General features: G+C 48.4%; 1 protein-coding gene across 5 annotated transcripts; it reads right to left on the bottom strand.

Moving 5' to 3' along the window:
* Positions 1–7,126: 7,126 nt before the first annotated feature.
* Positions 7,127–60,569, bottom strand: Mras (muscle RAS oncogene homolog). Of its 5 annotated transcripts, XM_046431720.2 has the most exons (7): positions 60,011–60,116; positions 54,865–55,136; positions 38,828–39,038; positions 17,322–17,475; positions 16,198–16,297; positions 11,867–11,946; positions 7,127–10,489 (listed from the first exon to the last, which is right to left on the bottom strand). In XM_046431720.2, exons 3-7 carry the CDS (start codon positions 39,018–39,020, stop codon positions 10,390–10,392), a joined length of 627 nt encoding a protein of 208 aa, XP_046287676.1. In that variant the 5' UTR covers positions 39,021–39,038; positions 54,865–55,136; positions 60,011–60,116; the 3' UTR covers positions 7,127–10,389. The 5 variants fall into 5 exon arrangements, with proteins under 5 accessions (XP_046287676.1, XP_058430792.1, XP_046287675.1 ...); XM_058574809.1 differs by lacking the exons at positions 54,865–55,136; positions 60,011–60,116 and adding an exon at positions 60,450–60,569; XM_046431719.2 differs by lacking the exon at positions 54,865–55,136 and having other exon boundaries at positions 60,011–60,140.
* Positions 60,570–62,403: the final 1,834 nt, after the last annotated feature.

The following is a 62,403-nucleotide window of genomic DNA, read 5'->3' on the forward strand; positions in this document are numbered from 1 at the left end:
TATTGTCTTCAAAACTAACAAGAGCCCAATAGACCTAACAAGTTTCATTATCGTCAACCCAATTTGACAAATGAGGAGATTGAGACCTGGAGAGGTGGGACAACTTGCCTAAAAGGTCACCATGAGCAGCATTGCCAGAGAGGCCTAGTTAGCCTGTTCCTCACCACCACACATAGCCACGCTGTACCATGAGCAGGAGAGACCTTAGCAATGCCACTCCGACAAGGGCACCAAAAGTCTGGATTTATCTGGGAAATAATGAGAAAACAGTCATGGTGTCTTATACCAAGGGAACATTACAATGACAAAGGACCAGGCCATAACCCTCGCTTGGGCCACAGAGAGGTCTGGTGGGAGGAGGCCCAGGGCACATGCTCCGGAAAATGACTGTCATTGAAGCTCAAGTGTGCTGAGTCACCCAGGGGAAGTTGATCTACATGCAGCCCACTTGGGAGAAGGAGGGGATGTGGGAGATGCATTGAAAATTTTTCCTCAAACAAGGGTGAAATTTTAAAAAGCCAGGCTGGGACGAGCTCCATCTTTAGCACAGCAGGGCTGGTGTGAATGGAACACAGGTAAATTGGAGCCAGAGCCAGATGCATGTCCAGGCTCAGTCACTTCCCGTCGTCCTGGGCTGTGGGTTTCCCTTTCTGTTAAACAAGCAAGATCATTTAACCTCTTAGGGTGGTTGCGAGCATTAAACGAGATAGTATGTGCAAAAACCACAGTCCACAGTGTTTACAGGAAGTGCTCCAGCATGTCAGTCACTTTATTTACTGTGCCTTTGCTCTGGGTCAAGCACTCTGCCCAAGTGTGCTGTGGATCTGCTAATCCGGGGTCCTTGAAGTGGGGTCCCAGATGAGTAACTTCACACCACTTTGGAACTCATTAGAAAAGCAAATTCTTAGGCCTCACCCAGACCTGCTAAATCATAAAAACCTGTGTTTCAACCAGCCTCCCAGGAGATTAGGATGATTGCCAAAGACTGAGAACCTCTGGCTAATTTATAGTTATTAGTGCTATTATTATAGAACACAGTGCATATTTTCTTCTTACCAGGAAGGTGACCAACAGAACTGGTTGACCTGGGACTGTCTTGATTGAGCAATGAAAGATCAGCCTCCCAGAAAACGTCTCGGTCCTGAGCACACTGGGGGTGTTGGTCACCCTATTAGCAGCCAGAACCACAACTGACTCTAGGAAGAGATGATGGCCTTGTGGCTAAAGAACACAAATGAGGTTGAGAGAAGCTAAGGGAGGGGTGTTTTGCTTAGTGGGGGAGGATGTTGGGAGGGGGAGGAGCTGGGTTGGTGGAGGGTCTGTGTGAAGACTAATTAAGAGGCCCCTGACATTAGAGGGACCATTCCTGGGGCCCTCAAGCCCTCAGCAAAGCTCAGGAATGGTTGCTGTGAGTGGGTTTATGTGGGGGCAGGCCCCCAAATGGCTGTAGTTAGGCTCCCTCTCTGAGACTTCTGGTGGGCTATGTTGTGTTTTGAGTGTGTAGCTGGGGCTGGGAACCAACTATGCTAAGGTGATCAAGGCCAGAAATACTCTTATTCAGCATATATACTCAAGGTCATAAACAGTAACTTGTGAGCATGTTATGTAACCTGTCGGCCTACATATAAAAAGGACCTACGGAAAATGGGGGCAAGATGGAACTGGCTGGGGGCTGCTGCCAGCTCCGAATAAAGTACATCTGCTATCCTGACTGTGTCTTGAATCTGCTTCCACCTGCTGAGCCCTGAACCCTGTTCCCTGGGTCTGAGACCCTGCATGACAGTTTACTTCTCTGGGGTTGAAGTTGAGTGGGGAACGGAGACAGATGCAGAGGTCACCAGGAGATCCTGACCTTGGAGAACTATTTGAAGTTTGCAATGGGCCTGGGGACTACCACAAGCTCTGGGACTCGGGGTAGAAGAGGGTCATTTGACCCAACTTGACTTACTTTTTTTTAAAATATTTTTTTTAGTTGTAGATGGACACCATACCTTTATTTAATTTATTTATTTTTATGTGGTGCTGAGGATCAAACCCAGGGCTTCACATATGCAAGGCGAGCGCTCTACTACTGAGCCCCAACCCCAGCCCCAACTTATTTTTTAAGGCATGGAGGCTTACATCTGTAGGAAGGATTAGCTCACTTCATAAACATAAGGCATTGACTTTGTATCTCGGGGCCCTTCCAGAGACTTGGGAACATAAACATGGAAGGGATGTGGGCAAAGGAGAAACCACTGTGGTGTGGGGTCTACTAAGCGAACAAGTTCAGCCAGGCTCTGAGCCGACCTGCTTTAATGCAAAGAGAAAATCATCAATGGTTCAACATTCATTTGCTCACAAAGGACGCTGGGTTCCTTTAGTAACTTCAGACATTGGATTCTCCAGGCTGCTAATTTTTTAAATAAAATGATTACTGAAAAGCCATAATATTCATGGGACGTTAATAAAATGCACTCCAGCTAGTGATCTCAGAACAGCTTCGTATGAAGGTCACCAGGGCACTGTCAGAAGACTTGATGCCCCAGCCCAGCGCAGTGAGATTATGTCCCAAGCTCCCTGAGTGGGTCTGATATACAGCCAGAGTTTCAAACCACTGGTCTGGGTGGTTGTGAATTCAAGTGGACGGCATCTGGCTTCTAGCACTTCCTCTGCGTTCCTCCCATCTCTCGTCTGCCCCTGTTTCCCAGCCTAATTCCCACTCTAGGGATGGGCTGCCCCATAGTCCTGGGGCTGTCATGATACCCTGAATTTTCTCTGCTCCTTTGTCAGTTTTGGATCAGGGTATTGGGGGCCAGAGGGGCAGGTGGTGTTAGCTGTGGTGGGGAGGGAGGGAGGTGAGTCATGTGTGAACTACACCCTTAGTCACGTGGGGGGAACTGGGAGAAGAGGCGCAGCTGCCTCCCTCCCCTCCCTCAGGATATCGTGGGAGGGAGATGAGGGACGCATCCACCCAGGGGACAGTTTTGTCAGCGCTTCTTAGAAGCAGTGGAGTAGATGGGTCTTTGCTCCTTTCACTTCCTCTTCCCGTTCTCTGGGGCTGTGACCATCGGAACACAAAGTTTAAGAGGCTGGTTCAGCTTCACTCTGGGCAACACCCAGAAGTACAGTGAAAATCTGATGGAACACAACCGTCTCCCCAGGCTGATGCATGGAGACCCATAATTTTGCATAGGATTTCAAGGTGTCAGCTGCCCCTCCTGTAACTCTGTGGAGCCAAGGCTAATAATCCCTAGACAGGGGACGCTGGTCCCAGACCTTGAGGGGTCCTCATTAATCAGATGCAGGGAGGAAAGAGGAAGGATCTGGGTAACTTTTCCCAGAGGGCCCACAGCTGCCTTGCAGGTAAGAAAGGACCAAGCTGCCAATTACCTCCATGGGGGTAGGAACTTTGACTTTTACCCACATTTATTTAATTTGGTCATTCTCAAACTTTAGGGAGCATCAGAATCCCCTGGAGAGTTTGTTATACCCAGAATCCTCAGACTTACCTTGGCATTTCTAACTCCGTGGGCCCAGAGTGGGGATGGATAATGTGCATTGCTAACAAATTCCCTGGTGATGCCGAGGCTGCTGGTCTGGGGGCCAAAGTTGGAGAACTGTGGTGTGTACCTCTGTTTATAGGCCCAGGCTCAGTCATGATTGTGTCACAAGCTGGATTTGAGGTGGAATTAATGGTTGACCCACAATTGTCAGGATGTACATTGTACTGAACGCATTCATCAGTTCTTTGCTTGGTATGAACTCAGCTTTCCTTTTTTTTTTAATGTCTAAATATTCACATTAGCCCGATAATGAGCTATTTGGCACGATGTTGGAGCCCAGGAGCTACGGAAAGTGAAAATTCTGGGAAATGAGTGTATCTCTATCTTGCAACTTATCTCACCCTTTATTTAGAGTGCTTCAAGAATTCTCAGCTCAGATCATCAGATTTTTCTTGTTCTTTATATTTAACGTAGTGGTCCACATTTTAAGAAAAATGTCCGAGTGTTTGAGAGACAAACTGAGAACCCACTGGCCTTTGTACAAAAACCTCCTGTCATTAAGGGACAAGTGTGCTGGCTGTGGGAGGCCACCTCTGAGCTCCCTGCTTGCCAGGCAGAATCTGGCAGCTGTTTGCAGGTGAACAAAGCTTCCTCTGGTTGGATGTGGTTGAGCTGGGTCCTGAGGCACAGTGGATCCAGGACTGGATTTCACTTCCATTTTAAGCTTGATGTTCTAAGGCAGTGCCACTCAAATTAGTGGGTACACGAGTCACTGGGCATGTGGTAAAATGCAGATTCTGGTTCAGATATGGGGACAAGGCTCAAGAGACTGCATATCCAATAAGTTCCTGGAGTAATGACAACGTTGACATCTGTGACATCTGGGAACTTTTATCCACAACCTCTCAAAAGTGAGCAGAGATGGAGGTGGGATTCATTTAAAAGAGTTCTTTTATGGGCCTTGGAACATGGACCGAAAAGGCAAACCTTTCACCTCCAAGAGTGATGGAATTCATGGGCCCAATACTAATTTTTGTTCAGTCATCTAGGCTCGTGCAAGGTTTATAAGCGTCTCCTCTCAGATCCCCTAAGTCAAGGGATACCTCTTAATGCATAGATGTCAGATTTTGCCATCTGCATCCCTCTGTGACACAGTACCTGGGTTTTACTATTCTCTGTGGCCCTGATGTGTGGCTCAGAGCTCAAAGGGTACTTGTTGCCAGAATGAAGGGACTACCCTTCTCTTGCGGTTGATAGACATCAGCCATTCATTCCTCCACGTTCAGTGACAGCCTTCCTTGACACTTCTGAAAAATGAGATGGGGGAGCCATTGGGTGGGGGGTCTGGGCAGAATGGAGACATAATTTGACTTCCATTTTACCCAGAATTCTGTGGTTGCAGGGTAGAAAGTGAACTTCAGGAAGACAGGAGTGAGCCGGGCGTGAATGGAGGCACCTTGGGCTAGAAAGCTAGCGGTGGAGGTGGTGAGAAACAGGTAGATTCCGGACACGGTGCGCAGGGGGGATCCCGCAGGATTTGCTGACCGATTGGATGGGGAGCGTGGGAGAAAGAGAGGAATGAAAGGCAAATCCCGGTCTCCTGGCCCGAGCACCGGGAAGCAGGGGGTGCTAGGGAGGCTACGGGTGAGGCAGGCATGGGAGGGGACATCCAGGAACTCAGTTTTGGACATAGCTTTGATATACTGGGCCTGGGACATCCAAGTGGAGAGGTTAAGTAGGCAGATGGCTGTAGGAGCAGGGTTGAGACAGAGTTTTAAATGGGAGATGGTCAACAGGGAACCATCAGTATACCAAAGGCATTTAAATCTCAAGATTGGAAGAGATCAAGAGAGAGAGCCAAGGACCAAGATCTGTCCACTGGGGTGCTCCAAAGTCAACCGGAGAGAAAGAACCAGCTGAGGAGACTAAGAAGGAATGACGGACGGGTGGAGAAGGAGGAGGACCACGAGATGGCCACATCCTAAAAGCCAATGGAAGGATGTTTACAAGGAGAAGCTGCGCTGAGGTGTGCGGAGGCCGAGGTCCAGCCCTGGAACTTGGCAAGGTAGAGGCCACTGGTGATGACGGCCCCTCGAGAAGGCGTGAAGTGACAAGTGAAATTTCATTTGAAGCAAATTTTTTGCTTGAAATTATAAAGGTGACTCTTATTGTAATCTCAGCTTATAACTGGAGCACTTTAAAGAGAAATGAGAGGACAGTGAGTGTAATTACTCTTTTAAGATGATTTCTGGCCAAAGTTAGCAGAGAAGCAAGTGGTATCTGGTAGAGGAAGTGGGTCAAAGAAAGGCATTACTTTTGTTTAAGATGAGAAAGATGCAGGAGAGGAAGGAAATGATACAGAAGGGGGTGGGGAGAAGTGCCAGAATAATGTCCTGGTGTGTTCTAGGGCCCCAAAGAAAGGGCTGGCTTCAGCTAGGAGCCTGGATTGTTTGTCTGGAATAACCCAGAAGGCACAGCATATGGTGCAGATGCTGGAGGGTGGGTGGAGGTGGGAAGAAGTCTGGAAATTCTGCTTCTTGGTGAGGGAGGCGGCGTTGGCTGAGAGTGAGGGAGATTTGACCCACACGGAGAAGGCAACGTGAAGTTGGAGAAGAAAGAGATCTGAAGATGCTGGCTTTGAGGAATGAGGTGACACGGTCTGGTCTCAAGTCGAGGAATGTCGGCCGCCACCAGACTCCAGGAGACACAAAGAGTCTTTCTCGCCTGGAGACCTACAGGTGGGAATGGCCCTGTGGACACCTTGACTCCAGCCCAGCGATGCTGAACTTGAACTTCTGGTCTCTAGAACTGTGAGAGAATACGTTTCCATATTAAAACACTAATTTTGTGGGAATTTCTTACAACAGCCACAAGAAATGAATTCAGGGCTAGAGGAGGAGGAGCGAATCATCAGAAGACCCTTTCCCTGCCCACCACCACACACCCGCACCCAGCCCAGGGCCTGGCATACAGCACAGCCCGATACATATTTGTGGAATAAATAAATGAATGGGCAGGAAGCCAGGCCTGAGCTATCTACCACATTCCCCTTCTCCCCTCCATCCTTCTCTGTTCCCAGGGTGAGGGGTGTAAGAAGCATCCTCAGCCTCTGTTTATGGGTTTCAGCTACAGTTATCCAAAGAGGTATCCATGAGAGGGCTATGACTTCTATACTCTGGAAAAGAGATCTTGATGTCTTAGCTTGGTCTATTTCCCACTGGGTTCAATGAACAAAGAAGTGAAATTACAGTGACTGAAGACTGTACCCCAGTAGATGGGGGCAGGGAACATTCTCCATGCAGGGATAACTGCTCAGGACGTGGGTATCACCGTCCATTCAGGTACAGCAGCTAAAGACTAGAGAAGGTCCTTAGTTCAAGGGCACACAGAGGTCAATGGCAGGGCCCACATCCAGGTCTACCCAGCACTGAGGGGCTGTGCCCCTCAATGCTGCACCAACCTGCCTTCATCCTCTCGCTCCACTCAGGAAACACCCCCCCCCCCCGGGGCCACCAGCGGGCTCCCTCCTTACCAAAGTCACACTCTGGGAGAGATGGGTACTCTGGGTGAAATGCTGACAAATTGCAATGTTCTCAGCAAAAACTTTAGGAATGTTTGAAAAAGAGGAAATAAGACAGGCATCTCTTCATTTCTTTATTAATGAGTCAAGATACACAAAGACTTAATAAAAAGTTACATAAAAGGCTCAAGCATCATCGAGATGTTCAGGCTTCACTCTCGTTTCACAACAATGGCCACCTGTTAATACTGTGAAACAGAAGCTGGGCACCCAGTGGCACTCAGCGATTCAAGTATCTCCTTCTAAGTAAATCTGACATGGAATTTCCAACCCAACGGGCTGCTAATGGAGGGGACCTGTCTGTGGCTCTGGATTTACTGTGACCTGACCTGTCTGAGGGGCCTTTGGGTTAGAGCTGACACATGTTAGTAGATCATATCTCCTGGTGAAGCAAGACAGGTCACACCAGGTCTCATGGTACCCTCCATAGCAAGTACCATGAGAGGGTGGTGGGCAAAGTCCTAAGATAAACCATCCAGATGTCCCCTGTATGCCCCAGCCCCAGCCTGCGGGGATGGGGAAGATGGCTTGGGTTACCTCTGGGGAGAAATGGAACCCTCTGAGGAGGGTGTCAGAATAGTAGGAGGAAATCTGAGAGCACACAAGGACTAAGCCACGGGATGAGGGGATTTGAGGAAGGGTATGCTCTAGGGCATGTGCAGGTAGTACTACTCTCAGGAAAAGCTGTGGGAACATGATGATGGCCCAGCCATAAGCCCCCGTAGGCCCCTCAGTCATGGAGTAGCATGATTATCAGGTTCCCCAGGCTGACCCTGCCAGGCCAGGTGGGGACGGAGATATACTGGGGATGTTCCTGGGTACACTCCACTCCAGCCTACCTGGGTAGCTGGAGAAGCGACTCTCCAAGGGTCCATTTCTAAAGATGGGGTGTTATCTACCCACCTCACCAAAGGGGGAAATGAGGTCATAGGAGAAAGCGCACCATTGGTCCCAACAAAGCAGAGGCCAACCCTTAACCAGAGTCTCCTTAGGCCCTGTGGAGTCCAGCTGTGGCTTGAGTTTAGGATAGATGCTCTGGAAGATGGGGATGGTGGCAGATACACCACCCCGTTTATATGTGAGGGGAACCAGGATGGGGAAACCCCTCTTCTGGTTACCTTTATGGCTCAGGGCCCTGTTGTAGGTCTGCTTCCAATGAGACCCCCCAGTGGGTGCGGTTAGAGCTGCAGCTCCCTGTGGGCAGGGGGTGTGCTGGTGGCGGGTGGTGCTCGGTAGTTCTCTGGCAGTGGCCGCTGCCCTGTGTGCAGGGCTTCCTGTCCTCCTCTGCCACTCCCAATGCAAAGCACCCCTGTGCTCACTGCTCCTCATCTCATCTCGAGGATGCAGCTGGAGATCAAACCACACACAAAACCACTCACGTGCCTGCTGCAGACCGGGCCCAGAGGGGCCTCAGGGTTAGAAAGAGCCGTGGCCTTTTAGTGTTTAAAATACTCGCTAACATTATAGGATCCTGGAAACTCTGAAATGCCTCATCTGGAATGTTCTCTCTTATCCTTGCTTTTAGGAACAGGGAAAAATAAAGGGAGGGGGCGCATTTTGACAAAAAGGAAGTTTGATTTCCAATCAACACGGGTCCCCCCTGCAGCAGAATCATTCTTCTGGCTGATCCCTTGGTGCTGGTGATCTGGCCGAGTGAGGAGCCCGGCACACTTTCTGAACAGAGAAGAATCCGGGTGTCTGGTCAACTTGGTTGGAGGCTCACTGTCCTTGGCTTTCATTCCATGTCTGTTTCTCCAAAGAGCAGCCTGGTCACCTGCGGGGACTGTTCTATTTGCACAGCGATCTGATTGGTAACACCTGGGGAAGAAGGTCACTCACCAAGCCACCTCATCTTCTGACCTCCTCTGGGGGGAGGGCACCATTGTTCTGGCTGCCCCTCCACTCCAACCCGGGCTGGAAAAATCCTGTCTTTGCTCCCACCAGCAGCACCAGAGAGGGAGGTGGGCATTCTCAGGGGAGACTGTCCCGTGCAGAAACAGATACCTGGGAGTCCCATCATGAGCTCCACCTTCTTTTCTCCTCTGCTCTTGTATTACTGTCGCGATCCAAGAGGGTAATAAAAGTGTGTGCCAAAGAGACAAGGAATCCGCTGACCCTTGAAGGGAAGGGGTTTGCTCAGTAACTGGGCTTAACAGAGGTGGTGGTCGGTTGACTCACGGGGAAATGGCTTCAGGTCCTGGTAATGTTTAAGGGATATTCAGACTGAATCTTTTGTGGTTAAGATTCTGTATGACCTTGAGTTTTCTGGAGGGAGTCCACAGGGGCTTCCTTGGACATGACAGTGAGTTTATATCAGAGAAACCCTGGGCAGCACAGGTGATGCACAGGAGCAGGAGAAGATCTGAGAAACCCAGGGCCTCTCGCCCACCTGGGGAGAACAACCGAACCCATGCTGTCTAAAAATAAATGCACTTTTGTGCAAAGCCACTCACTCACCTTAGTTTATATATTTTCAGGACAATAATAACAAACTCTCCTTTTAGAAACGACATGCTTGCACCTGCCACTCATCTCGGTGAGATAAATTTTGTCTTCTGATATCTGCGTCCTCAGCAAAAGCCCTCTGGGTAAATGCATCTCTCTTCTCCTCGGTTTCTAGGCAATGAATGGGGCTGCTTTCCCTCCAGGGTATGACCCATGGCCTGAGGACCCCTACCCCCCACCCCCAGCTACATACCATTCCCATTAACTTCGGGCCTCTCGGCCATTCTGCTCATTCTGGGTTGAGTTTGGCACTCAATGAAGAAGACAACAATAGTATCCTGTCCATGTTATCAGTGAGGTCTGCTGAAGACCTGGGATTCCATCAGGCAGTGGGCACAGACCCCCCCCCCCCCGCTAAATAAAATAATCATCACTAAAATAATTTAAAAATCTACAAAAGACATCTGAGCTCAGACACTGTGGCTTGGAGTCAGGCGGCGGGGGCGGGGGGAAGCTGGATAATGGCTTGTTTGGAACGTTGCACATGGATAAACACGCCCACATCAAACCAACACTAGGTAGCTAAAAGGAACAACACACCCACCAAGAGAAGGGGGGACCCGGGTGTATCAACCGGCGAGAGGCTAAAGGCTGCTCTGTACACAGGTGGCTTCCTGGTCTCACGGGAGATCTGAGACAGCTCGTGCCCTCTGGCAAAGCCAGGCCCTGTCTGCTCCCAGCTCACCCTTCCTCTCTCCCTTCCCGTGCCAAGTCCTCAGGCCAAGGGTTGTGGTTAGAAATGGTTTTCAGTGCAGTTAGGCAGTGGAGGGGTCCCGAGGGCTGGCAGTTCGCTGTCACTGTGCCCAGGGACTCAGGCCGTCACAAGATCACGCACTGCAGTTTATGGGTGCCAGTGGCCCGGTCTCCCCGCCATTTGGTTTTCTTCTTCTTCTTCTGGCTCTTTTCTGGAATCTGTTGCCTTTTAAACATTGAAGGGCAGAAAGACAAAGTCATAACGGATTTTGCTTCTCTTCTCCCCCTTACTCCTGGGTCAGAGGCACAGGGAGCCTGATCTGGCAGGGGCTGAGGGTTGGGAGGACAGATTTGGAGGCACTGGAGTCCTAGCTGCTAGAGAGGGGCCTGGCTGGATAACGTCTCTTAGGGCAAAGAAACTGGGAAGGAAGAGGAGGGGAAAACTCAAATCATCCTGTTGATGGGAATTACTGTCATCAGGCTGTGTTGCTATATTTATTTAAATCCTCAGCTGCATCATGCTTTAGGTTGTACAGAGTGTTGGCCTCTGTTTCTGTGTTCCATATTTTAAATTAAATGACAGGACAACTGACATTTTATTGCAAAAGCTTTTCACATGTTTTAACTCTTCCTAGGTGTAAACCTGGCCTTAGATGTACAGGTCATAACCAGGACGTCCCTATATGCTACTTGGTGGTAGCACATCCTAATAGGAGACAGAATGACCAGGAGAATCATTTCAAGTGTGCAGACCTGCCAGCAGAAACGTTAAGTGAAGCCTGCTGTATTTTCCATTATGCTGAAATAACAGGAGAAAATGAGATTATTGAGCACATGCAAGGTGGATAGGGAGGGATGGACAGTGGGGATGGGGAGGTGTCAAGCAAAGGACAACGTTAGAGCTCTGGGTCTCATCCAGAGCTAACCAACAGCCCTCTGAGTCACCAGCGTGAGGGCAACGGATTCAATGCATGGTGTCTTGAGAACCAAGGCCTGGGATGCTCTAGATGCTGGAGATTTGAGAAGTGGGATACATGGGGACAGGGACTGCAGCCAGTCATCTGAGCACCAGATCATTACACCTGGACCCTGACCTTGCAAAGGAATGTTCCAGAAACTATTTGTCAGGCCAGCTGACTTTGCTCGAAGGCTGAGAACTGTGGATCTGAAAAAGAGATGCCCTCACGGTTCCCCTGAAATTGGCGCCCCAGAATCACACAGTTGGTTGTTCAGGGGAAGCTGCGTACACAGGGCTTCTGCTCTGGGAATGGGGAGAGGGGCCTGCCTCCTTTTGGTTGGGTGGAAAGCTCTGGTGTTGGGAAAACATCCAAGGTGGCTGGACTGGGCGGAGGTGCCACACGCCAGCAGGAAGTCGCTTCCTTTCAGTAGGTGAAGGTGGGTCCATGTGGCAGGAGGAGCAGCTTCCACCCACAGACCCATCTGCCGCTGGGGGAGGGCGGAGGTGGGTGGAAAGTCAGGGGCAAGAGATGGAAGGAGGCTCAAGAACTGGCCAGAACAGGAGCTGTGTTCCTTACAAACCCTCAGCCTGGCTGGGCCCTTCCCAGCCACAGAGGCTCCTTCCAGAGAGGGGTGGGCTGCTCACCTAATTACTCTAACGAGGTCATGGAAGGCTTTGTCCACATTGAGAGGCGGGTCCTTGGCACTGGTTTCTATGTACGGAATCTGTAAGGCAAAGCTCAACTTGGTCAAAGAGGCACTGAGATCCACACAGTCCTTCCCCACCCCGAAGGTGGCAAATTCTCAGAGGTCCCAAGGAACCCAGGACGGAATCCCTGGTCCCCAGCAGCCTCAAGCTTCTTTTGGTGGCTTCTCGCTCTGAGGTTGGAAAGTTTTACTAATGGCTTTTCCGATTCCCTCTTGTTCTCTAGTCACAGAGATATTTGATAGCTTCCTAAAAATAGCATATAAATGATCTTTTAATATACTGGAAGACTAAAGATTTTTTTCCTTCATCAAACTAAGATACATTCGGATTCTATTCATTTTCCTTTCCGAGGCCTGCTTCTCTATCTTGAGGCAATCCCCAGCCCTCTTTTTGGCCCCCCCCAGAGTGAAAGCAGTGGGAAAGGCTGAGGAGGGGCTAGGCCACAAGCAGGACTCTGAACCCGGGTGACCTTTCTGGGCCATGCTGGTCCCCGCCCCACGGCGCCCGCCCCAGTCCAGCTCTTGTTTGGTCTGTGTCTATGAGTCCGGGAGCTCAGCCATGTTTACACAGGGATGATGCTGAGGACTCATCTCATGGCCAAAAGGCAGCAGCACATGAGAGCTGTGGCCGAGGTGACCCCATGGGCCGTATCTACACCAAGCCTCAGTTTGATGAAGGGAGAACCAGGCTTCTGAGTGCTCGTCTTCTCCTATGACAAGGACCCACAAAAGTGGGAAGTGCTGGTGGTCCCCCACGCGGGGGTGGGGGGTTGGAGACATAGGCACAGGCCTCCGTGCGTGAGACGGAAGTGAGCCGATTGTGGTGAGTTTGCAGAACTTTACTATTTTTCATGGCTTTTCTCCGATTACAAAATTAGTCCTTTTCATTACAATACATTTGAAGGAGAAAAGCACAGTTAAGAAAATAAACATGACCCGTTGGTTCAGCGCACGGGGTGGGAGCGGTGGCGGAGCCTGACAGAGTAAGTTGTTATTTCAGAGGAGTTATTGTAAAGCGTTGTCCAGGGCCCGGGACAATCCGTGTCTTCCTGTCAGTTTTCATTGCATGAGGTCAGATGTCCACACCCTGCTTTGGCTTCAAGCGGTGGTCTTAATGGAGCTGACAGACACACAAAGGGCAGGGCACACAAAAGGGCAGAGCTCAGGCCTTTGAAATCTTCATTTGACAAATATTTGAGCATCTGATTTTACTGAAAGAAAAATGCTGTCCTCTGTGAGCTGTTTGGTTTCCCAGGTCCCCACATCCCTGACCTCACTGAATATTAACCAGCAGAGGCAGGCAGGATCTCATTCTGCAGAGGGAGACGGCTGAGGGTCACGTGCCTGAGTAAGATCTACTGTGACCAGCAGAAAGTCAAACCAGGTACACATGCCACTTCCCCACCTGGCCTCCCATGCACTGGTGGGGGTGCTGAGGTCCGTTTTGGAGCCACCTCCGGTTTGAACATCATGTCCAAGTGTGGTAGATGCTTCTGTGAAGCACCTGGTAGAGCTCTGAGGTCTTTGTGGGTGAGGCCAATGGCCACCCTGAGCATTCCCAGAAGGGAAGCAGGAAGGCACCTGATCCGGGATCTGGGACCTGGCTGGAGTCCCTTCACATCCTGTACGCTGATAGCTAGAAGCCCCCAGCTTCCAGGAGTTTCGGCTACCCGTGGTCCTAATCCCCGGGCTCAGAAATACATGACTTGTACTATCCCCCAGGTCCCTGGGCATGCTCCACCTTCTTTCTAGGGGCTCTGCCTCTACCACTGAAGAAAGTCTGACGTGCATCCATTGGGTTCTTAGAATTCAGGGATTTCAGTAGCAACTGGACTTAAACTAAGGGAAACCTTGCAATAATAATTGGTAGTACCATTTAACTCCATGCAGAAAATACTATCTTCCTGCATTGGGTGGGGATCCTTCCTATTGTGCATCTGGGGACATAAAGAGGGATCGGCAAGAAAGACCGAGCAGTCAGTGATTTGAGGACCAGAGTGGGGAGTTTGGGTGGGAGCACCCTGTCTCAGACACCTAGAGAGGAACTGGTCTCAGGAGCTATAAAGTTGGGATGTCATTGAGAGCGACTGGTAGAGTCCTCTGGTCAAACACAAATGAGGCAGCAGTGTTTGTCCCGGGTAACAGCATCAGGCTGAGAGGAGAGACCTGGTGCTCCTGGGTCTCCTTCCCTTCTATTTGCAAAAGTCAGCTGTGGATGCCTAAGCAGCACCTGTGAGCCTCCACACTGCCCAGAGCTGCTGGGAGGGAAAATCAGACAGCGTTTGTGGAAGCCCCCAGCAAACCCTCCTTAGACCTACGGAACTGGTCATTGTTTGGAGGTCAAGACTGTGAAACGCAATCGCTCCTCAGGCCACCTCTGTTCAGCATGCCAGGCCCTCCTGTGCTCTCCCAGGTCGGTGTCTAATACTGACCATGATGGTCAGTTCCCAGGCTCCTCTGGAGGCTTCTGAGCAGCTCCTGGCCTGGCTGACCACTCCTGGCACCTGGAGGAGGCACCAGCTTTACTTGGCTTCCAAACTCCCCACTCTGGTCCTCATATCACTGACTGCTCGGTCTTTCTCACTGATCCTTCTTTATCTCCCCAGACCCACAACAGGAAGGGTCCCCAGCCTCAGCCCCAGGACCCCTTCCCCATCTACACTTACTCCCTTGGGTATTGTGGTTTTGAATTCTGTCTTCAGATGGGGGCGTCTGACTGCCTTCCTGGCCTCTCCCCTTGGTCATCTGTGAAGCTCCTCAAATGAAGACACTGAAAACCACACTCCTGTCTTTCCCCTACTGACTGTGACTGTCCCTCCTGGCTCACTTATTGGAATTCCAATCTCCTCCAGTTGCTCATGCCCAAACCATGGAACTGTCGTCTCTTTCTCTCTCCTCATAAGCAATCTGTGAGGAAATGCTGTTAGCTCTTACGAACCCAGACCACCACCTTCACAGCCACGCTCTGGTCCAAGTCAATCTCACGTGGGCCACAGGGACAGTCCCTTCCTAATCTCCCTGCTCTCATCCTTGCCACCCATGGACTCTACTCCATGCAGCCTCTAGAGAGAGACTGTTCATTTGTAGGTCAGGCCATATCCCTCTCACTCGCAACTCTCCAGTGATTTCCCTCCTCACAGTAAAATCTCACCAGGATTAAACCACCTATCCATCCTCACTTCCCAAACTCACCCCTCCTGCTCCCTCTGCTGAGCCAAGATGGCCTCCTTGATGTTCTGCAAACTCCCACCTCAGGGCCTTTGTACACACTATTCCCTTTGTAGAATATTCTTTCCCCAGACACTTGCAGGGCTCATTCTCTCGTGTATGAACTCCCTGCTGAATTGAACCTTTCAGGAAATCTCTTCCTGACTACCCTCTTTGGAAAGCATCCTCTCCACGCCCCATCCCTGACCCCCTTTCCCTGTGTTTGTTTCCATAACACCTAACTTTCAGAACTCTAATTTGCTTTGCTTATTATAGTCTGTCTCGGTCACTGGAGGCAGGCCCCATGAGGCAGGGATGATTATTGCCCAGGGCCTAGAGTTATGGAGTCAAGACGCAAACAGAGGGCAGAGACAGGCAGGGTTAACTTCCAGTGCACCCCCTCTTCAACTACCAGAGCTGGGCCAATGGCCAGAGGGGAGGTTCAACCTGGCAGCAGAGGAGGGGGCCAGAGGGCACAGTCCATGCCCACAAGGGCTGGGGATGCCCCGAGACCTCACCTAGCAACACTAGAAAACCTAAAATTTTCTGATGATATTCAGGTTGTGGCCTGGGGCAAACCTCAGTGTGGTCACTTGTCAGGTGGGGTTAAGGACGCCCACTGTGAGGAGCCATCGGCACGGTGCGCCTGTTCCCCAGGAGCAGTGCCTGGTGCAGGGCAGAGCTGAGCGAACAGAGCTGACTCCAACGAGTGTGAGCATACTGGGTGGTGGACAGAAGCCAACCCCTGTGCACAGCCCAGGCATGGATCTGCAGGGTCCTGGTGGGACTGAGTGGCCCTTGACCAGGAGGTGGGCGGAACGCCACTCAGAAGGCATCAGGTCCCCACATCGGAACTTCTAATGACTACAGAGGGTGTTTTCTCTCTGACTTGTTTTAAAAATATCCCCCTCCCCATATGCCCCATGAGGGCCTGCCCCATAAAATCCAGTTGCTACTCAGGAGGCCCAGGTTCCAATTCCAAAGGCCAGCACTGCCAGAGAGATGGAGGACCCACATTCACACATCTTCCGGCCCCACACAGCCCAACGCACGTGCACCTACATTGTGTTTGTTCGCCATTTCTTTTCCTTGCTCCCTGGTGATTTTCCTCAGATGCATCAAATCGACCTTGTTGGCCACGAGGATCATGGGAAATGACTCCCTGGAAATAAAGGGACAGTGAGGGCCAGTGCCTGGCTGAGGGGATGCAGCCAAACCTCAGGTGTTATCAGTCTGCCTGGCCTGGGCAGAACCCCTTCCCAGCTCCTTTCCAGAGAGAGGTAAGCCCTTGGGTGAAAGGGGCCTGGGAGTTGAGGTGGCTGTCTTGGTTTTGAAGCCTCAGGCCTGTCACAAGGCTGGTGTTGAGGCTGGTCCAGAGGCCAAACTGCCATCCAAATTGTCACTCTCACTTTATGCCCCATGAGGTCCTGCCCCGTTGAATCCAGCACTGGATATTTTTATTCTTTAAAAATTGTAATTTCACAGGTGAAAAAATGGCACTTTACTATTTCCCTCACATTTCTTTGATTAGCAAGAAAATTAAATATTTTCCCACCTGAGTCACTTTTGAGGCTCATATACTCAGGGACATAACTGCGGCTCTGTGTGCATGTGTCCCTTTACCTGGTAAAGTCATTATCCCTTTCTGCTTTAGAACAGGTATTAACTGGATTTTTCTGTGTTTACTGGGATTGGTCAGAGCTTGCTGTTTTCCTATTAGCTCCTCCGTTTATTATCTTTACTTTGCCTCTTCGAGATCCAATGAACCAAAAAGACCAGCTGGGCTGAAAATGGGCTCCAAATTATTTAATTATGAGACAAGGAAAAATGTGCTTTTAATTAGAGGCTTATAAATCTCACAGTCAAATGTGACTTAATCAATGACAATGTATACTAGAAAGAAAATTCACCTCTTTGTCCATAATATAACTTGGCTAAATTGGAGTTGAAACAAAGATGCTGCTACGGGGTGGGGATGGACCCCCTTAGGTCCCTGGAAGCAGTTTGGTCCTGAAGAAAATATCTAGGGGTGGCACTGGAGGGACTGACAGGGAGATCTGTGGGGAGGAGAGAATTCAGCTTTCCAGGAGAGGAAGAGGGAAGAGGAGGAAGAAGAGGAGGAGGAAGAGGAAGAAAGGCAGAAGGGAGCCTCCTGCAGGCCAGGAGCTGGGACACCCTGCCCTCACCTGTCCTTGACACGCAGGATGAGCTGGTGGAAGCGGTCCACGTGCTCGAAGCTGGCCTTGTCGGTGACCGAGTAGACGATGAGGAAGCCGTCCCCTGTGCGCATGTACTGCTCCCGCATGGCACTGAACTCCTCCTGCCCGGCTGTGTCCAGAACTGGGGAGAGATGAGGCCACTCAGGGGCTGCCAGCGTCCCTCTGGAGTCCCTTTAGCCCACAGACCCCCAGGGTCCGCCTGGGTGGTTTCAATCCAGGTGCTCACTGGGCCTCAATTCCCTGATCCACCCACAAGCTATTTAAAATCAGTGATCAGCTCTCACAAACCCCCTCTGGGGAGTCCCCAGGGACGGGATAACTCCCTGCTGCAGGATTTACAGAGCAGGATTCTTTGGGAAGCTACCTGACTCTCTTTGAGTCTCTAGTTCCGCCATCTTGCTGCCCCCTGTGGAGAAAGGTGTGTTTGTGGATAAGCCTAGGAGAAGCCCTGAGGAGGCCACTGGTCAGTGTGGACAGACACCAGGCAGGCTTTAGGGAGGGAATGACCCTCACCTCTAGGATGGGGCTGTCACAGGGGTGGCGGGGACAGTGCGGGGGCTGGAAAGAGGGTCCCCCAAGACCATGAGAAAGGTGCTTCCCTCCAAGCCACCCATCCCTCATACTGCTGCCGTCCCACGGACCCTGACGCTCACCCTTCCTTTTTGGTGAGATCAAGTGCTCCACCTCTGCCTGGCTCAGAGAGTCACAGCTACAGCCTGGGGTGGGGGTGTCTCCTTCCAGCTGTGCCAGCCTGACCACTCCCACCCTACAGGGTCCAAGGTCTGAACTGCTGGCTCCTGCACACCCCTGCTCACTGTCTGGCCTCCCTGCTCTCTCCACTCTCTGACCAGACCCAATTTCTCCCTCTCCCTAGAGGCAGTGAAGTCGGTGGTTACAGATTTTGGAGTCAGACCACGGAGCTGTGTCTGGCTCTCCACTCCTCGGGTGTGGCCCCGGGAAGGCTCATTTCTCTGTGCCTCTGTTTCCTAAAACAGGGATGGCCAGGGTTGTTTGAGTTAATATGTGTAATGCCCTGAGAGAGAAGTGCTGGCACAAAGAAGGACGAGGGGAGTGTCTGCCAGGAGCCTGCCATCTTTGAGGGGCCTTCTCTCCTACCCCCTGGGCCTGGGCTCCTTCCTCCCAGGCCTTGGCTCACTCTGATGTGGTGTTCTGCTGTCTGAGCCCCCAGGGCTCTCCCCACTCTGTCCCAACCCTTCTCCAGACACATCTTGCTGCCTGTTTAATGTCCCCCCACCGCCAGACTGTTGGCTCCCAGAAGCAGGGACCTGGTCTGTGTGAGTCACCTTTGAGTCTCAGCACAAAATGTACCCAAATGGTACTTGAATGAGCAAATAAAAGAGGAGTCTAAGCAATTCTGTTCATTTAAGAAGTCTTTGAGTGCCTACAATGTGCTGGGCACGTTCTAGCCTCTGTGGGCACAAAACAAATGGGGCAAAATCCTTGCTGTGGTAGGAACTTAAGATCCCGTCGAGAGACAGATAAATGACAGGCTGCTGGAACATTAGCTGGTTAAGCGTACACTATGAAGAACAACAGAGCCAGCTGGGTGGGAGGGGTCACTGTCAGAAGATGGTATTATTTATGCAAGTTCATTCTGGCGCCTCCTAACAAGTTCCCTTTTCCAATAGGCCGCACGTGGGAGCAAGGGGACCTGTTAGGAGCTTGTGCAGCAATCCAGGCAGGATATGATGGGAGGCTGGGGGAGGTGGCCAGATGGGGCCACTTTCAAAGACAGGGCTACAGTGCGGGTGCTATTGGGTCTGGCCTGAGTGACAGGGTGAATATCGGTGTCATGGACTAAGGCAGTAGGGAAGGGGAAGAAGCAGGATTTGGGGGCTCAGTTTTGACACAGGCTGCAAAGCCTAGCAGACCCCTGAATAGGACTTCAGACAGATATTTGGAGACTTACGTCAGATACTGGGAAGAAAAGAGGTGGCAAGAGACAGATGCAGGGGTGCCAGTGGGTGGACAGCAAGGAAAGCCACAGGACGAGCTACTGAGGACACTTAGGACTCCACATCTCCTCTGGTACCTTCAGACGGGGCCTGGGAAAGTGACCTGTCCCATCAGATCATCATTGATGCATGCCCTGACCAGTCCTCTGCACTTCAGAGGGGCGATGGATGGACAGGAGGAGCTGGGATGTGCACCAGACATGAGAGAAGCTAGTGGCTATTCTGCCCCACTCCTGGGCCTCAGGCTCATGCAGGAAGAGGGGTAGACTCTGGACCTTGAGGTCCGTGTAGCTCTGACATCCTACAACCCTTTCATCTGGATATAAGAAGACAGGGACCTACAGGAAGGACCAGTGGGGTGGCTGAGGGATAGGAAGAGTGCACCTTCAACTGGATCCCTCCATTATAGCTTCTCCCCACCCAAATAAATCCCACTTAGAACTGAAATCAATTAAACACTTGAAATGGCTGACATGTGGATGGGAAGGCCTGAATTCAATAGCAACATACATTAAGGTCATGTTATAATTAATATATTCACATATTTTCTAGGTTATGTTTAAAAATATGATCATTCAATTAAAAAAAATCTCAATAGGGAGCTGAAAATACAATGGATCCTCTGGAAAGGAAGACAGCCATTTCAGACACTGAAGGTCTTTGACATTATCTTGCCCACACTTTCTAGAAGAATTCTTAGAGGATGTACTCAAGCAAAGTGAAAAACAGATTCATGAAAGAGAAGGATAAGGGATATTACAAATAGTCATAAGCAAAGAAAACAGCAAAATATAAGAGTTAAGTTTAAATAAAATGTTGCACAGTTTGAAGAGAAGGGATGATAGATTGGAACTAAAATCTATGATGAGCCATGCGTGAAGGAAGAGACCAGGAAAATATAAGTGTCCCTCACCTGAGAATTAAAAATCTGAAGTGCTCTGAAATCTGCAACATTCTGTACACCAATGTGGTGCTCAAAAAGTTTTACATACTGGAACATTTTGGATCTTAGATTTTTGGACTAGGGATGCTCAAATGGTAAGGTCTATGCAAATATTCCCAAATCTGAAAAACTCTGAAACCTGAAACACTTATTGGGCCAATATGATATCCTTATTCTGGTACTAGATAAGGGATACTCAGCCTGTACTAACATTCTTGCTTCATTGGGAAAGAGGCCAAAGATCCCAATTATACCCAGATGCTGATAGAAAAATGTTAAGTATACACTTTCTTATGTATATAGCAGACCTACCCAAAGAACAGAAATAAAACCCCAAACCTCCTAATCACCAGAAGAGAGGAAAAACAGAACACAGCAAATGGAACCAATTCAACAAAAGGCAAAAATAAACTTAACGAAGTAAGCAAGTACAATTAAAAAGTAGATGTGAAATAAGATGGCAGAAATAAATCCAATCGCAGTAAATACAAATGGGATGAATTCGCCTGTCAAAAGCAGATTCTTAGTACAAAATCAATTTGCCTGCTACTTAAAAAAGACCCACTAGAAGAAAATGACACACACAAAATGAGAAAGGATAAAAGAAGAATATACTTGCCACATGCTAACCAAAAGAAACACATCTGCAAAATTAAGTTCAAGGTTAAATCATTAAATAGGAAAAATGTAGGGTATATATAATGAGAAAAGGTAAAAACATCAAAAAGTGCCAAAGTCACGAAGCTTAAAACATGGAAACTTTTAAACAGGTCTGTCTTAAAGATAGAATAAATGCCCCCACCAACTAATGATCTGTTATTAATAGAAACAAGAATATAAAATAATCCATTCACTTTGAAAATGTAAAAGTTATACTGCTCTATAACTCTCCAGTTAAAGAGAAAAGCCAAGCAGAAATCACAAATAATTTGTAATTGAAGGACAATGGTTGGAGACCAAAATGGTTCTCAGGGGGAAATTATAGCTTTAAATGCATTTCAGAAACCGAAACTGAAAATGAATTAAGCACTGAAATTGGGAAGCTAGAAAAGGAAAAATAAAACCAAAGAGAGAGGGGCTGAGGTTGGGGCTCAGCGGTAGAGCGCTTGCCTTGCACATGAGAGGCACTGGGTTCGATCCTCAGCACCACATAAAAATAAACGAACAAAATAAAGGTATTGTGTCCATCTACAACTAAGAAATTAAAAAAAAAAGACACGGGGTGGGGGGGATAGTCAATAAAGTAGAGGAAGGAGGGCGAAAGTAGTTGATAGCTAAAAATCAAAAGTAGTTGAAGTCTAAAATATCTAAAATTCTTTAAAAGATCAATTAAAAAATCTTTAGCAATTCTTGTCTGAGGGGAAAGAAAAGAAAAGTAAACATTTGGAAGGGGTGAAGGCTTATGGCTATGGATACAGATATATTTAATTATAAAAGAAATCTAGTAACAGTTTGATAGCAACACACCTTCATTTCTAGAAGAAACTGATGATTTAAGAAAACAAAGGATCAAAACTGCCTCAAGAAAACAAAAAAATCCGGGTACATCAATAACTGCAGATAAAACCCAAGAGAGAAAAATCTATTCCACAAAGGGCAGAAAAGCTATTCTTGGCCCCATGGTGGGGGCAGGCGCAGCCAGGGAGGAGGTGGCCTGAGCTGGACCTAGTCCGGTTTGGGGTCCATTCCTTGTCCAGCTTCCCTTCCACACACATATGTCTGGAAATGCCTCCTACAGCCACATGGCAGCAACGGTGCCTTCGAGGCTTCTTAGGGAAGGCTGAGGATGATGGGCAGCTATGCTGATAGGAGATCAGGGCTCCACCTGCATGCATGGGGCCAAGCCTCACGGCGTGAAGTAGGAGGACTCCAGAGACAGAGTATTAGTCACTGCGGGAGAAGAGGCGTTCTGCCAGAGTGTGTGTGTGTGTGTGTGTGAGAGAGAGAGAGAGAGAGAGAGAGAGAGAGAGCAGCCAGATTAGAGGGAGGAGGGAGATTCTGGAGGCAGTGTCAGGTCTTTGCTGCCCCAGTCCTCTCACGGTGGTGGTGGTAAGAGAGCCAGCTCCATTGCAGGGGAAGATTAAAGCGGTGGCTGCTCTCAGATCTTGTAGATTTCAGAAGCCAAGACATACACACTGGCATGGTGTGAGGTCCCAGGCAGGCTGGCAGCCAGCATGGAGAGGCACCAGCCTGGGTTCCTAATAGGACTGCCAAGACCTCCTCCTCCTCCCCCTCCTCCAACTAGAGGGGTGTGACTGGCCACCTAGAACCAGCCAAGCCTGTGACCTCCACCTTCAATGCCTGTTCCCCTCCCCTCAGGCTGTCCCAGCCACCCTCCAGCTCACCCTCCAGCTCTATGTGGTTGATCTCCTCAGCTCCTCCTTAGGAGAAGGCTCAGCCTCTGACCTCCATCTTTGAAGGCTTCCTCTCCACCTGGTGCAGCTCCCCACCTTGCAGTAGGAGCCTGGCATTCATATCCCTGGGCCTCCAGAAAGCTTCAGCACCCAGTGAGGGCTCAGAAAAATAAGTGCACAGTGATGAGGCAAATCAAGTGCACGCGACAGGAAATGCTGTAACCACACTGAAACAGCTCACTCCAGCTTTAAGGGAAATCACAAAACACTGACTTTTTAACTAAATTTCAGGGTGCAACCTTCAGGGTGAAACTAGGCTTCTGGAACCTAAAACAATAGACAATGATTTCTAGGGATAATATGGTTAGAGCTATTTCCAATCCCTAGACCCACCGGGGGAATGAAAGAGCCCATTTTACAGGACAGTTAGGTGGGGAAGACTGAGCCCCTCCCAGGAACAGATTCAATAAAATAATGTTCCTGGTTGAGCACAACCATGCTGAGCACCCACCACCACCACCATTTGCATTTGTGCTCCCTTTCTGGGTAAGGGCACCTAAGGGGCAGGGAGGGTGCCTGGCAGCAGGAGTGGCTGTGACAACCCAGCACTGTTCCCAGAAAAAGAGTCACTTGCTTGGACTTCTCCAAAGTGCTGGCAGGATGTGGAAAGCCAGGCCACTGGGGACTCTACAGGAGAGGGAGCTAAGAGTCCTATAGAGGCACCAACTGGCTTCCTAGCAATGGGGGGAGACTCCTTCTGGCAGGGGCCCCAACTTCCTCGACACGCTCACTGAAGGACAAGAGCAGCAGAGGAGAAGTGCCAGCCACCAGCCCCGGGCGTGCTCTTCTAGAGGCCACACTACTGCAGCGTGGGGCCTGGAGTGAGGAGGTCTTGGGGTCAGTTTTCATGAGTCGGGGTACAAGCTGCACATGTAGGTGCACATTCTGGGAAGATGGTCCCTGGCTTTGTCGGGTTCTTAGAGGAGCCAGAAACACCCACTCCCTCAGATGTTGCCCTCTGGGAAAAGGAGCAAAAAGTGGAGAGCATGGCTGGGGTCTCAGCAGTGTAACCAGAGCTCAGAGGCAGATGGAGCCTGGGAGGGCCTGGCAGTGGGGAGGCCAGGAGGCCAGACTCTGGCCTCCAAACCTGTTCCACCGCGCAGCCTCTCTGGGAGGCCAGGCCTTCACAGGTGAAGCAACTGAGGCAGGCAACGCCACTGCGTCACTCAGGTTCATACTGCTAGTAAGCAGAGGGCAGGACCAGAACCCACACCCGGCTAGTCCAGTCCTCTCTGCCCCTGGCACTAGGCTGGCTTTGAGTGGGGAGCCAGCAGCAGTGTCCCCAAGGCCCAAAGAGAATCAGGTCTAAAGGGAGGGAGTCAGGATAGAGGGCTGGAGATGCAGAGATGAGATGAAGGCCCAGAGGCTACACTTTCTACACCCACCCCCAGATGGTCACATCACTTTCTTACCATGCCACACCTGCCTCAGGGCTCCACCTGTACCTGGGAGGAGAGTGACCACGCTGTGCTGGATGGTTCCCTTTGCAGTTTTAGCATGGATTTCCAGGGCCTTCCGAGCATCTAGTCATTCCAAACACATCCTTCTCCAGTATTCTCCTGTTTCCCAGTGAGCACGTGTTATAGTTTGGACATGAGGTGTCTCCAAAAGCTCCTGTGTCGGTACAGGAATGTCTGGAGGTCACATGATTGGATTGTCCCTCCCAGTTGCAATGGACCGACTGGATGGTAACTGCAGGCAGGTGGGGCATGGCTGGAGGAACTGGGTCACTGGGGATGTGCATCTTCCCTGTGGCCCCCTCCACGGTTCCCTCTCTCTGCTTCCTGGCCTCCCTGTCCCCAGCAGCCTTCGTCTGCCACACCCTTCGGCCATGATGCGCTGCCTCACCTTGGGCCAGAGCAATGGAGTCAGTCATACCATGGAGTAAAGCTCAGATAAACTTCCCCTCCATTAAAAGTTGTTCCTGCTGGGTATTTTGGTCACAGGAACACAGTGCTGATGAACGCACCACATGACTTTGTCCACTGACACCTTGGTCTCTTCAGGCTCCATTCTCAGCTTAACTGAAACGGATCCATCAGGAGATAAACTCCACCTGCCTCCCCCCTGGGCAGCCCACCTGAGAGGCGTGGAGTCCTCTGCATTACTGGTGGCAGTGTAAAATGGTGCAGCCACTTTGGAGAACCACTTAGTAATTCCTCAAACCGTTAAGCTCATGATCCTGAAATTCCACTCCTTCGTATCTAGAAAACCTACGTCCCCACAAAACCTTGCACATGAATGTCCACAGCAACATTAGTCATCAGAGCCCCCCAAAGTGGAAACAATCCAAATGTCCATTAGCTGGTGAAAGAAAAAACAAAATGTGGCATACCCACGTGCTACAGCGTCATTCACACATAAGATGAAATGAAATTTTGATATCTATGACATGATAGCCCTTGAAAACACTGTGCTACAATTCACAATAGCCAAACTATGGAACCGGCCTAGGTGTCCATCAACAGATGAACGGATGAAGAAAACGTGGCAGGTACACACAACAGAGTTTTGTTCAGCCATAAAGAAAAACGAAATTCCATCATTTGCAGGAAAATGGGTGGAATTTGAGAACATTATGTTAGGCACAACAAACCAAACTCAGAAAGTCAAGGGTCTTATGTTTTCTCTCATATGTGGAAGCTAGAGAAGAAAAAAGGAAAAAAAAAGTGTGTGTGTGGGGGGCGGGGTCTCATGAAAATCGAAGGGAGACCAGTAGAGGACAGGGACCAGGGGGAGGGAGGGGAGGAGGGAAAGGGGAAATACTGAGGAGTGATATTGGCCAAATCATATTGTTATATTGTGTGCATTACAAATATTTAACAATGAATCCCACTCATATGCACAATGTACCAATAAAAAATATGGAAATAAAAAAAACAGTAGCATAAGTGAAAGAAGCCAGTCACAAAAGGCCACATGTTGTATGATTATTTATATGAAATGTCCAGACAAGGCAAATCTATAAAGGCAGAGTGTAGATTAGAGGGTGCAGGGACTGGGGAAGGGGAACTTGGAGAATGCCAGGTATGGGTGGTTTTTTGGGGGGGGGGGTAATGAGGAGTAGTGTTGATTCCAGTGATCACTGATTTGTGAATCGATCAGCCACTTATGCCTGCACAACCTCATGAGTACACCGAAAGCCACTGGACTTCACATGTGAAATACCTCGATAGAGAAGGTGTATGAGAAAATTACCCACCTGCCTTCCTTTCTCTGAAACGCACGCTCCACCTGACCCTCTCACTGAGGGCGGATGGCCTGCCCCTCCCTGCTCCTGTCAAGACCACCCTCCATTGGGGCCCTGGCTCCTGTCCCCTGGCAGTCATGCCAGGACACAGCTGCTGCTGCTGTCCCCTCCGTCCCCACCCTTTTCTCTATCAGCTTATTTCCAGGAGCATGTAAACATGCCATAATTTCTTTCATTTTAAATAAAATAAAACCAAAAGATTAAAAATAAGAGAACCCTGCCCCCGCCCTGACCTCCCATCACATTTTCTATTCCTCAAGGCCATGCTCCCTGTCGGCCCGTCCTTTCCCCGACTCTCTCTCTCTAATCCACTCCAATCAGATTTTCATTCCCCACCTCTCAGCCCAAACTGATCTTGTCAAGTTGCTGGTGATCTCCGTGTCACTAAACCCAATGTGCACAGCTCCTCCCTAGTCCCCCATTGGGAGCCTCTTCACTAGTCTCTCTGGTTCTGTCCTGGATCCCCCAAGGTCTGTTCTCCACACCAGAGCCAGGGCAAGCCTTTAAAATATTAGTCAGGTCTTGTCCTTCCTCGGCTTAAAACCCTCCAATGGCTTCTCCTTTCTCTATGGGCCCTGTGAGATCCATCCTATACAGTTACCTCCTAACCTCTCCTGTAGCTTCCCTCACTTGCTGTCCCCACTATTCCCCAAACAGGCCAGTACCCTTCCTCACAGCCTTCGCCCCTGACCCCCTCGCTGTCTGAGACTGTCTCCCCACACAGGTAGAGCTTTCTCCTGCAGATGCACCCCATCGCCCAGGCAGGAAGACACCCCCTGACCAGCCGCAGAAGACAGCAACCCCTTCCTCCTGCTTCCCCTCCCTTGCCTCATCCTCCTTCTCAGCATTTATCACCACTCGACACCATAGACACAGGTTTAGGCTCTGTCCCCCAAGCGGTAACGCAAGCTTCCTGAGAGCTTTGCCAATCGCCACACCCTGCAATTCCCAAAGAGAGCCAGGCGCACTGCAGTGCTCAGAGATATTTGTTGAGCAAATGAGCAGACACTCAGGGTCCAAGCCATACGTCAGAAAGGAAAGAGGTGATATCCCCAAGTCGAGTATAAGCCCCACTTCTTGACCTTTCCAGATACAGGACATGGGTCAGTAGCCTTCTTCTGCATAGGCAATAAGGCCTATCCTTAAAAGTAGAAGATGCTCTTGTAAATAATAATATAAATCATATTTGAGCAACCACAGCAACAGCAGCATCTACTGGGGTTTACCATATGCCTTGTAAGGCACCTCCTCCTCTCCTGGCTCGCTCAAGAGGTGTTAAAGGTAGAAAGTCTGGGCTGGATCAGACTCACAATGGTGGGCAAAGGACAGAGGCCCTCTCTTAGAGAAGCTGCCGATTTATATTTTTTCACTTATTCTTTGCAACAATTATGAGGACATATCCCACGTGGACGTGGGCCCCACCAATGAGGGTGCAAGGTCTTTGTTCTGAGGCTGTCTTTCCCCAAAGAGAGAAGAAGCCCTTGGTTACCAGGCCTCAGCCTGGTGAGTTCAAGCTGGTAGGGACAACCTCAAAGCCATCACCCAACACAAGGCAGACAAGTGAGATCTCAGAGCCACCTGTCAGGCTGCTGTGCGGAGCCCAAAATGTTCACGTGACTTCTGACAGTAATCAATGTGAAGTTCCAAAGTGACAGCACAACCCACACTCACTGCGGAAGATGGGACCTGAGTGTTGGCAACAGGGAAGGAACAGCAGCTGGAGGCGGGTGATGACAAGCTTGGAATGAGCCGAGGCTGGGCAGCCACGCCCCTCACTCGCACCTCCACCACTGAGTCCAAGCCTAATGCGCTGACTCCAGGTCAGAGGCTGGCGATAGGTCCTTTGGCTCCCGGGCTAGGGTGAGCACAGGGCAGGATAGAGATCCCTGGCTTTGAGGGCAGAGGGAATGGGGCTCTCATCAGCTGAGCGATCACCTCTCTGAGTCTCGGTTCCCTCACCTGCAGGGGCCTTATTAATTAGAGGACTGTTGGACAGCTGCTGGGGTAGGTGGTCTGGGCTTCCCAGGGGAAGGTCCCTTGGGGCTCAAGGCGGCAGCAGGAGCCGTGTTTCAAAGGTGGAGTGTTTCAATATCTTAGCAACTAGCTCAGTAGGACTGGGGCGTGCTAGCTACAGAGCAGCTGTGCTTAGCTGTAAAGCAAGCTACTGTCATCTCCATGATCTCAATCGAGCAGAATTGTCACAAAGATGAAATGAAGCAAACCTTACAATTTAGCATGAGGTGTTTGGCCTTCAAGAAAAGTCGGGTCAGTATCTGCTATCATAGCTCTGAGGGTGGTCAGTAGTAAATGCTATCGGAGCTCTGAGGGCCAAGGAGAAGAACGAGAAGGTTCCAGAGGAGACCCAGCATCCCTGTGAGGAGGGGCTTCCTACCAGCAAGTCCTACCCCGGGCAACTTGGTGACCAGTGGGCTCCAGGCAGCCGGGAGCAGCCGAGCAGGGACGACTGATGTAACAAGGAAAAGAGTGATTTTATCACCTCTGGCCAGCAGCCATCCTCCCTCCTATAGGCAAAGGGAGAAATTCCTCCCACATCATCTCTGGGGCAAAGGGGAGGGTGCGTGGAGGAGCAGGCTGCTCTGCCTGCACCCCATTCTTACTCGGGGCCCATGGGTAGTGCCCAATATGAAGTTGGCTGTAGGGCTGCTGAGCATAGGTGCCTACTTGGAAAGGTCCCTAGCTCAGAAAAAAAGCTCTCAATAAATGTTCTGCTTGCTCTCCCTGCTTCTCCAACCTCCTTCTCTACTCCCTGACCCCAGAAAGAATGTGGATTCAAGTGTTCGGGGAAACGCCAGGTCCAGGCCCCTCGGAGAAGACAACAGCACTTGTGTGTGGGGTTTGGGCAGAAGCCAGGGTGGAAATATCCTGGCTTCTGAGGGCTCAGGAGAAGAGCCAGGCTTTAACGCTTTGCAAACACCAAGCCCTTGCTGGAGAGACGGGGGGACAGAGAGGCTGCAGGGATGAGCCCGGAGCCACTAGGTGGGAAGGGGTTCCACAGACTCAGGGCCCCTGCTGTTCTCTGGAGATGGAAGAGAGGTTCCAGAGGTTAGCAAGGCAGAGAGTGGGGCTTCGAGCCACAGGGGCCGGGGGTGGGGGGGGAGAAATACTTGCACATCTGATGTGTGAGTCAGAGCAGGGTGGAAGTACCTGGCCCCAGAAGGACACATGCAAGAGCACAGTAAGAAGAGCCAGGGAGCCTGTCTATTGATCCTGATAAGCCAGTCACATGCCCTTCTCCCTGGGATTTCAACTCTCATTCCCAAGGGTCCTACTCAACTGTGTGATGTGGGCAAGGAATTCCCTACACAACCAGACTGACACTGTCTTGGAGACAAAGGGGAGTTCAAACCATCGCCAGCTGTAGGATGCTTGGCTTTATTTTCTTCACATTCAACACAAGCTTATGACAGTCGCTCCCACAACAGGTAAAAAGAGAACACACCGTCAACAAAAAAAGAAAACTACAGATCAATACCTTTGATGAACACAGATGCAAAAATCCTTCCTAAAATTCTTGCAAACCAAACTCAACAACACATTTAAAACAATCACACACCATTGTTTTAGTCAGCTTTTTCATTTCTGTGACCAAAAGACCTGACAAGAATAATTTTAGAGGAGGAAAGATTTATCTGGGCTCACGGTTTCAGAGGTCTCAGTCCACAGACGGCTGACTTTGTGGCTCTGGGCCCAAGATGAAGCAGGATATCATGCAGGAAGGGTGTGGAGAAGGAAAACAGCTCAGGACATGGTAACAAAGATGCAGAGAGAGCTCTGCTCACAGGAGACAAATCTAAACCCCAAAGGCATGTCCCCCAAGATCTCCTTCCTTCAGCTACACCCCACCTGCTTACCACCCAGTTAATCCATATTGGTGTGTTAAATGACTGATGAGGTCACAATACATAATCTAATCATTTCACCTCTGAAATTTCTTGCACTGTCTCACACATGTGCTTTTGGGGGATACCTTATATCTAAACCATAATAATAACGATCAAGCTGGTTTCATTTGAGAACTGCAAGGACGGTTCAACATATGCAAATCAGTAAACTTAATATACCACATAAATAGGATCAAGGATAAATTATTTCCTCCCAAATCAGGAGTGAGAAAAGGATGTTCACTCTACTTGAAGTTTTAGCCAGAAAAATAGGCAAGAGAAAGAAACAGAATTGCAAGAAGAAAATGAGGAAGTCAAATTACCCCTATTTGCAGACGATATGATACGATGCTTAGAAGACCCTAAAAATTCTACCAGAAAACTTTTAGATCTGATAAAGAAATTTAGGATGCAAAATCAATAGCTCACCAACCAGTCATTTACAAATAATGAACATAATAAGAAAAAAAAATCAGGAAAACAATTCCACTCACAAAACCATCAAAAAATGTATAGAATATCCAGGAATAAACCCAAGCAAGGAGGTGAGAGACCTCTACAATGAAAGTTACAATACACTGAAAAAGAAAATTGAAGACGACACTAGAATATGGAAAGACTTCCCATGTTCATGGGTTGGCAGAATTAATATTGCTAAAAAGGCCATATTGGTGAAACTGATCTGCAGAGTCAACACAATTCACGAAAATACCAGGATATTCTTCAAGGGACTAGAAAAAAAAATGCTAAAGTTCACATGAAAGCACAAAAGATCCAGAATAGCCAAAGCAATTCTGAGCAAAACAAGCAATGCTGGAGGTATTACAATATCCAATTTCACAATATACTACAAACAAAGCCATAGTAACAAAAACAGCATGGCACTAGCATAAAAACAGACACGTAGTCCAGTGGAATAGAACAGAGGACAAAAACATTTGCTGGAGAAGAGACAGTCTCCTTAACAAATGGTGCTGGGAAAAATACACGTCCATCTGTAGAAGACCAGAAGCTTAGCCTGGTGCAGCGGTGCACACCTGTCACCATAGCTCTGGGCCCGAGGTGAAGCAGGACATCATGCAGGAAGGGTGTGGAGAAGGAAAACAGCTCAGGACATGGTAACAAAGAAGCAGAGAGAGCTCTGCTCACAGGAGACAAATCTAAACCCCAAAGGCATGTCCCCCATGATCTCCTTCCTTCAGCTATACCCCACCTGCTTACCGTCACCACCCAGTTAATCCATATTAGTGTGTTAACCAACTGATGAGGCCACAACTCATAATCTAATCATTTCACCTCTGAGAATTCAGTGCCCAATGTGAAGTTGGCTGTAGAGCTGCTGAGCATAGAAATATCCTGGCTTCTGAGGGCTCAGGAGATGAGCCAAGCTTTAACACTTTGCAAACACAAAGCCCTTGCTGGAGAGACAGGGGACAGAGAGGCTGTCTCTGTCTCCTGTAGAGGGGAGGAAGATTACAAGTTCAGGCCAGACTAGGCAACTTATTGAGACCCTATCTTAAAACGAAAACAAAAATAAAAGGCATTAGGGATGTAGCTTAGCGGCAGAGCACTTGCCTAGGATGTTCAGGGCCCTGAGTTCGGTCCCCAGCACCACAATAAATAAGTAAATAAATAAATAGAATTGAAACTGGATTCCAATCTCTCACCCTGTACAAAAATCAGTTCTAAATAGATCAAAGACCTAAGTATAAGGCCAGAAAGTTTGAAACTACCAGAAGAAAATATAGAGGAAATACTTCAAGAAATAGGCACTGGTAATGACTTCTTACAGAGGACTCCAATGGCTCAGAAAGCAACAAAAATCAACAAATGGGACAGCATCAAGTTAAAAAGTTCCTGCACAGCAAAGGAAATGGACTGAAGAGACAGAATGGCTACAGAATGGCCAGCTGCTCTTCCTACAGAGGACTAAAATCCAGAATATATAAAGAACTCAGAAAACTTCACAGCAATGAAACAAATAACCCAACTGATAAACCAGCAAATGAATGGAACAGACAATTCTCAAAAGAGATACAAATGGACAATAACTATGTAAAAAAAAATGTTCAATAGCTATATCCACAAGGGAAATGCAAATCAAAACCACACTGCTGTCTCATCTCATCCCAGGCAGAATGGAAATCATCAAGAATACAAAAAAAAAAAAAATACTGGGGAAGGAACCTTATACACTGTTGGTGGGAATGTAAATGAGCACAGCCACCATGGAAATCACTATGGAGGTTCCTCAAAGACTACAAAGAACTACCATGTGATCCAGCTCCACCACTCCCCAGTAGATAACTGAAGGAATTCAAGTCAGTATACTATAGAAGACACCTGCAAACCTGTGTTTACTATGGCACAGGTCACAATAGTCCAATTATGAAACCAGCCTGGTGTTTTTCAAAAGATGGATGGATAAAGATTATATATATATATATATATATATATATATATATATATATATATATATAAAATAATATATACATGGGATATATGTGTGATACATGAAAAGTTATATCCATTATATATGTATATATATATACACACTAATATATAGAATAATACTCATATATATATATATATATATATATATATATATATATATATATATATATATATACACACACATACACACATACAATGGAGTATTATGCAGCCATAAAAATGTTATTGCAGGAAAAAAGAGAAAAGAACTAAGCATCATGTTAATCAAAATAAGCCCGATTCAGAAAGATAAGTGTCACATATTTTCTCTCATATACAGAATCTTGGAGGACAAAAAGGTGTCATGAAAGTAGAAGGGGGAGATTATTCGAAAAAAGGAAGGGGATGGGAGTATGGTAAGGGGGTAAAGGGAGATATAAATGATCAAAGTGTGTTACATGCATGTACAAATATGCTACAAGGAAACACATTATTCTGTATAAAATGCATTAATAAAAAAAAATAAAGTGGGCTGAGCATGGGCCTTCCACTCAGCAATCGCCCCATGACGTCATTACTGACGATAATGATCCTCCTCCTCCTCCTCATAATCACCGTCACCCTCACCGTCAGTATCGTGCTGTCATGTTTTTGCTCTGAGTTTGGAAGAAGAGAAACCACAGATTCCAGAGCTCTGGGAGCTGAGTGGGGCAGAGGGCAACGGGAGGCATCTCCAGGCCCAGCACCTCCCCAGGCGGGTGGCCTCCAGGGACGCAGGCTTCAGAGCACGAGGTGTTCTGAGCACCCCAGGGCTGCAAACCATCCAAACAGGGTGGGCCCCAGCATGGTTCAGGGTTTCACTGAAGTCTAAGTATAACCTTCCTCTGATTCAAGTTCTCAAAATACAGGGCACACTTTAAAAATCCATTCTTAATATTTAGAAGAAATGTTTCAAGCATCCCTTTTCTTTTTCTTTAGTTTTTTTTGGGGGGAGTGGGGCACTCAAACTCAAGATCTTCCAGTCTATTACAGTCACACTCCATCTCACCCAGCTGTCTTTTTCTTTTTTTTGGGGGGGGGGGAGGGCAGTACCAGGGATGGAACTCAGGGGCACTGGACCACTGAGCCACATCCCCAGCCCTATTTTGTATTTTATTTAGAGACAGGGTCTCACTGAGTTGCTTAGCACCCTGCTTTTGCTGAAGCTGGCTTTGAACTTGTTATTCTACTGTCTCAGCCTCTTGAGCCACTGGGATTACAGGCATGCGCCACCGCACCCGGCTCTTCCTTTTCTTAATAGGAGACCTTATTGGGTAGTGAAGGGCGCTGGTCTGGACTCTGGTGTCTATTCCTGAGGAAGGGCCAGGTGGGCAATGCCGTGAGTCGGTCTAACTCCTGAGGAAGGAATGAGCTGAGCCAATTCAAGCTACCAGAGCAGTTCCAGGGCCGGGTTTCCCCATTCTCTCCTGGTACTGCTCTAAATATTATCACAAAATCTAAAAATCACACTCGAGAAAGACTCTTTTTCTCAGGAACTAGTGTCCAAAGTTATTTAGGAAAATGTTAGAGAAGCTTATACGGCTGTAGAGAGAAACAATATTGATTGAGCTACAGTTATGTACCAGACACAGAGTTCATCTCTTAAATGCATCATGTAATATTTCTTTCCCTGTGGAACATAGCCCAGAATGCTGTACCAAAAAATGGTCCCTTTGGGGAGTCTTAAGAACACTATATCTTACCAATATGCTTCTAATATGTATTTATTATATTAAAGGTTGTTATAAGTCCTGCAGTTAAAAAAAACTTGTTTGCATTTATTTAATTCAGTATATCCCAAGTGTGATATTTATTCTAATAGGTGATACATGAAATTATTTTAGAAAGTGCTTAAGTGTAAAATTTTAATTGTAATAGTTACACACACACACCATATAAATAAGTGTGAATAGAAATAAAATAATATAGATATCACATCAACATGTGACCACGTAACATGTTTCAGGATTCATTCATTCATTTGTTCATTCTGTAAGTGTTTACCGAGGACCTACGATAAGCCAAGCGGTATTCCAGATGCTGGGGAGATATTGCAGTAAATAAAGTCCCTGCTGTCACAAATTTGTATTTTAGTGGGAGTGGGGCAGAAACTCATAAATAATATGGGATGTGTTCAACAGTGAAGGGCAGAATAAAGAAAAACAGAGTTGAGCAGGGAGATGGAATGGACATGGACAGGATGCATGGACACTAGTACAGATGGCCTGGTCAGAGATGATCTCCCAGATAAAGCGACATTTAAGCTGAAGCCTAAATGAAATGAGCATCTTTTCAGGAAGTACATATAGTACAGAGAAAACACCACGTGCCAAGTCCCCAAAGTGGGAACATGCTTGGTACTCAGTGGGACTGGTCAAAGTCCCAGCTGCAGACAAGCCCCGAAGGATGGTGTTTTCTTTTTCTTTTTTTAAAATATTTTTTTAATTGTTGATGGATGCTTCATTAATTAATTATATGTGGTGCTGAGGATCAAACTCAGTGCCTCACATGGGATAAGCAAGAGCTCTACCACTGAGCCACAACCCCAGCCCAAGATGGTGCTTTCTTAATGGAGATATTCATGCACCACACTCTTCACCCCCTTAAAGTGTATAGTTTGGTAATTTTTTAGTATGTTCACAAAGTTGTTTTTGTTTGTTTGGTACTAGGAATTAAATCCCACGGATGTTTTGCTACTGAGCTACATCCCCAGATCTTTTTACTTTCTTAATTTTTATTTTGAGGCAGGGTCTCCCTAAGTTGCTAAGGCTGGCCTCAAACTTGTGTTCCTCCTGTCTCAGCCTCCTAAGTCGCTGGAATTATAGGTATATGTCATGACACGTAGTTTTGTTTAAATAATGATTTGGTTCTGCTTCTGGCCGAGATGAAGCAACAGGGACCAGATTTACCTTCTCACCCCAAACAACCAAAAAACAGGCAAAATATATGAAACAATTGTTGTCAAGATACCAAACATCAGGCAATGAAGGAGAATGTTCCCTGAGAGATGGATATAAAATCAATGAGAGCATCTATGACTCCCTAACTTATGGCCTTCTGGGTTTCCAGGCTTCAGGGTAGGAATAGGAAATGCCGAGAGAGTGAAAGTCATTTTATAATAATTGAAGAGCCCATTTTTCAAGAGGATATATCAATCCTAAACATTTATGTATTTACAAACAGAGCATTACCATACATCGAACTGAAAAGAAAAAACAGGTAAATCTACAATTATGCACAGAAATTCAATACTCCTCTTCTTCATAATTGATAGAAAAAGTATCCAGAAAATCAATAAATTCGTAGAAGTCTTAGACAACATTTTCAGCCAGTTTGATCTAATTGGCATTCATAGACACTCCACCCAATGACAGAACACAAGTTCTTTCCATACGCACATGAAACATTTACCAAGACAGATGATAAGAAATGTCTCAATAAGTTCAAATAACACACCGCACATTCTCTGATACAATGGAATTAAAGATCAAGAACAGAGAGATCTCTGAAAAGTTCCAAAATGCTTGAAAACTAAATAATATACTTCTAAATAATTTATGGGTCAAGGAAAAAAATCCAAAGATAAATTAGAAAGAATTTGGACTAAATGAAAATGAAAATAAAACCCATTAAAATTGATGGGATGCAGCTAAAGGACTAGGAGAAATTTAAAGCACCAGATAAATAGCTTAGAAAAGAAGAAATGTCTCAAAGACATCAGTTTGCACCTTAAGAAATTAGAAAAAGAAAATTACATCCAAAATAAGCAGGCAAGAGGAAAGGAGTGAAAAATCAGTGGACCCAAATAAGAAAATCAATGAATGCAAACATTAGTTCTTTGAGAAAAATCAATAAGATTCATAAATCTCTAGCCAGCAGGATTAGAGAAAAAAATAGAAGTCACAAGTTACCAATATTAGGAATAAGTGACATCACTATAGATGCTACAGATATTATAAAGATAATAAGAGAATATTATAAACAACTTTATGCCAACAGACTTGATAACATTGATGACTTTAATAAATTTTGGATGCTGGGAATGTAGCTCAGTGGTATAGCGGTAGCATGTGTGAGCCCCAAGTTCAATCCCTAGCACCTCCAACAAACAAAATTTCAAAGTCACATCACAAACTACCAAAGTTCATTGAATAAAGAGATAGTTTGAATAGGCTTGTATCTATTAAAGAAATTTAATTTGTAGTTAAAAACTTTCCCACGAAGATAACTCCAGTTCCAGATGGCCTTGTTGGCAAATTCTACTAAGTGTATAAAGAAGAAATAATACCAATGTGGCTCAAACTCTTCTAGAAAATTGAAGAAAAGGGGATAATCCCCAACTCATTATAGAAGTCCAGCATGACTCTGATACCAAAATCAGACAGACATACAAGAAAAATACAGACTAATATCCCTCAAAAACATAGATATAAAAATTCTCAATAAAATTTTAGCAAATCAAAGTCCACAGTATATTAAAAGATAACATATCATAACCAAAGGTATTTGTCCCAGGAATGCAAGGTTGGTTTAACAGTAGGAAAAAAAAACATTATTTACCAAATTAACAAATGAAAAAGGAAAAACCATATGATTATCTTGGTAGCCACAGGAAAGACATTTGACAAAATCCAGCATCTGTTTCTGAAGAAAAGCCTTTGGCAAACTAGGAATATAAAGAGGCTTCCCTGATGTAACAAAAGCCATCTGTAACAGATCTCCAGCTAACACTTAATTAATTTGTACTTAACACTGAAGGACTGGAAGCTCCCCCTTCAGATCTAGAGTAAGACAAGCACTTCTCTTTTTCCTGCTTCTGTTCAATAGTGCACTGGAGGCTTTTGTCAATGAAATGAGGCAAGAAAAAGAAATAAAAGCTATCCATATTGGAAAGGAAGAATTAAAACTGCCTTTATCACTGATGTGACAATGCAGAGAAATTCAGTGGAATCTACAAAAAAAGCCACTAGAGCTAATAAATCAGTTTCTCAACCTGCCAGCTATCAGATTAACATAATAATCAATTGTACTTACATATAATAGCAACAAACAATTGAAAACTGAAATTTAAAAAATCATTTACAATAGCACCAATACAAATGTAGGTAAAAATCTGATAAAATATGTAAAATGTCTTTCTACTCAAAACTTCAAAAAAAATTGATGAAATTAAAGAAGACCTAAATAAAAGAAGAGTAATGATGATGTGTTCATGGGTTAGATGGCTCAATTTTGTTAAGATGTCAGTTCTCCTCAAATTAGTATACATAGTCCTAAATTACAGAATTTTGACGGATTCTAAAATACCTATGGAAATACTCAAGACCTAGACTAGCCAAAACAATGTTGAAAAAGGACAAAGTTGGAGATTTAACGATTTAACATTATCTGACCTCAAGCCTTATTATAAAGCTACAGTTATCAAGACAGTGTGTTACTGGTGTTAAGAAAGACAAACAGATCAAAGAAATAGATTATACGGACAAGGGATTTTCGGCATTTTGTGGGGGGGAAAGACAATCTTTCCAATAAAAAGTGCTGGAATGACCGCAGAACCATTTATAGAAAAATGAACTTTCTTCTGTCCTCATGTCTTATGTAAAAATCAACTCATTATTATAAACCTCAATGTAAAATCTAAAACCATTACATTTTTCTAGGGAAGAAAAACAGGAAAAACTGTTGTGACCTTGGGTTAGGCAAAGATTTCTTAGACATAATACCCAAAGCACAATACATAAAAGAACAAGCAGATAAACTGGACTTCATCAAAATTAAACACTCTGGTCTTTGAAAGAAACTTGTAAAGGAATAAAAACAAATTACAGACTGGGAAAAAAACTCATGCAGATCGCATATTTGATAGAGAACTTATATCTCAGAGGCTTTCAGAGCTCCCTCCTAGACCAATATTGTGTGATTAATGGGTCTTTGTTTAAGAAGCTCAGGAATAGTGAGCTAATTATCAGTAAGAATTTACAGCAGTGGTCTCTAAATTCAGCATTACATGGGTGGTGTATTAAAACAGATTGTTGGCCACACCCTCAGAATTTTTAAATTAGCAAAAGCCTGATAATTTGCATTTCTAATAAGTTCCATGGCATCACACTTTGAGAAATACTAATTTAGACCAAAAGAGAAACACAATGTCATATCAAGATTCCCTCCCCAAAGACAATTACAAAATACACTATGCTTATTAAGAAATAATTTGTCCTTCCCTTGTTTATTAGCTAGAGACATCTTTAACTGTTAATCAGAGCTTCGGATCAAGCAAGCAATAACAAACATGACATTGCTGAGTTGGTGTGATTCTGGTATATTTTGGTTTCCACAAAGCACTTCAAGGCTTCTGTGAAGGACTTGCCTGTTCAGAATTCACCCAGCAAATCAAATACAGCCTTATACCAACCTCCCCATAATGACAAGAAGGAAACCATCTGGTCCCACTGAAACTTGTTAAATTTCCCAGATCCTCCCCAACTAACACCAAGCAGGATTGTCACCCAGTCTCACCGTCCAAGATGGCCCATTGATTGTCAATCTCTGTATGTTTCAGGTAAGAGTCTTCAATGGTGGGGTCGTAGTCAGGCACAAAGATCTTCTGAAAAAACTGGATGGTGAGGGCACTCTTGCCCACGCCCCCGTCCCCCACCACCACCAGCTTGTACGTAGGGAGGTTGTCACTGGGGACGGCGCTGGTTGCCATGTTGCTGGGAGGTCAGACCTGGGGAGGCAAGACATGTGGAATAAAGCAGGGGACTTTTTTTCTTTTTCAATTAGCGGGAAATATTCACAGGTTTTCCTCCCTTCTCATAAAGTAACAAGTACTCCCCAAAGTGGAAAGGGTTCCAAATGAGGGAAAGTAAAAGAAAATAAAAGTATCATCCCTGGATCTACCACACGGAGACCATCACTGTTCAAAGGACTTAATTTTGCCACCTTTTATTGAACACCAACTATGTGCCAGACTGGTTTGGGGGACACAGTACCACTGTTCTTCTTTAACAAATCACAGTGAAACGCTCTGTTAAAGGGCTTACTTCAGAACTAAACTCTGCCCTCAAACTTTACAGGTAAACACGAGGGCTTTGGTCAGAGCACACAAAGGTCCACCTTTCACATCGTCTTTATCGACTGGAACATCTCTTATCAATAGGAATGCTATGCTGAGGATTTGAAGCTGTGTCTGAGCTTAGAGCAAAATGCCATAATTACTCAGCACACCTATGCTCAGGGACTCTGAGGCTCCTCCAACTCTCTGAATTCTGGCTCCTCTCCCTGTTTCCTTGGCCTTTACCACACATGGTCATTTTGGAACCTAAGGGCAACTGGCCACCCTGTTTTCATTAGGGAAAAGGAAGGGGAGCCTGAGGTGGTAGTTTTATTTGGATGATGCCAAGTCTGGACTGAGGCAGCGGTTTTCAACCAGGGGTGATTCTGCCCCCTCAAGGATTCTTGCAATGTCTTGGGATATTTTTGGATGTCACAATTGAGTGGATGCCACTGGCATCTCGTCAGCAGAGACCAGAGATGTTGCTGAACCATCCCACACTGCACAGGATGGTCCCCCATCACAGAGCATTGCCAAAGCTGAAAAACCCTAAGCTGAGGAGGCAGCTGGAAATGTGGGACAGGATTCTGCAGGGCTGTTGGAAGCCAGGCATCGTGGTGCATGCTTGTAGTCCCAGCCACCCAGGAGGCTGAGGCAGAAGCATCACTTGAATGCAAAAGTTTGAGAGGAGCCTGGATGAGGAGGAGGAGGAGGAGGCAAGACATGTGGAATAAAGCAGGCGGGAAGGAGGGGGGAGGGGGGAGGGAGGAGGAGGGGGAGGGGGAGGAGGAAGAGGAAGAGGAGGAGGAGGAGGAGAAGAAGACGACCTGGCCCCTTCACAGATATAGACTGATGTGAAGAGGTGACTGCAGAGGAGTTAAGAGTGACCTTTGGAAATAGTGTCAAGGAAGACAGACAGGCAGGGGTCATGGAAAGAAAGCGCAATCCGAAAAACAGGAGGGAAACCAGCAAGTGTCACAGTGATAGGAGCCAACAGTCTCCAGGAAGAGGAGGCTGCCAGCACTGGTAGGGAGGTGTTACCTGAAGAACAATTAGGAGTGTTAGCTGCTCACTGTGGACCCTGCCAGGGAGGAGCTGGGTCCTCCTGTTGGGGCCTCCTTGGTAGCATGAAAACTGGGTGTTAACAGAGGGAAAGAAAGCTCCACCCCACCTTCCAGAAGAAGCAAAGGGGAAAGTTCCCGTGCAAGCTGGAAGGGGAAAGCCACCGTGTGTGACTTACGGTCTCACCAAGGGAGGGAGGCAACGTGGCCCACAGGACAAGGGACGGGGGCTCCTGTATGACACCCCTACTTGGGAGAGGATTCTGATCTCTCTGAGCCACAGTTTCCTTATCTATTAGATTATAGGGCTGGCTTGGGTGCTCCTCATTTCTATTTTCATCTCTAAAAGAGTCTTCAATTCTAGGTTGTGTCAGAAAGGGTGTTAGACACAAATGTGGGTTCTGTGGCCGTCCTGATTTGCATGGGGTTACAGGCCAGAGTGGTTGTGGAATCCTTTGCAGTCACTGAAGCCTGATGTTGACATTTAGGACTTCCCCCAGTATAAGGGAAGTATGCACTTTGATACCCTCAGGCCTGGGGGAGGGAGACACTTGCATAAACATATCAGAACTGAAAATGGATGTACCCTCTCCCACAGCTGTAAGCATGTGAGAATTTATTCTAAGGAGATAATCAGGGACGTGTACAAAGATGTTGGGAATGGGGGAGGGGAATGGAAATGACTTAAATGTTGGAGAAGAGAATTAAAGAAGTTTGTCTATGTAATGGAATAATTAACAAGGATGATATTAAAAATGTTGTAGTATGTATAGAGGTGGGGGGAAGCTAGGCTGCAAAGTAGCAAATACATATATTCCCACTTCTAGGAAGGTACCCGCCAATGAATCTATCTACACATTCAGGGGTGAATCTGGCTTTGAGGGGTTTAGAAGGTTGTCTCCCTGCAGGGTCCTTTGATTTCCTCTCTGTTTCAATTTTCTATAACAGGTATGCACAGTCATACCTACTCATCCATGAGTCTGCATTCAGACTGAACCAACTGTGGATTGAAAATATTTTAAAAATTACATTTACGCTAAACGTTTACAGACTTTTTTTCTTTATCATTTTTCCCTGAACAATACAATTGTTGTGGCATTTATTGTGTATTAGGCATGTAGGTAATATAGAGATGGGAAGATGTATTATATGCAATACTGTCTCATTTTATATAAGGTACTTGAGCATCTGAGGATTTTGGTGTCCTTGGGGTGTCCTGGAGCTAATCCCCCTTGGACACCGAGGGATGACTGTATAATATTCGTATACTGGAAAACTTTGACAATAGTAAAATGTCTAAGCCACCTGAAAAAGTTCAGTTCTCTCTCATTTTATTTAGCTCCTTTGGGTCAGGATGGGATCAGCACTGGCTGCAGCCCCAGAATCTGATTCCTGCATCTTGCTACAAAGATGGAGATGAGCTGTGGCTTCAATTAACTGAGCTCTCTCATGGCTAATCTACGGCATCGGTGGTGGTCCATAGGGGCCAGAGGGGAGGCAGAGGGTGGCAGAAACAGTGAGAGGACAGGAAGGGCCAGCTCCCTCCCTCCTCTCCGTCTCAGAGCAGCTCCTCACGACCCTGCTGGCAGCCACAGTGTACTAAGTGGGTGGGAAGGTATGGGGAAGTAAAATCATTTCTGTTGATTTTCTTCTCGAAGGAAAACAAGATAACACACTAGTAAATATGAGAGGCCATGAACTTAACCTTTGAGACAGAGCTCGGACCACCCACAGCAGAATCACCTGGGGACTTGCTCAAAAAATGCCCTCTGCTTGCCAAGATAGCTGGCAGGACATGGGCAGCTGGGCACCCTCCTTTTCACAGCACCCTACACTCAGGGGTTGAACCCCACAGGGCACAGGGAACCATGTCGTGGGGTTACCGTCCCACTCGGGACTTCCTTCTAACATGGACTTTTGGAAGAGGAACTCTGTGGTTGACACACACCAGGCTGGGTCCCTTGTGCTGCAAACCCTTCTGGTGAAGCCCACAGCTGATAAGTCAAGTCCAGGCTCCTTCACTGGACATCTGAGTCCTGTCACCTTGTCATTTAGGGCTAACCTCTCCAGCCACGCTGGTGCCATAGCCCTTCATACTCTCCTCTCACCCCCAACCAGCTTTGGGTCCTCCCAGGGTTCCCTGTGGTCACAGAGCACACTCCACATATACCCAGGCACCTGGGAGGGCACACACTCCTTCTTGGGTCACGTCCAAGCCCAGAGTCACCTCCCAAGGGAGACACCACCCTGCACTTTGAGCCCTGTGGTTCCTGGCACAGAGGCCACCATCACACTTTGGATCCTGTACATGTTCCTATGCACACAAGGACAGGGGCTGCATCTTGCTCCTCTCTGTCCCCAGAACCTGGCACAGCACTGGCATAGGGTGGGCATGTGCTGGACACTGGTATTTCTGAACAGCCGCCAGATGACCTATCATCCAGAGCTGGCCCTTACCATGCAGACAAGATTCAACTCTCAGCCAGGGAGTAGGACTGACTCTAAGAGGTCAGACCAATGCCATAGACAGGACCCTTCTGGAACAAGTACAAGCTCAGAAAGAAAGAAAGCATTGCCAAAGAGGGAGAATGAGTCCAGAGAACACCCCAATTCACGAAGGCTCTAGGCTGAATCCTCTCCTGATGGGCATGTCTTTCCACCCAGAAAAACCCTCTGACCAAATGATGTCTTTGTAAATAGGAAGTATGGCCAAGATATCAAGAGGCAGGCATCCCTCTCCTACAGAATAAGTTGATCTCACGTGGCACAGAGAATTTTTAAAAAGCCACTAATAGGCTATGATTGAAGTCACTGCGGGATAAAAGTCGGTCAGTGGTTAAGAAGCAAAGTGCTTACATTCGCAATTTCCCTCTCTTTTCCAGTCCTCTCAGCGAGAAGGCACCTTGGAGATCATTCTAGAATGTTGGCTCTTCACTTGTGGGGACCATAGATGGGCCCTTCTGAGGTAGGAAAGTGGTATATAAGATAGACTTGGGTTCTTCTCAAAGTTTCCCCACTAATTTGCTGTGCCGGGTACTCTCCTACTGGCCAGTTGAATGACCTTGGGCAAATTCCTTTCATGGCCTCAGCATCTGACTTGTAAAGAGGGCTTGGTTAGAGAATCACACTTTGCAGAATTGCTCTGAGCATGAAATAGAAATGTATGGAATATGCTCAGCTCAGAGAAGGTGCCCCAGTATTTCCTTTCTTGCCTTTTTCCCTTTGATCTCAGAAGACAGGCAGCATTCCCCCCCCCCCCCCCCGGCTCATGGTTCTTCTGCTCTGAGGCTCCTTGATTGCCACCCTCCTCCTCTTCCTCCTCCCCCCCCCCCCCCCCCCACCTCCTCCTCCATTAGAAGCCACACTGGCATCTCAGCTCTCAGTGCCAGATTAAATAGGCCTCTGTGGGCCCGTCACCCCTCATCGAGAGCATTGTTTCCATGGGAAATGGCTCTGAGGTTCCAGGCAGCCCCCTCCATACAGAAACCAACTTTTGGAACAGCAGCCACTTGGCAGTGGAGGCGGCTGAGCTGGTTCCCGTGGCAACCAACTACTCCCAGGGCCCCACCCAGTCTACAGGCTGCACCAGCAACCTGAACCATGGCTCATACTGGAAACTTCTTCCTAAAAGGCAACATCGCTTCCTCAACAATTTTAATAACATGTACATGAAAACCTCAGGCATCTTTAAACTGACAAGTAAGCTGTTTTTTATATTTATTTTATTTTATTTGCTCTGGGGCTCTTTAACACTGAGATATATCAGCCCTTTTTTATTTTTTTATTTTCAGGCAGGGTCTCATGAGTTGCTTAGGGCCTCATTAAGTTGCTGAGGTTGGCTTTGAACATGTGACCCTCCTGCCCCTGCCTCCTGACATGCTGGGGTGCACCACAGCACCCAGAAGTTGCCTGTTTTTTCACTTTCTTTACCCATAATCAGCATCATCTTGCGTGATCTAGAGTTGTTTGTCAATTGGGGGAGTCACCTCTCCAAGCAGGTGGTAAGCTCTGTGAGGACAAGAGTCACGTCTTCTTATCCCTTGGCTCTCATGACCCTGAGCAGGGTTCAAACTAAGGAAGATCTGTGTCTATGCATAATCAGACCACTTGACCCTGCCCCAATGCAGCCTTCCACCACCCAGCCCTCCTTCATGCCTGCCAAAGGGCAGGAAAATAATGTCCATCCTTCTGAAATGGGCTGGGGCAGACCCCTAGGAAGTGGGTGGCTGGGTGGCCTGCTGACCCCAACATGAGCTCTTCATGAAGCAACTTTCAAATTGTGGCGGGTGGGTCTGGAACCTCCTGGGAACAGTCGTGTGCAAAGTTCCAGGGGCTCTCAGTGTGGCAGCCTGGGGGTCAGTCACAGCCTTCTCTCTGTAGCCAGGCAGCCAGTGTTCTACTCACGGCTCTGGCATGGGCTCCCTGTGTGGTCTGGGGCAAGGCTTTTAACTCTCTGGAGCCTTAGTGTCCTCCTGTATAAAACAGAGTCCCAAGAATGTACAAGGCCCCAGTGACAATAACTCAGAGGGTCACTCAGCAAGGACATATTTGCACTGATAGGCAAATTCATTGAAGCAGGCCAGGGGAGAGCCACAATGTCCTTGGACTTATAACCCTCCCTGCCCCCCACCCCAGGGACCATATGACTCTAATATCACAACTATTCCTCTCCCTTCTGACCTGGCAGGTTCTGGTGATTTAGTCCACTTCCCGGCCCCACCCATCACAACCTATACCACACGTACACTATGGCAGGATCTAACACATTAACAGGTATAAATACCTAAGACAGCCATGGGCCCCAGAAACCCCCCAAGATAGCAGTGCCCACTAGCTAGAATTCCTCTCCAAATCTGCTTCTTCCCAAGTTCCCAGGTTCTAGGGCTTCTACAGAGCTTGTTTCCCACCATGTCTGTTGTTCCAGATGAGCTGTACATGTGAAAAAAAAAATGGCTTTATCTATAGAGGACATTGAGGGGCCTAGCTGCAAAGCAGCATCATACAGCCCTGGCCAGAGCCAGTGGTGCCCTGGAGGAGTTGCACAGCAACCAACAACTGCCACTGTGTAGTGGACCTCTGCTGTGGACGCTCAGACACCAACGATCATGCTTCGCACTGCCACGCCACACGGTCTCCAAGTCTTCTGTCAATTAATCGTCGATTTGTTTGCATCATCCCACAGCTATGCTTTAACTGTCAGGGTGAGTCAGGACCCTGCAGGGCATCCTGCATCCTGCGGCTGCTTCCCTGGCCCTGACTACAGAATCACAGATTGCTAGAGGTTCGGGCAGTGGACAACCCACAGCTTCTCTCAAAGATGCTGCTGATTTCACTGTTTGGTAATCATTGCTCTTTTGCCTACTTCGATACTAATTATTTTAAAGATTGCCCTTTAACCTCATTAGCTGAGCTGCAAGTTTTCTAGATATATAAGGCAGAGAGAGTGAGTTCACATGGAGCTAAATCAGTCCTGGGAAGCTAATCTCATCTTTATGATGTCTGGGTGTGCCCAGCTCTAGGGGATGAGGACACATTGGGGGGAGTAAGCCAACCCATGTGGAGGAAATGGTTGTGCATTCCAGGAGCTGCCCCTCCCTTCTGCACAATTCCCAGAAATGGGCAGCTTCCCCAGAGTCACTGACCTGCGGGTTGTGCATAAATGGCGTTTGACCCTCCAGGGGCCCAGGCCACTTGGCATCCCTTAATGGTTCACTCTGCCCTCTGCAACACTTTGCCCCAGCCCTTTTGTTTCATATCTTGGCTGATTCCAGCCCAACCCTGTCATTAGACCACCCAACTCCTCCACAAAGCCCCCTGTGCTTTCGGCTCACTCTATTCTTAAGATAACCACCCAGCCAGCCAGGTATGTTATCTCCTGCTGCAAAAGACCTTAAACATGGCCTCTAGATGGCAAGTAGGGGGTGTGGGTACAGCCCGTCCCCATTCCCAGAGCCATGGCAGACATCACCTTGGATTCTGGGCCTCTTCCACCAGAGATGGTAGTAAAACAGCCAGGAGACCTGTGTCTGGTGCTGCTGGAAGACACTTCATTAACTCCTCTCAGCCCTATCAGGTAGGGGCTTGGATTAGCCCCACCTCACAGCTGAAGAAACTGGAACACAGAGAAGTGAAATACCTTTTCTAAGGTTGCCCAGCTAGAAAGCAGCAGCAACAGGATCTAAAACCACCCAGTGTGGTTCCAGAGCTACAGCCAGCCTGTTAATGCTAGGTGACCTCCCACAGCTGGCAGGGTGGTGGCCACCTGTGTGTGGAGCCAGGCCAGGGTAGAGATGGCAGATCCAGGAGTGCATAGAGAGTTCAGCAGTGAGCCAGGGAGCTGGCATCAGAGTGAAGGAGGCAACCAAGGACAGGTCAGGAACTAGGGGACACCCAGGGCAGACACTGTGAACAGACACCCTGCCACCCCAGATCCTGACTGGGACGAGGTCTGCTGCACAGGACACAGATCTGATATTGCTGCAGCCCCCTGCAATTAGGATCAGAATGGAAGCTGTGGGCACCAGGCTGCTCTGAGAACTCATTTTCTAGCACCTCCATGGGGGACCCTCCCACTGTGCTGGTCCCTACTTCAGTCCATCCCCTGGTGGTCCACAAATGAGCTGTTCCCTGCCCAGATGTGGGCTGGTCCCTCACCTGGAGCTTGAGCTGTGGGATGAGACAGCCTGGAACCTCAGGCAGGTGGCTTACCTTCTGTATAAGTGGGGCAGCAGCAGCATTTGTCTCATGGTGGGATGAAAGGGGACATTTATTTGCTTGATCCAACATCAACATCCTTCAAAATCCATCCCAAGTCTCTCCTGCAGGAAGCCCTGCTGCTCCAAAGCCCTCCCTGAATTTCTGGAGCTCCCTTCAGACTGTCCCACGGGGAACAGCTCAACACAACCCAGCATCTCCCTCCCTGGAAGGCTCTCCTGCCAACTGTGACCTGGCTTCAGCTCTCAATCTGCCCTGGAAGGCAGCTCCCATGTCTCAGCCTGGTGCTGATCTCTACAGCAACACCCTAGGACAGCAAGTCCCCAGGTGCTTGTTGACTGAATGACAGATGAGAGTGAAGTTTTGCAGAGGCAGGATCCACGCCTTCTTTTATATGTCCCCAAGTACTCAGGGGATGCTTCCTTGATGCAGAGTACAGGAAAGATACCAAACTGCTAGTGAACCCAACATTAAACCAACTGTCTCCAAAAATCCAAAAGTGTTCTGCACCGGGAAACCTGGCCCTCTCTATGCCCTGCAGCTTGTGGGATATATTCTTAAAAAAGAGAAAAATGCCGACAGGTTACAGGACGTAGGATGGGCCTGGTTTTACCTGATCCAAAGGAATGAACCAGGGGAGGTAGAGGAATCAATGGAAGCCACCCTCCTCTCCAGACACACACCCATTCACCCTGTGGACCGACACCCCAGTCAGTGCCCCAGAGCACCTGCTGTGTGCTGGGTCCTAGAACAGGGGATACCAGGATGAAGGAGCCTGAGCCCAGCTCAGCCCTTGGGGGGCTCACAGTGTAAAGAGGAGGCAGAGAGAGGTGACAGACAGAGGGCTAAGTAATGTGGGAGCCCAAGAGTGGGAGGCATCTCGCCTAGTCTGGGGGTATTGAGGAAGCCCTCATAGTAGAGATAATGTCAGAATAGAGTCTTGGAGGCCAAGTAGGTGTTAGCCAGGTAAAAAATAGGACAAGTGTGTCCACATGAGGAAGAGAAGCCTCAAAATATGAATCAGGAGTGTTAAAAACCAAGAAGGCGCTGGGTACTGCAACTGAGTGTGGGTGTGGACGTGTGGACAGCAGAGGTGATGGGGAGTGGCAGGTGGCAGGGGAGGAGGTCACTGTTGGCTTCCTGAAAACTCAGGATCTTCATCTTTGCATCCCTACACTAAGCACAGCCTCTAGTTCCACCCCTGCCCCCACGGTGTCCCCGTGACTCACGGAGGACAGGGAGGGATCTCAATCTAGGGGTGAGAGAAAGGGTCTCCTGTCCGGTGGAGCATGGGCTCTGTGAGGGCAGGCTGCCCTCAGGCTCATGGTTTTATTGGGTGGCAGCTGAGGCAAGAGAGGGGTAAGTGGCTTTATTTTTAAATCTCAGTCCCTGGAGGCCTATTAATATTTTCCTAGTGTTGGGTCAGCTGCACCTGCAGCTAAGGAGAACTTCTGCAGCCCTCCACAGGAATCTGCTTGTGACCAAGAAGGTCATGCTAGCAGTCACCGTACAGGGACAGCTGGCTCCACACACCCTGGGCTTGCCCACTCTGAGGGCCCTGCACTCCTGCAGCCAGCGGGCTGAGGTCCTGCCTCTCCCTGTTTTGACCCCTCTGGCATGGCCCCATCTTGGGCTGCTCAGGTTCAACCCTGCACAAACCCGCTTCACGGGCATCTTCCCACCCACCTTTCTGCCCTGACTCTCTCTTCCTTTCTCAGTTTACTTCAACCCTTTACTTAAAATTCAAGGTCAAAGTTCAGCAACTCTGAGGCTCACCCACTCAGTGGCAGGTGTCTGCCCTTGGCCTGGACCCCCTCCACCAGCACGGTCCCCCACCACTCCAGCACTGTTGCTCCTCATGGGTGCTCCTGAAGAGCTCGCCCACGGGTGCCTGAAGCTCCTCCCACTCCCTGTGCACTCTCTGCTCCTGCTGATTCCCAGCTGTGTCTCCAAGGATGGCACTCAGTGATCAGGCTCCAGACCCTCATAGGGCACTGGCACCTGTAGGAACAGTCCACCTGTGAGTGCTCTCTGCCCACATTGCCTAGAAAACCACCCATCAAAGGAGCTGCCTCAGTTTCCTCAGTTTCCCCAGGATGTTTTGAACTGAGCCCCAAAAGTCTTGCTTCCTCTGGGCCCTCTGCTACCTCCTGGAGTCTCCTTCCACAGGTGCCAGGTGACAGCCATGACTCCCCTTGACAACTCACATACACCTTGCCAAGAAGACACTGTTAGCCCCTAGAACCCTGAAGGACAGAGAATTCTGTGGTTTGTCCAAGGCCATGAGTGTCCATCATCTGGCTGGCCTCAGAGCCATGTACCTCTTCTTGGAAAGTGCCCCTTTCCACTTCCCCTTTGTTTGCTTTGTACAATGTGTAAAACTTTTAAATTGATGGTTAGTATTTTAAAATCTGGTCTACACATAACTCAAATTTATGGACACTTTTTAAAAAATTTAAACTGGTAGCTCTGTTGCAGATAGTCTTTGGTTGCTGTGGTTAACTGTGTAGGGCCCTCAGGGGGATGAGGATTCAGGCTGAGTCCTGTGACCCAGATTGATATTTATAATGCCTGTTTCCTAAGCCCGGACCGCATGCTAAGCACCTTACATACGCTTCCCTGATCCCCATAGCATCTCAGACTTGGAGAGATTACTGTTATATTCTCCATAAGCACCTAGTTGTTTGCCTTCACAGTATTCTGCATGCTGGTACTTAATGCTTAATTGTTTATGATGTAATGTGTCTTAGTAGTTGTCAGTACCCAGCACGAGCCGGGCACAGAGGTGCTCAACAAATATTTGTTGATCTACATCCAGGAGCTGGGGATGCTTTATCAGCTACAGTGGGAGAGGGGGCTGAGGACTAGACCTTGTCCTGTCTGTCTCTGGGCCCCCTGAGGGCCTTACAGTTAACCACAGCAACCAAAGACTATCTGCAACAGAGCTACCAGTTTAAATTTTTTAAAAAGTGTCCATAAATTTGAGTTATGTGTAGACCAGATTTTAAAATACTAACCATCGATTTAAAAGTTTTACACATTGTACAAAGCAAACAAATCATCCCCACGCCTCATGGTGGCCCCAGCCCAGGTCACTAGCTGCCACCTTGGCCTTTTTTGAGCGGCACATATCCAGTGGGGTGGCTGTTCCCAGGCAGAAGACCTTTTCTCGCTGCCTTGGCCTGGCCTGGCTTTGGCTGCAAAGAGGCTGAGATGAAAGGAAGTGGAAGTGACCCTGAGGAGCAGCAGCAGGGGTTATTCAGGCCGAGGAAAATTTCCAGAGGAGTGTTCTCCAGGGGGAGGGCACAGGCTGCGCAGGAGTGTGTCAGACCCAGGGCGGTGGAGGGTCCAAAGGCACTCCAAAAAGGAATCATTGCTGGGATTGGCTCTCATCATTCATATTCAAAATACTAAACACCATTAACAGAGAACCTGAACTTTTTTTTCTGCTTATCAAAAGAAACCGTCCAGGCTTTTCCCTGAGGTGGGGTGAGGTGATCCAATCTCCATTTTTTAAAGAGTAACCAGACTGCAGAGAGCCGGACTGGGGCCAAATAAAAGAGAAACTTCCTGAGAACGAGTTGGGCATGGCAATGAGCAGGACGGGGAGGTGTGGGATTTTCCTCTGCAAAGGCCTAGAGAGCAGGACAGGAGAAGGAACGGCTGCCCGGTGCTCAGGGTCCAGCCAGGACTGGAGGCAGGGCCTTCCGGACCCAGGATTTTAAGCCCGCTTAGCTGGAAAGGCAGGAGGCCACCTTCCACACCTCGGCCCTCCAAGCTCTTAAGGGCTGCTGTGTTTCTTTGCCCTCCAAACCCGGCTGGCCAGGCCTGGCAGCGATAGCATGGAAGGAACACAGAGCTGACAGGCTGCTCCATTCCCAAAGGCAGGGCTCACCCAGACATCTGTACCAGCTGCGGGGGGCCAGGCACCCACCCCCTGCTCTCTACATGCAGCACTTTCATTAAAAGTCACGGCTAAAAATTGTCTGCCCCTCTGCTAGCTGCATAATCTCAGGCCAATTAAACACCTGTCTGCAAAACTACTGTTGGTGGGTGGTAGCAGCAACCAGTGGGATGAGGATTCAGGCTGAGTCCTGTGACCCAGATTGATATTTATAATGCCTGTTTCCTAAGCCCGGACCGCATGCTAAGCATCTTACATACGCTTCCCTGATCCTCACTGCATCTCAGACTCAGAGATGCATCTCAGAGAGATCACTGTTACGTTCTCCATAAGCACCTAGTTGTTTGCCTTGACAGTACTCTGCATGCTGGTACTTAATGCTTAGTTGTTTATGATGTAATGTGTCTTAGAAGGTTGTCAGTACCCAGCACGAGCCAGGCACAGAGGTGCTCAACAAATATTTGTTGATCTACATCATCTCTAATCCTGACAGCTACTCTGCAAAATGTTCTAGCAGGAAAGCATGAAAAAAATTAACATCTGAGTTTGAAGGCCCGACTTAAGAATCTGATCTGGGGGCTGGGGATGTGGCTCAAGCAGTAGCGCGCTCGCCTGGCATACGTGCAGCCCGGGTTCAATCCTCAGCACCACATACAAACAAAGATGTTGTGTCTGCCGAAAACTAAAAAATAAATAAATAAATATTAAAAAAAATTATTCTCTCTCTCTAAAAAAAAAAAAGAATCTGATCTGGCTGGTAATAATCACTACAATCATTCCATAGTTTTTGATTCTTACTGTAATTCTAGGATGCATAATCCTTGTTTAGACAAACTCTTTAATCACCCTTTCCAGATTTAAGAAAAGAAAAAGAAAAAAAAAAAAAAAAGGTAAAAAGTTCATAGCCTCGTCCAGGATAGATGTCATCATTCCTCTGCAATCAAAAGTCATGGAAATTTGGAGTTTTCAGAAGGTCTGGGGCTAAGCGTCCAGGAAACTTGGTCCCTGGAAAATGGCAGGAAAGTAAGTTTGAGGAGAGAGACAGCCAGGGAGAAATTTGCGGGGCTTGACCAAACAAAGGGAAGATTTCTGACACTGGATTTTAACTTCTGCCCTGTTCTGAGCCACAGCACACCCTCTTTCTTTTAAGCCCTTGGAGAAAGTCTGTGATCTACAACAGGGTGGAGAATCAAACAGGGATTTCATTGATACTTGGGCAATTTTCAAACAAAAATACATGATACCCTTGAAAAAGTTCTCCAATGAGAGAATCCTTTGGGAAGATTAGGAAATATTGGGGAGTGCGTCTCCCCATTTCTACACATGTAGAAACATAACCTGACTAGAGAAGAAAGGGACACAGAGGTCAGTGGTGACATTCCCCTCTCTGGGTATGGAGGTAGGGGACTCCCTCAAGATGATTCATATAAACAGGGAGTGGAGCAGAAACTGCAGTGGGGCGGGGGTCCCCCCAGGAAGGGAGGATGGAGAGTGCCTAGGGCACCCCAACTCTGGTGGCCTACCTGGGAGGTCCCAGGCCCCTGCCTGGATATTAAGCTCTGCCACAGACTCTGCTTGGGGCAAAGGCTACCCCACCCTCTTCTTCTCCACGCAGACGGATCTCAGCCCTCCGTCCATCTTTCCTATTCGACCACACCAACCCTAAATAGAAAAGTCCCTGTGAAATGCTCTATTAGAATGGCTATTTTGTTGACATGCCAAGTGACCAGCTCCTGCTGCCCCTTTCCATCCCTCCAGCCATCCCCAGTTGGAGTCCAGAAATAAAACAAAGGCTTTGTTTCTTTATTTTGATTTCCTCCATAAAATCTCAAACACGCAGGAAACACCCACCCAGCCCCAGAGAAGTGGACTCAGGCTGCTGTCCACTGAGGGTGGGTGGGGCTGGGGGTCAGTGAGTGGAGGTGGACGTGAAAGCTGAGGCTGCTGGCCTTGGAGGCTGAGGGCACCAATGGGGCAGGGCCTTGGAGAGCCTGACTCCCTGGAGGGGAGAGGGGCCCAGGTGAGGAGTGCTGGCCCTTCAGCTCTGCCAGGAATCTCAACCTGAGGAATGCCCAAGAGCAGGGAAGGCGGAGGAGACATCTCCCAAGAGGTTTTCTCATATATGTGCCCCCTGAGGCTTTGGGACAGCATCTCCACCCTTCTTCCCTCATCTCCGGTTACAATAAAGCAGCCATTGAAAGAAGAACATGAGAGAGGCTATTTTGGGCTTCTGGGCCTGACTCGTGAGGGAATGGTGCTGGCTGAGAAAGATGCGTTTGCCTCTATCTGCTCCTCAGGGTCTCTGTTTCCAGTGAAAACATGAAGAGGTGAATTGTGGGTTATCTCAAAAGAGGGAATTTTCCAGAAAGTATGTTGAAACTCTAAGAGATAACAAGGGATAAAAAGAAATACTAAATGGAATTAAAGTTAATCTTGCTTTTGAAATGAATATGCTTCGAGGAGGCAAGAAACCGTCCCCAACCCCTCCCCCAAATGACCAGCTCCTGCAGGGGTGAGTGGCCCTCCCAAACTCCACCACACTTCTAGCAATCTCCACACAGGTCCATGTGCCTGTCAGTACTTTGCATTCAGTAGCTGGAATCCTGGGGACAGACTAACACAACAGCACTTATAGAAGGTTCTCTGTAAACCCCAACTTTCCTTAGAAAACGGGCCTATAAGGACGACACGCATGAATATTTCTGTATAATTAAGCAGGACCTGGTTTTAACATGGCTTTAACTGCTTTCATCGATGACACTTTCAGAGTGGGATGTGCCCCCGCAGAGTGGGTCCTTCTGAGGTTTCGCCTTCCACCCTTGCTGACTTTGGCAGTATCTCCATCAGAGGGAGAAGGACTCCGAGGTGTGATTCCTTGGCTGACGACTCAGGGACAGAAAGCGCTTCACCTCATCTTCCCCACTTAATGAAAAGGACTTGGGGGCCACCTTGGGTCTCCAACGTGTATTCAGAAACTAGCTCAGTTCTTGGCCCCCCAATTGTGACTTGCTGGAAAAGGATTCTGATTGGTGAGTAAGGCCTTTCCAGAAAAGTCCAGATCTTTAAAAAGCAGAGCTCTGCTCGCTGTTCTAACTCAAGCTCAAGCTGTGTGCAAATGGGATCACACCAGCCTCCGGAGTGTACCCATGGTGGGGAGGAGAAGGCTGCGAACAGCTGGGGGAGAATACGTGGCCTGTTCTCACAGGGAGCCAACTATGCCACCTCACCCCCACTTTGCAGAGAGGAGGACCCAGTACTGGGCACCTGGGGTCTGTTCCGAAGGGAGATCTGGAAAAGGTCACCCTGGGGATTAGAAAGTACCCTGTGGACTTAGTCCCCTTCCTCTAAAGTAGTTCTATACTTTACAATACAAAAAGTATTTCGTTAAAGATTGTCTGAGACGGGGTGCTGAACAAGTCATTGTCAGTCATAAAAATAGAATTGTGTCTTCTCTGTCTTTCCCAAGTACACCTGCCACCTTCTCTCTAAATTACAGCTCAATTGGGGCAGCTGTGACTAAACTGTGCTCTGCAACCCACAACAGCCAAGGCAGGCGTTTGTGACAGTGGATGAGCATCTTTGAAGAAGGTCAAAGCCAAAAATGCATATTCATCTCATTCCTCAGTGTGGTCAGAGGTAACAAAAGGAGCGTCATGGAGGCCCAGCTGGCATTTCCAGTGGATTAGCTGGCCACCTGAAGTCAAGAGAGAGCCAGGACATGGAAACTCAGGATGAGGCTCCCAAACCCTACCACAGGCTCAGGATGGGCCCAAACCAGTCAGGAAAAATGATGAGGGATCTGTTCTAAGTCCTGTCCTACCTTGTGAAGGATCAAGTGCAGACAAGATGGTCACAGCTGCTCATTCTGGGTAACAGGTGCATGATGTTTTTTTGTTGTTGTTGTTTTACTTTTCAAAATTAAAAAAAAAAAGGCTGGGTACAGTGATGCTTGCCTGTAATGCCAACAACTCAGGAGTCTGAGGCAGGAGGATAGCAAGTTTGAAGGCAGCCAGGGCAATTTAATGAGACCCTGTCTCAAAAAAAGGACTGGGGATGTAGCTTGGTGGTAGAGTGCCCCTGTTTTCAATCTCCCTATCAGAAAAAAAAACAAAAACTGTAATTAGAATAAAGTACACAAGTGATTTAGGGGTTCATAGTTGAATATAGGGGGTTAGTGAGAGTTGGGGGAGATGACTGCAGGCCCTCTCTGCCTCTCTTTGCCAATCGTCTAGGGCTACACCCTCCGTGACTTCTGCTGCCTCACTTTATGCACAGCCCCCTCTCCTCAGGGGCCCTTGGCTGATGGTACCACTGATCATGTATAGTCAGACCCTCAGTGCCAGCAGAGAAAGGACTGTGCTTCCAGTCCTGGGGACAACAGGTGCAGCAGAAGGGGCATGTGCTTTAGAATATAATCCAGTCAGACTCCTTTCTTTCTGTTTCTCTCAGGTGACAAACTGTGGGGCCCTACCTAACTCCCTGAGCCTCAGTGTCCAAATCTGTAAAAGGCTGATTGTTGTGAGGCTTAGAGCTGGTGAGTAGGAAGAGTACAGCCCAGGGAAGGCCCACAAGTCTTTGTTGAAGGAAAAACATATGGATGGCTGGAGGGAAGGGAGAGAAGGGAGGGAAGGAGAGAGGGAGGAAGAGAGGTAGTGATACAAAGAAGCTGTCTTCAAACCATGCCATTGGAGAAGTTGAAGAAAGTAAAACTGCTCATGGTGGAGAAAAGCAAGACTGTGGAAGGTTCGTATGGAACAGGTTAACGGGAGAAAGGAAACGGCTTTCTAAGGATGAGCGGGCCCTAAGGGGAGTGGACTGACTTGAAGGGCAGCAGGAGCCTCATCTCTAGAAGGGTCCACTCACAGACAAAGCCCCCTCTCTGGTAGCTGTTAACCATTCCCTAGTCTTGGCTCAGAGGGTCACTTCCCTGGTAGCTGTTGACAGTTCCCTAGTCTTGGCTCAGAGGGTCACTTTCCCATTCTGGCCATATTTGTCTACTACTATTATTAATCCCTACCTTAAAATCACTATACTTAAAAAAAAAAAGCATGCTTTCAACTTATAATCTTCAGCCTTAATGAAGAGTAAAATATTCATTTGAAAACAGGTTTGATGTGATGCTTTTTTATAATGCATATAAACAAGTATGTAACCATTAAGATGGAAGAGGCTGTCTGTGTCCCACAGAACCATCTCCCCCTCATGATGAAAAATGTGCTCTGCTAGGTATGAATCTAGACTAAACATGCTCTGGGGCCCTGTCGGGTGCAGGGTTCTGTTATCTGAGGTTGCCTGAACACTGATAATGCTCCGCATCCGCAAGTCCTTTCTAATCTCTCAGCATATTTCATCTGTGTATTGCATCTAATCCCCATGACAACCCTGAGGGCCAGGCAGAGAAGTCACAGATGGAGCCTGGGCCCATGCAGCAGAGCGCAGGCCCCACCCAAGCCCTGTAGATAGTCACAGAGGACCAGGAGTGGAGCGCAGAGCTCCGACTCTCCATCCCACCCCCTGGGCTCCACTATTTCACGTGGCACAGCCGAATCCATCCTTGTCTTGGCACTGCCCACGATCTCACTAGTGGAACAACTCGTACTAAAATTGTGATGCTTCATCCATGGAAAAACCTGTTGCCCGGCTCTCTAGACAGAGAATATGCCCTTCTGAGCCCCAGAATGTCAACTCAGCAACTGGTGATGACCCACATTGTCATTTGGCCATCTGGCCATCAGCAGGCCCCATCTCCTGAAGCTGCCAAGAATAGGAAAGGACATTAATATTAGGGACATTAAGAAGCTACATTCACATGGCCGCTTCATGACTCCCACAAGAGCAATGGCTGCAGACAGCAGCCTGGGAACACACTGGCTGCATAAGGCCCCGTGGTGGGGCCAGGCCAAGGAGGGCTGGGGGCCCTCTGGGAATAGATCAAACCAACCTCATCACATGTGGCAGGAATGCTCCCTGGAGAACAAGAGATGGGCACCATGGATTACAGGGCAGGTGCCCAGGAGCACAACCCAGCCTTCCCTCATTCCCCATCACATCAGTGAGGCCTTCTGAAGTCAGACCGCGGAGCTCACTGACTTTACCGCAGGCTGGGCAACAGTAAAGTCACTACTTTCTGTACCTCTGACACCACCTCTGCCCTCCCAGTCTGCCCTGGATGGCATGCTGGCCTGGCTGGTTTATTAAGCAGGTCTTCAGTAAACACTATTGAAGCAGCATGGTTTAGATGAGGGGTGGGCAGCATGGATGAAGGGTTCATTCTCAGAGTTCCATGAATCCCCTGAATTATCCACCCAACTTTGCACATCAGACAATTTTTTTTTCTGAACCTCTCATTAGCATCTTAAAAAGGCAGTGATTCTAAAACTGTAACTCTGAACTCCAGACCCTCAGCTTTCATGGCTACCTGTCCAGTGCAAGAACTTGCCAGAAGTACACAGTGACCTCACAAGAACTGAGAGCATGTTTGGGTGAACAGAGGTCTATTTAATCTACTGCTGTTTTAGTTCTGCTACTTGCAGCCAAAAGCATCCCCACTGATTAAGGATACAAAGCCCAGAGGCAGTGTCTAAGATGATGAGGGCAAGACCTCACAGAGTTCACCAAAAGATTTCCTCTCCAAGCTTAATTCTTTGCTCAGTCCCCAGACAATGGGTACCTGCCAGATGCCCCAGGTCACAGGGAACTCACCCAGATCCTTCGTTTTTGCCCATGTCCAGACAAAGGTGACTGACTACCTCATAGCTGGTTCATACCTGCTCAGGCCTGGCAGGTCCTGAGCCTCTGGAACTCATGTATGCCCTCTGGACACTTGAGAGCATTCCAGCTCTGCACAAGAACCTGTTCCCACTTGGTTCACATGAGTATGGCTTATCCAAACTACAGAGTGCTCACGAGCAGATATGTCTGCTATCACTTTCAGGGAGGCACATTCTGTTTAGGGCATTTCATTGGTAGAACAAATTATAATGATTAAGCCAGGTAAAAAAAAAACACAGACTGGAGGTCATATTTCCCTGAGAACTCACTAGATACAGAAGCCTGGTCAATATGTGATTCTGACTGATGTTAGGACCAGTCACCCCAGAAGCTCAATTTATCAGAGCCAGCAGTCCCTCCTGTTCCAGATGACCACTGGAGCTCAGAAACCAACCCCAGGGGTAGCTGACTTGTCCCTTTATAAGAAAGTGTAAAATACCTGTGACTAGAGTCAATACTAAAATAAAAGTTACACCTGTCACAAAAATGTCTTATATATAGCTGAAAACATGAGAATTGGAAAATAGAATCTGCTTTATGCAGGAACAAAGGTAACTACTCTGAAAAGCAGTAAGCTGCCTCCCCAGGGGGCCTTGACCACCTCCCCTCTGCATTAGGAAATGACAAGGTCACATCAGGGGGAAGGGGGTAGTTTCCACCAGCGCACTGGGCTTACTCAACATCCTCCCCCTCCCTCTCCCCTCCCCCAAAGAGGTTGGCAGACCTTGAAGCCCCCAGAACACCAAAGCCCATGCCCTCCCACCCTTGGCAGAGAAAGGCCAAACTACGCCATAAACCACAGACAGAGACGTTAACTGGCTGCTGGGCAGTGTGAACAGACCCACAGGTGAAAACCATGGCCTGAAACATTTTCAGCCCCAGTCAGCAGGGACATGCGATTTACAGGAAATTGGGGAGGTTTATAAAATGTTAGCAGCTCAAGTTTCTTCCCCGCGAAAATAAGCAGAAGAAACTCTAAGATCTGTCTCTATGAAAGTGCTTTGTTCACGGCTGAGCCCTGACACGTGTCAGTTATTAATAATACACACAACCACTACCTCACACTTGAACCCACCAGTGTGAGTCTGCAGAGAATGCTGTATTCTAAATGCATAACATAGGCTGCACCAAGAGCATCTGAGCTCCTCACAGCCAGACTTTCATAACAGGGGCCAGAACATACACATGGCCAAAAGCATGGGCTTAGATATGATCTTGGGCAAGTTGTTGATTCTTTCGAGGCCCAATTTCGCCATTTGCATACAAGGATAATCATAAAATATTTCTGGAGGTGCGCTGGCAAATGATGAGCAAGTCCACCTCAAGTGCTTCATCCTTGTTAGTCCTGCGGTTATTACGGGGGTCTTTCCAGGCTTTTAGGTCTGATCTGCTTACTCCTGCAGCTAGGTAAACCTCTGGAGGCTACAATTGCAAGCCTCATCAGTCACCCTCTCTGGACTAGTCCAGGAGACAGCATGAGTCCCATTGTGCATCTAGGATCTAACTGGGTGTCCAGGGCCCCCGCTGCTGCCAGGCATCACCTCCTCCAGGAGGCCTTCCCTGACCTCCCATACTGGAGTGGGCACCCACACCCCTGGGCTTCCCAGAGCCCAACACAAACCACTCTGGGGTGTCACTCTTCCTGGCGGGGGAGGAGCTGGCACCATGCCTGACACACCGTGGGGACCCTGCTGCATCAGTTCTATGCATGAGCCCAGGCCTCAGTTGTGACCAGAGCCCCACCTCCCCAAACCCAGGCACAGTTAAGAGTTGTTTATACAGTAGGCTGCTTTTTTATAATTCAGATGAATCTGACAACTCTCCGGGAGGATCCCTGCCCCCCGTTAAGGCCATTTTAAAGGAGGAAAGAGCCCCTCCCGCTCCGACCTGGTCCCGCCGCCCACCTCCCCTCCGAGGAACCCCAGGATAATTACCGTGGAAGGGTCCCCGAGCCGCGAGCAGGCCCTCCCCTCTGGGGTCTTGGTGGCGGACAGATCTCTCAATCGCACACCGTTACGCGGCAGCCCGCGACGGGGGCAAAAGGCCACGCACAGCCAGTCCCAGGACGCAGCCCGCGCGTGGAGAGCTCTGCTGAGCCGGGGGGCGGCCACACCTCCCGCCCCGGAACAAAGCGCCCGCCCGGCCTGGGGGCGGCGCGCCGGGCCCCCTCCCCTTCCCGGCTGCCGGCCACTCACCGCGCGCTCCGGCCACGCTCGCCTCTGGCCCGCAGGCCGCCTCCTCCACGATCGTGCCCGGGAGGAGGCAGCGCCGCGCCCGCCGGGCCCCGCGGCAGCTGGACTGACGGCTCCCCGCCAGCCAGCCCGCCGGCCGCCCCGGCCGTCCCCGCCCCGGCGCCTCCTTAAAGCGACCGCGCAGCCCTCGCGCGCCCGGAGCGCCTGGCGCGCCGCGCATTCCTTATATTGCAACAGCGCCTGCTAAAAATAGAGCGCCACAGCGGGCGCCGGGGGAGCCCGGCCACCGAGCCGAGTCCCTGCCGCCCCCGCGAGCACCCCGGCCCCCCGCAGACGCACGCCGAGATAGGGTCCGGCCCACCCGCGCCGAGTCCCCAGGGCCCAGCAGGGTGCGCAGGCCAGGCCACCCGCCGGGCCCCAAACCGCTGCCTCCCCCACTTACCCAGAGCCCACCCGCAGCGCGGGGCAGCTGGCTTGGAGGTGGGCGCCGAATGGGAATTCGCCCCGGTCGCTTTAAAAGCATCGGCGCTCCAACCTTTAAATCTCCGGGCCAACTTCTGCCCCAGTCCTGGGCAGCTCCTGGCCACCACCTTAATTAACCGCGTCCCCTTCAAATCCCCAGCCGTCTTCTTCCTAGGTCCTGCAGCCCTAGTCGTTTCCCTGAGGCCCTCTGGGTGCTGAGATCCAGAGCCCAAAGTTCATGCGGATAATGGCGAGAGGCGTACCCCCTGCCCTATTTAAAATTTTAAGATATAATTCACATGCCATAAAATTCCACCTTTTCAAGTATACAACCCAATGGTTTTTAGGATATTCACAAAGTTGTGCAGCCAACACTATGATCTAATTCCAGAACGTTTTAATCACCCCACTTTCACCACCACCAAATAACCCTATGAACAGTCACTCCTCATTCTCCCCTTCCCCCAGGTTCTGGAAACCTCTAATCTGCTTTCCAGTCTCCGTGGATTTGCCTATTCAGGACATTTCCCCTAAATGGAATCACACAACACGTGGTCTTTTGTGACTAGTTGCTTTCAGTTAGCACGCTGTTTCCATGGTCCATATGTGTCCTCACATGTTAGTACTTAATTCCTTATCATGACAGAATAATATTCTATTGTATGTAAATACAATATTTTGCTTATATATTCATTAGTTGATGGATAGTTAGGCTTCCAATTTCCGGCTTCTATGAATAAAACTGCAATGAATATTCCTGTACATGTCTGAACATTTGTCTTCATTTCTCTTGGATACAGACCTCCCAGTGAAATTGCTGGGTTATATGGGTTACTCACTGGGGAAACACCAAATTTTTCCAAAGCTACACCATTTTCCATTCCCACCAACAATGCAGAGGGTTTCACCTCCACATCCTCAACAATCTTTCTTGTTTCGTTTTGTTTTAATAGCCATTCTAGTGGGGATGAAGTGGCATTTTGGTGCGTGGGGATGAGGGGCAAGTGCTGGGGATTGAACCCAGGACCTCTCCCATATTGGGCCCTAGTGACTGATCTATATCCCCAGTCCCATCTTGAGGTTTTGACGATCAGTGTCATTTCTGAGGACATTCTTTTAGTAAGTGACTTGGAGCCATCTTTACACATCCAGGGAACCCACTCCCTTCCCATTTGAGTCTCTCCCTCCATCCCAAACCTAAGGGGACCTCACTATCCTGTGTTCTGAGGGCTTTGCAGAGGCTCTGGTGTGATGCAGGCTCCCATTGGCATCCCAGCCACCCATGTAGCCATTAGGTGAGAGCAGTTGTAGCCCCCTGTCCCCACTCCCTTCTGCTTCTCCAAGGTCAAGTGGACCCCAAGAGGCCCCAGGGTAGGGAGAGCAGATTGGATGCCTCCAAGAGTACCTCACCTTGGCAATGGGACGTAACAGAGGCGGCTGGGAACTTCAGAGATGGGTTACCTTGACTGGCTGGGTCTTGCCCTGAACTTGCCTTTTCTTCTCCCTACCATTTACCACAGGCCCAAGGGAAGGTGATCAGAAGACATTCTGATTATCTGTCAACCGTTCGTGGGCTCTTTTTGTCAAGAAATGTCCTCCCCTGGTCCCTGACTGTTGCCCTTAGCAGAGTTGAGATAATATCTCCATGAGAGTCAAAAGATGTCGTCACACTGTTTCCATACACAAATCTTCAATAACAGGTCTTCTCAAAAATGGAACTTTCACAACTGATAGCTGTTATGGTTTAGATATGAGATGTCCCCCCAAAGTTCATGCACGAGACAAGGCAAGAATGTTCAGAGGGGAAATAATTAGATTATGAGTGCTGAAACCTAATCAGTGGATCAGTCCACTGATATGGATTAACTATGTGGAAACTGTAGGCAGGTAGGGTGTGGCTGGAGGAAGGCAATCCTTGGGGGGGGTGCCTTTGG

The sequence above is a fragment of the Marmota monax genome, unplaced genomic scaffold (genome assembly GCF_021218885.2).
Source record: "Marmota monax isolate L192 unplaced genomic scaffold, Marmota_monax_Labrador192_F-V1.1 WCK01_AAM20220418_F8-fsc00022, whole genome shotgun sequence".
In the NCBI taxonomy this organism is placed as follows: Eukaryota; Metazoa; Chordata; class Mammalia; order Rodentia; family Sciuridae; genus Marmota; species Marmota monax.

Excerpts from the sequence above, each read along its gene's own strand:
- Mras (XM_058574809.1), bottom strand. The coding sequence starts at position 39,020 with ATGGCAACCAGCGCCGTCCCCAGTGACAACCTCCCTACGTACAAGCTG. Across the intron at positions 17,476-38,827 it reads TCAATGGGCCATCTTGGACG|TTCTGGACACAGCCGGGCAG; the intron begins GTGAGACTGGGT and ends ATCTCTCCCCAG. Across the intron at positions 16,298-17,321 it reads ATCCTGCGTGTCAAGGACAG|GGAGTCATTTCCCATGATCC; the intron begins GTGAGGGCAGGG and ends CTTTATTTCCAG.